A 72089-nucleotide genomic window follows, 5' to 3' on the forward strand; every position below is an offset into this window, starting at 1 on the left:
GCCACATATGCCCCCAGTGCCAGATATTCCCCCACAATGCCAGGTGCTCACATGCCCCCAGTGCCAAATATAGCCCCCCATGTGCCAAATATAGCCCCCCATGTGCCAGGTACACATACAGTGCCATATATGCCCCCTCAGTGCCCCCCCAGTGCCATATATGCCCCCTCAGTGCCTCCCCAGTGCCATATATGCCCCCTCAGTGCCCCCCAGTGCCATATATGCCCCCTCAGTACCCCCCAGTGCCATATATGCCCCTCAGTGCCCCCCAGTGCCATATATGTCCCCTCAGTGCCCCACCAGTGCCATATATGCCCCCTCAGTGCCATATATGCCCCCTCAGTGCCTCCCCAGTGCCATATATGCCCCCTCAGTGCCCCCCAGTACCATCTATGCCCCCTCAGTGCCCCCCAGTGCCATATATGCCCTCAGTGCCATATATGCCCCCTCAGTGCACCCCGCAGTGCCATATATGCCCCCTCAGTGCCATATATGACCCCTCTGTGCCCCCCCAGTGCCATATATGCCCCCTCAGTGCCCCCAGTGCCATATATGCCCCCTCAGTGCCATATATGCCCCTCAGTGCCACCCCAGTGCCATATATGCCCCCTCAGGCCATATATGCCCCCTCAGTGCCCCCCCCCCTGTTCCATATATGCCCCCTCAGTGCCCCCCCCAGTGCCATATATGCATACCTCCCGCAGTGTCCCGCGATGGGGGGGGGCAGTTGGGAGTCTCCTACAGTCACTGCTCTGCATAGCAGAGCAGTAGTGAATAGACGCTGTGCGCATGCGCACAGCGTCTATTCAGCGCAGACAGTGGGAGAGAGGGCATGCCAGCAGCTCACAGAGCGCTGGGCATGCCCCCTCAGTGACGAAACGGGGGCGTGACCCGCGATCGCGGGTCCTCCGCGAAGCCACGCCCCCTTTTCATAGGACACGCCCCCCGACACGCCGGAGACAGTCTCAGAGGGACACAGGAGAGGCGCACGCTGTGCCCTCCGTGTCCCTACTTCACAGCGGGGGGCTAGTGACAACAGATTGACATGCGGACGTTCGTCCGCATGTCAATCTGCTCTAAATCAGTGGCGGCGCCCCCGCAGCCCCTCGCCCCCAAGCCACCGCGAGGGCTGCGGGGGCAGTAGTTACGCCACTGATGTCGAGGTTTCAAAAGGAAAAGAAAGACTCTGTGTTGGGGCACTCTTTAAAATAAAACTTAACTTTTAATTAGTATGCGTTAAAATTAGTAATACACAAACAGACACATATATAATACACTGAGGGAGGTTATGGGTTAAGCCTTCCTCATATGATATCATGAATCTATAACCCAAATTTGGGAAGACAAATTGCAGATTCTAAAATATCAAAAACTGGGAGAAATACATTCTCCAAACATTTTAGGTGTTAGTGGCACCAAGGTGAAAATATCACAAATTCAAGATTACAAATGACTGAAGATTCAGATATGTAACACAGTGGCATATAATGAGGAAAATAAGACTAAAATTTAGTCAGTTTTTGAATGTCAACTGTGCTAGTATGTCCTGGTAAGGATTAATTGGCCATTTAAAGAGCTGTGACCATCAAATTTAAACGTTGTATACAGATCTCTGTCAAATGGCTTATCATAAGAAAGGAAATATGAATGAAGGTGGGGGTCAAATGTTGCTCCACCACTTCTGCTGTCCACACTGATTTGGGAGTGTTATATTACTGCACCCAATATTCCCTAGTGGTCTCCCTTCTAGGTACTAATGGAGCTCTCACTGCTTAGCTTCCAAGATCAGGCGAGATTGGGCGTGACCAGTGAGATATGACAGTAATATCCCAAAAGTAGTGAATGAGAGAGTGTTTGGTTAATGACGCCCACCCAAAGAAAGGCACTTCTGCTGTCCAATATAGATGCACAGATTCTCTGTTACTGGGAGCATTGCAGAAGTGGTGGAGCAACATTTGACCCCCACCTTCTTCATTCATATTTCCTTTCTTATGATAAGCCATTTGACAGAGATCTGTATACAACATTTAAATTTGATGGTCATAGCTCTTTAAATGGCCAATTAATCCTTACCAGGACATACTAGCACAGTTGACATTCAAAAACTGACTAAATTTTAGTCTTATTATCCTCATTATATGCCACTGTGTTACATATCTGAATCTTCAGTCATTTGTAATCTTGAATTTGTGATATTTTCACCTTGGTGCCACTAACACCTAAAATGTTTGGAGAATGTATTTCTCCCAGTTTTCGATATTTTAGAATCTGCAATTTGTCTTCCCAAATTTGGGTTATAGATTCATGATATCATATGAGGAAAGCTTAACCCATAACCTCCCTCAGTGTATTATATGTGTGTCTGTTTGTGTATTTCTAATTTTAATGCATACTAATTAAAAGTTAAGTTTTATTTTAAAGAGTGCCCCAACACAGAGTCTTTCTTTTCCTTTTGAAACCTCGTGTGTGAATGGAACACAGCACAGGAGCAGGATATGATGAACACTAGAAGCAGCACAGCCATGGACAGAGGAGCAGCCTTTAGCAGCAAGCTAAGGAGAGCAGAGCAGAGTACAGCATCGTAGCACCTGAATCAAAGCAGCGGGAACTTATAAAGGTTTCCAAAAACCAGAAGATTCTGACTCCAGCTCAAGTCATTTTGCCTCGATATGGAGCCCGGAATTGGCAGGGAGATACAGGTGGTGGGTCTTGATCCCCTCGGATCGGGAAAGTTCAGGTGGGCTCAAAGCTCAGAGATCCAAGCACGCTCATCTCTAGTTCCTACTGAAGATTTCTAAAACCTGGCATTGTGTGTACACTGCTGTACAGCATGTCCATTGCTGTTTATTTATTATTTAATCCTTAAAATGACTGTTATGTGTTTCATTTATTTACAGGCCTGTAGCTCGTCACTACAGATATGTCTTATCCTTTATTTATGCTATTGATGAGATAAACCAGAACCCTGATCTATTACCCAACATCACTCTGGGATACCATGCAGCTGATTCCTGTAACAGTGTAAACAAGGCTATGGAGAGTACTATACAGATAATATCTGGTGCTGGGAAGACAATTCCTAACTTTTCCTGTCGAGATCATGGCAAATTGTCTGGTTTTATCGGAGACTTAACTTCAGAGAGATCCTTACACATAGCGGAGATATTAAACCTTTATGGATACACCCAGGTAATATATATTTAATATTCAAATAATATTAATGCGTTTTTGTGCTGGTGAGTGACTGCTGGGAGTGGGCAAGGGGGCACTGGGTTGGTCCACTCCTGTGGGCAACATATCACCATGGGGTTTCTGTTTTTTTAAGAAGTTTTAATATACTTGAGTTTCCTGTTCTTCCATAGACTATGGTATTGTCCCACAGCTGGTTCAGCCTGGTGTTGGTTATTGCAAACTCTGGGTTGGTCCTATGCCATTTTATCCCCCCATTTTTCAGTACCAGATAAAGCTGAGAGGTGCAGGGCTGGTTACTGATTGGGGGGGAGGGGCATGTTTTCTTTTTTCCTATTTTAATTTAGCCAGTGCCTCCCCTGGCATTCTCCTCACTGCGTATAGTATTACTGCAGAATAAATAGTGGATACAAAGTGGCTCCTCGAGTCCCTTAAGCATTATGTTATATACATGATGCTTAAGGGACTTGGGACCTGGGTGACAAGTCATAATACAGCTGTAGACATTTATTGATGTGTATCTTTCCAAGCACCTTTACTGTAAATGAGGCTACCAATGTCCTACCACATCTGTGTTTCATTCATCTTAGATCAGCTATGGGGCAACAGATCCTGTTCTAACCAACAAGAAAATGTATCCATCATTTTTCCAGACACTTCCCAGTGACCAGACCCAGTACCTGGCAATTGTTAAGTTACTCAGACATTTTGGATGGACGTGGATTGGCGTAATTACCTCTGATGACGATGATGGAGACAAACAGAGTCAGGAGCTAAAGAAAGTCTCTTCTCTCCATGGTGTCTGCATTGAGTTTATTCTTAAGATAACACCTGAGGAGGGTAATAAATTCCAGTTAATTCCTGAGACAAGCAGAGAGATTTATAATGATTCAACATCCCAAATTGTTGTACTTTGCGGAATAATTTCATTTTCTACAATATATTTCATTGAAATACTGTGTGATGGTGGTCACAGGAAGACCTTCATCTTACCAGTAGGTGCGAATGTTCAGATGGTTTTGGCTTCAAAATATAAGGCATTCTTACATGGAAGTCTGGTATTCTCACCTATCCCCAAAAAGATGCCGCAACTGAAAAGATTCTTAGAAGAGGCTAGCCGCTCAAATCGCCCAAATGACCTTTTACTAGAGTACATACTAGCATTGCATAAGCACTGCTCAACTACAAATTCTTCATTCAATTCAATATTTGAATCTGAGTATAAGATTAAACTTCTCAACTGCAATGAGACTGTGCAACTACGTAACCTTAGCAACCTTAAATATCACACTCATAGCTTTGGCATCACTTACCACGTTTACAAAGCTGTCTATGCCATAGCACATTCTCTGCATGAAATTCAGCTTTATACATCCAGAAATCCAAACACAAGTTACATAAAAAATTATAAAAAAATGCGCCAGGTAATGTATTAATTGTGCTGCAAATGTTTTTTAGATAAACTAATTCTAGCATGACTATTTCACAAAAATGAGGAGTGTGAGGTGAATTACTGCACTGTAATGGATCTTTTAGCAGCCTGGAAGAATGCTGGAGTTCCCCAAGAAGGCTCCCAACAAGAACATAAATCAAACATTAAGAGTGGATTCTCCCTATAGGTGCTGATCCTTGCTAAAAAAGGTCATAAGGGTGTGATAAACCTTATCCATTAAAATTTCACCAAATAGTGAGATACGCTTGTAAAATATTTAAAACAGATTTATTACACATAACATGAATAAAAAATGTGGCAATGGAAATTAATCCTACCAGTGCAGGTAGAAGGAGCCGCAGGTGTTGTAATGCAGAGTACCCCGGGAAATACCCTGCATTGGCTCCCAGTGATAGTTTCCCAAAGCGATACAGCATTCACAGGTCCAGTGATCCGTGATGGCACAAACAGGATAATGCCTACGCGTTTCGGGACTCCAGGTCCCTTTGTCAAGGCTGAATTCAGCCTTGACAATGCAGGGTATTTCCCGGGGTATTTTCTTTGATTTTTCACACCCTTATGACCTTTTTTTTTTAGCAAGGATCAGTGCCTATAGGGAGAATCCACTCTTTATGTTTAATTATAACATGAAGTGTACTCTTCCCTCTTGTTTTTAACCATGCACTATCCTTACACTGGTGCACCCTATCTTTTGTCTACTTCTACCCTTCATCAACTCAGACACTGCTGGCAGGTCTCTGTGTCACCCTGGGTGTGGCTGTGCTCTTGAAATTGTGATGTCATAACATCATGCGAGGGGGTGAGGCTAATGTCTTCAGGAAGTGTAGAATTCACAGGTACATCCTAGTTCCACCTCTCTGTTGTTGTAAATGTACAGTAGATGTTATTGATATTCATATGACTCTATTGATACATACCTTCCAACATGACCCATTCCATTAGGCACAACTTGTTCTGTTCCTGGACTTTACTTGCCAATGGTTGCTCCAGAGGTGGGGCTGCAGCACAGTCCAACATTCAAATAAGGGGGCCACACCAACTGCCAGTGAGTCCTGGCCGGCGGTGTTTGGAGTGGCAGTTGACTTGCTCCCATATTTGAATTTTGGACTGCGCTGTAGCTTTAGTTTTTATTTATTGATGTATTTTAATAAATTGTTACAGTAACAGCATTTGTGTTTTTTGTGTTAAAACAAGTGCAGGCATCTACAGTATAAAGCTGGGTACACACTTGTCCAATCATCCGCAGATCAGACTATTTATATAGTCCTACTGCAGACCTGCTTGCAGATTCTACATCCAAACCATGCTACACACTTGTCCAATTATTCCATAGAGGAATTGAATTAATTATAATGGTAAATTGGGGATAGGGACAGCATAATAAATGTTCATTCCAGTGTGCCCCCCTAAAGGAATAACCAGCCCTGAGCTCTTTGAGGTAGCCCTGGTCCAAAAAATATAGGGGAAGAAAATGTGTAGGCATCCCCCATATTTAATGAACCAGCACTGGGCTTTTGGAGTTGACCCTGGTTCTAAAAATACGGGTAACAAATCAAGTAGGGGGCCCCTTATTTTCTGAACCAGCACCAGGCTCCACTAGCAGGTGTGTAATGCCACAGCTAGGGGACACATTTGACAGTCTCCCGTAGCTGAAGCATTCACCTAACTAGTCAGCCCAGGCCTGAGATTCCTGGGGATTTGGGGACCTCCCCAATAAAGGGTTTTCATCTCTCCAGGGCACTCAAGGCCAGGTCTGAAGCCTGGAGCTATCCCCAGCACCTCTGGGCTGTGGGAGCCGGGTTGATAGTCCATTAGCGAAAGATAGAATAATATTATCTTTTAAAGGAGGACTGCAGGTCCCCGCAAGCCTCCCATGCATGCTGGTACTTGGAGAACCACAAGTTCCAGCATGTGGGGCATTAAGGGCACACTGGTACCTATAGGCCCCTTGTAAAAGAAATATCAAAATAAAAACAGAACACTGAATATTTTAATATTTTATTAGCCAGTACCTTCACCTGGAGGGCAGTGCCTTTAAGCGATTTTAAATGGCCGCCACCCATCCAGGACAAATATTAGCCGGCACTAGGGGGCAGAGATATGACGTGGAAATTGGCTCACTGCAGCCATCTTGAATTTTAAAGATGGCACCATAGTGCCATTTTTGAAATGGGAAGCCGCGCCCACTGCTAAAGTGTGCACAGGTAAAGTGCCCTGTCCCACCGCCTTGCTCCCCACTGCCGAGTTCCACAGCAGCGGCTGATGGTGCCAGTATCCCTCTGGATTCCACACTGACACCATGCTGACAGTGTGTTAGGCTGCCGGGACTGTAGATCAGTTGCATGCTCCAGTATCAGCAGCCCACACTCTACAGTATCAGTTGGTTAGTCGGTGATAGGGTCTCCTAGTTTTTAAGCGTGTTTAAAACCAAGGAGACTCAACAGGTGACCAGGATTGGGTGTGCAGCTTGGTCGGCGGACGGTACACACTTGTCCAATGTCTGACAAACCGGTCGGTCGGGAGTCGGATCTCCCGAGGATTGGACAAGTGTGTACCCAACTTTACTCTTATTTTCTTTGATTTTTTTTAGGGATTAGACAGCAATTCTTCAATTGTCAGCTGCTATATTGACACAGGGTAACCCCTGTGCCACAAAGTTTCCTTAAAACAGTTCATAAGGCGCCAGGCCTCCTGGATTGCCCCATAAGTGTGGTTGACAGGAAATAATCAGTTAAGTATGAAAGACTGTTTCTTGGCACACCATCTCCAAGTTTCATGTTCCAGGGCATCCAATAGTAACTGTGAAAACCCCACATGTCAGGAGCTGCAGACTTGCTCTAACTCCTGGTGCATGCCTCTACTCTGTATTTCAATGTTCACTCCCTAGTCAATAGTGAAAAATAAAGAACCTATTAAAACTATATATAAGGAACTCTGGGGGTCATTCCTCTATGATCGTAGCTGTGCTAAATTTAGCACAGCTACGATCATTCACACTGACATGCGGGGGGACGCCCAGCACAGGGCTATCCCGCCCCGCATGTCAGTGCCCCCCCCCCCCCACAGAAGTGCAAAGGCATCGCACAGCGGCGATGCCTTTGCACTTCAAGAGTAGCTCCCAACCTGTGCAGCTTTAGCGTGCTGGCCGGGAGCTACTCATCGCTCCCCGGGCTGCAGCGGCTGCGTGTGACATCACGCAGCCACTGCGGCCCGCCCCCCATTTGGTCCGGCCACGAAACGGTGGACAAACGCCGCTGTTCCACCCCCCCACCCAGCAACCGCCTCTGCCTGTCAATCAGGCAGAGGCGATCGTAGAGGCCCAACGGATGAATGGGCTACAGGGAGCGAGATGGTGAGGTCACGAGATCAAATCACGCTTCTTCTCCTGGAGGCAGCGGCTGGTACGAAAAGAGGAGCCTGGGGACTCACAAAAGAAAATCTTACAGTGAAATCTCACTAATTCCTTTAAACACTAGATAAGAAGTAAATACTGGGTGTAGTATGGTATGCCGGTGGACGGGCTCCTGGCGGCCAGCATTTCGGCGCCGGAATCCCGACCGCCGGCATACCGACAGCTGGGCAAGCGCAAATGAGCCCCTTGCGGGCTCGCTGCACTTGCCACGTCACAGGAACGGTGGCATGCTACACGCGCAACGATATCTATTCTCCCTCCAGTGGAGTCGTGGACCCCCAAGAGGGAGAAAAGGTGTCGGTATACCGGCGGTCGGGATTCCGGCACCGGTATACTGTGCACCGGGATCCCATCAGCTGGCAAACTGAAGGCCACCCATAAATACTATAGTATTAAACTGAAATTGAATAGATTGTAATTTTAGAAGAGGTTTTTCTAATCAGAAAATGCTAAAAAAGGTATTTTTGCTGATTCTTTTTTTTCCAGGATTTTCCCAATTAGCAATAAACGTAATGTACAATACACATTCATTTACTTGTATTGTATTTATTACACTCATGTCTAACAAAATTATGTTAATTTAAAAATACAAATACATATCCCTTCTTCAAGCACTGTTTAAGAAGAGTTCGTTTTCGAGATCCCACGGGAGAAGACATCTATTTTAATAAGAAAGGAGAAATGACCGATTTCTACTACATTAATAGTTACTCAGTTTTACCTGATAGAAAATATCGCTTCAAGCAAGTTGCATCTTTTAATGCTTCATCTACTGAAGAAGAGCAGCTCGTTTTCAACAATCATCCCATATTTTGGAAACATGGTCTGGTTAGTGTCCTGCTTTACTGAGCAAAAAGAAACATAGGTGCCAGCATCTCTTGTGTTCCTCAAAGGGGTTTCCTCAAATGGGTACTGCCAAAAAGCCCAATTTACCAGCTCTCAATCTTTTTAAGAGCCTACTGAAAAAACACACAGTAGAGGTTATAGGTAGATCCATAATAAAACTACTGGTGCACTATAAAGAGGTGGATATACACCGCCACCAAGAGGGTGTATGTGCGGGTAATCTTTGGAGGGGGAAAGGGGGGGCCCATGGCCATCCATCCACTTGTCCCTCAATCTGTACCTTCGGGTATGGAGAAAGAGACTATCGTGTGCTGGGTTGGGGTAAGAGGCAGATGTGGCAGCAGTCAGTCCCCTATCCCCAGAGCCGGCCTTAGGCATAGGCAAACCAGGCAAATGCCTGGGGCATTTGGTATGCTTAGGGGCACCAGCAGCCTCTGCTGATTAAAATGATATGCAGCATGCCTATATTCTGTGTGTGACTGCGGCTGTATCTGCATACGAAATGCTACGTTGCAGTGTATTCCTGGAAATCACTGTAATGTAGCATTTCGTATGCAGATACAGCCGCAGTCGCACACATAATATAGGCATGCTGCATATCATTTTAATCAGTAGAAGCTGCTTGTGCATCCTAGCCACATAGTAATGCAAATAATATGATGCATTTTCAAAAACAAAAGGCGCCCAACGTTAGCAGAGCTGCCAACTGACCCATGCCAGGCATCTCCTGCAGAACTAGCGGCGGTGCTAGGGGGCACCAGCCAAAATCTTGCCTAGGGCATCATATTGGTTAGGGCCTGCTCTGCCTACCCCTGTGTGGTGAGCGGGGAAATCTGTCCCTCTGACCAGCCTGCCCTGAGCCAACGACGCCCCCTGAGTATTTTTGATCTGCTAATAAGAAGGGGGCCTGGCCACACCTCCCCAAGATAGCCATACCTCCTTCAAGTACTGGGGCCCGGCAGAGCTGTCAGCAGCCCAGTGTATATATGTAGTTTACTTGCAGCAAATGTAGCAAAAGTTTGCACTGAAACTTCACAAAGGATAACAACAAGAACTAGAAATCACTGTGCTAATGTAAACTAAGAATCAGAAATCAATGAAGTCTGGCATCGGAAACATGCAAATGATGACAGTGAGGCATTCAGCTGCTTCTGTGTGCCCCTACAAGAAGAGCCTGCACAAAGCAGCAAAAAATAGCTGAATATCCACTGTCACCAGTAGCACACTTCCACTAATACAGTACATCTAGCCGCAACTCACCGGAGTGACTGTGACCAGTCTGGGATAAGCGGGTTCTCTACCATTGCTGCAACGCCCATCCCAGCACATACATCCACTTGTTTGACACCAAAGATGATAAGGATTGCAATTAAAGTACTGCAGCATTAAAGACTGTGGAAGTCTGTTATAAAACCTGTTGCATATCATATTTGGTAATCCAGACAATCAGCTCCCAACTGTTATGTGTTCAGCTCCTAACTGTCATGTGAGAGTTGGGAGCTGATTGGCTGGAGCATCATTTATCATATGTAACAGTTTTATCATTCACATGTTTTATCACTTGTTGATAAATGAACCGCTTAGAATTGATAAGTCATTGGTATGTTTCACCTAAAATGCATTCTAGCCTCAAACAGAGGGATATTCATGGCAAGAGACTCCTTTATTACCAAAGCGAACATGGCAATGCAATTTAGTGTTAGGGATTATTTACTAACAGTTTTTTTTATATAATGCAGCAAATTCCATTGCGCTTTACAACTGGACACAATGATAAGACAAAACTGGGTAATTACAAATTACAGCCATAGAGGTAGGAAGGCCCTGCTCTGCTCTGCTTACAATCTATGGGGAAACAGGCACTGATACACAAAGATAGGTTCTATCTATTGCATAGTTGTCCACCAGTTTGTAAAGGTTCTTGGTGGGCTGCCTGATATCACTTCACAGCAATGATGAACCAGGGTCAGGAGGAAGGGGGAGTGAAGAATTAAATATGTGGGGGATTATGTGTGGACTGTATAGTGGGGATATAATCAGATAGGAAAGCTTATGAAGGTAATTTGAGCGGTTCTGGAATGTGATAAGCTTGTCTGAAGAGGTGAGTTTTCATGGAACGCTTGAAGGTTTGGAGACTAGGGGAGAGTCTTATTGTGCGTGGTACGGCATTCCACACAGTGGGTGCAGCCGAAGAAAGTCCTGTAATCGTGCATGGGAGCAAGTAAAGAGTGTGGATAAGAGACGTAGATCTTGTGAAGAGCGAAGAGGTCGGGTTGGAAGATATTTTGAGATAAGTGAAGAGATGTATGTTGGTGCAGTTTGGTTAATAGCCTTGTGTGTGAGTAAAAGTATTTTATATTGAATACGGTAGAATATAGGTAGCCATTGGAGGGACTGACAGAGCGGATCTGCAGACGATAAATATCTAGCAAGGAAAATTAACCTCGCAGCTGCATTTAGAATGGATTGTAGTGGTGAGAGTATCTTTTTGGTAAGACCAATAAGAAGACTATTGCAATAATCAATGCGTGAGATGATGAGAGCGTGGATTAGAGTTTTTGCTGTGTCATGTGTAAGATATGGTCGTATTGTGGATTGGTTTTTTAGATGCATGTAACATGATTTTGAGACAGATTGAATGTGGGGAACAAAGGACAGTTCTGAATCAAGTATGACACCTAGGCAGCGATCTTGTGGGGTAGGTTTGATTATCGAGCTCTCAACAGTGATGGAGAATTAAGGTTGGTACCTACTATTGGCTGGTGGAAATATAATTATCTCTGTTTTGAAAATATTAAGTTTGAAATGGTGAGATGACATCCAAGATGAAATGGCAGACAGGCATTCAGTGACACGGCCCAATACAGATGGTGACATATCTGGGGAGGATAGGTAGATTTGAGTATCATCTGCATACAGATGATACTGAAATACAAAAGAGCTGATTAGTTTTCCAAGATATAAAGTATAGACTGAGAAAAGCAGAGGACCTAAGACCGAACCCTGCGATACTCCAACTGATAGAGGTAGCGAAGAGGAGGTGGATTCAGAAAAGCGGACACAGAAGGAGCGATTAGATAGGTAGGATAGAAACCAAGAAAGGGTCGTGTCCTGAATACCTAGGAAATTTAGTGTCTGAATGAGAAGAGAATGGTCAACCCTGTCAAAAGTAGCAGAGAGTTCTTTTTTTTTTATCCCCTGTGGGATTCCTGGTGATGTATTGCTGCACTAGTGGCCTTATAGTGTTATTTTTAACTTTAATTAGGCCGGGACTGTTTAGGGGTGATGTCACGCAGTCTCTGGCTTCAGACTCCAGCATTGGTGGACCACTGTAGGATTGAGAGAGGGGTTCATTGCTATACTTATCAGTAGTGCTGGAGGGATCCATCCTGGAGTGCAGTGGGGAGAGCTGTGGGCAGGAAGATGTGGGCATGCCGGCAGTTAGGAGAGCTGCCGCTGCGGTGAGTAAGGAGAGACCAGTGAGTGGCGACTGGCAAGCAGTATTAAGCGGGGAAGTGTAAAGACTGCTTATACCTCAGAGTCAGCAGATGGAATCAAATCCCGTGATTAGGGTATTTCCACTTTTCTCAAATGGGGAGTGACAGGTAAAGAGAGCCAACTTTTATCAAAGAATGAATTCCATATGATAGGTATACTAATTTCTGGAAATTATCATTTGAGGTGATGGAGGGTCAGGTTTTTTCCATTTGTCTTCCAGCTGCAAGTAGTGGCTGTGCCTATGTACCATAGACATTTATTGTGATGTCGGGTGACAGAGGGGAGTCCCAATGAAAGAATAAAAAATGTTGGTTCAGGTGGGGTGTTGATTTGGAGAGTGTTAAATATGAAGTATGACATCTCACCATAGATTTAAGAGTGTAGAACACGGCCTTTGGTGGCATACTGTAGTATCTCCAGCATCTATCCGATAAGTCTGTGAACATTTTTCTTAAACAAGGTGGCACATAATACATTCTCTACAGAAGTGTACAAACTTTTTTTTTTTTAAACACAGATATAGCTAGAGGCAGCATTCTCTTGGATATATGTCCACCTGCACTTCCCCCAGGTCTGGTTCTCAGGCTGACTCATGCAGGTCATGGGGAGACATTTTTGGTATAATTTTTACTATTTTTCTTACTGCTGATATTACTTTCTAGGTTCCTGTGTCTGTATGTTCTACAGATTGTTCTTCAGGATACAGAAGAGTTTTAAAGAGCGGGATCCATCAGTGCTGCTTTGAATGTGTACAATGCTCAAATGGAGAAATATCCAATGACACAGGTGAAAATGTTTCCTATGTTTCTCAGTCACAGTAAACTCATTAAAGCTAATTTCTGAAGCCACCAGCATGTGAACATGGAAATCTATTCAACTCACTTTCTGCTAATTGCTAAGTACTTTATCCATTGCTTTTTATGAGCACAGGATACAAATCTAAACTTTTTTCTTTGCTTTACGGTATCTCATTATATTATATTAAGCAATAAAGAAATAGCTGCTGTTTTCTTGCACATTTGCTGGGTACTTTATGACATTCTTGTGCTGACAAGCTGGGTTATATGGATTGAATTGTTGACTGTTCACAGAGTGATCCATAAATTATCATTTTTTGTGTATGCAGTTTATTAATATATATTCACATATCTGACACTTGGGATCTTTTTTCTTCTACAAAGTCATTTGCAAACTCACACTCATATTTGCTAAGATAATTATATTATTTTTACATATATTTTAACAATTTCTAGACAAAACGTCATGCCAGAAGTGCCCAGAAGATGAGTGGCCAAATGACAGAAACCAGTGTGTTCCGAAACTAGTTGAATTCCTGTCCTACATGGATGACCCCATAGCTCTTGCTGTCTGCATTATTTCCATATTATTTTTCGTTAAAACTTTGATTATTTTGGTCATCTTCATTGTATTCCAGGACACTCCAATCATCAAAGCCAATAATAAACACCTGAGTTTTCTTCTTCTGGTCTCCATCATGCTGAGCTTCCTCTTCGTACTGCTATTTCTGGGACGTCCCGTACATATAACATGTATGCTTCGGCAAACCTCCTTTGGGATCATCTTCTCAATAGAAATCTCTTGCATTCTGGCCAAGACTATAATGGTCTACTTGGCTTTCAATGCCACCAAACCTGGAAGCTCATAAAGAAAACTTATTGGAGTGAAAATTACCAACTATGTGGTCCTTATTTGTTCATTTATCCAAGTTGTAATCAGTATCGTTTGGCTATGTGTATCACCTCCATTTCCAGAAAGCAACAACTACACATATATCGATAAAATTATTATACAGTGTAATGAAGGCTCAATATTGGCATTTTCCATTCTCCTGGGTTACATGGGGCTTCTCGCAGCTGTGAGTTTCATTGCAGCTTTCCTGGCCAGAAACTTGCCAGATAGTTTTAATGAAGCCAAATACATCACTTTCAGCATGCTGGTGTTCTGCAGTGTCTGGGTGACTTTTATCCCGGCATATATGAGTGTCACTGGGAAAAGAACAGTGCTTGTAGAGATATTTGCTATAGTGTCTTCAAGTGTTGGGATATTGGGTTGTATATTTTATCCCAAATGTTATATCATATTGGTGAGGCCAGAATTAAATTCCAAAAGTAATTTACTAGTAAAAATAAAACATTGCAGACATTCACTTAAGTACAATAGTAATTAGATATAATTATTATGTTTAACTGCTTCTAGACTCACAGCATGATTTTTTTCTAACCATGCAGGGACCCAGAGCTGGCTTTCTGGTGTCTACACAGTTATTGTTGACATTGTGACGTTAGGCAATCTATACTGAAACCAATAGAAGTCATTGATGAGAGAAGTTTTCCTCAGTCAAGTTAGCTATAAGGAAGATAACTTGCACAGGAATTATTTGTATTTGCTTTTATTGCTTATGAACACACAGTAACTATATCCTGATTTGTGTCTTGCAAAGATGAGTCTTAAGGGCTTGGTCATAGGTGTGGTAAGTGGAAAAATTGTCAGTATTTATCTAGTACATTCTAGAAAAAGGAATGTAGCAGCTAGTTTCTATGGCAACTTTTCCACTTGTCCACTACTCCACTCTTTAGAAGGCTTGCTACATCTCCCTCAAAGTGTGATAGAGTAAGGCAGTGAGTTCTGGTGCAGTGGTACGGCATGGGAGAAATCTTCATTCCAGGAATGAGAGGATGGGACCAGAGCTTTGGTGAGGCCATTGTAGAGTGTAGAGGATGGGAGTGAGTGTGAATAGATAAGAGGTTGGAGATTTAGTAGGGAGTGGGGTGTTTTAGGGACTTATGTGTGAGGGTGAGGAGTTTGAACTCTACTTTGAGTTACATGAGCAGCCAGTGCAGTACGGTAGTTCCTAGAGGGGGAAGGGTGAGCAAGAGTGGGGGGAGAGGTGAATGAGATGATTATCTGCAATAAGGGAAGATTCAAGTTAGGAAAGGAGTATGAGAAGAAGGCAACAAAAGTGGAGGTTGCAAAAAGTCCACACAAAAAATATCAAGTGCATGGATAACGGTTTTGGCGAATGACAGATATACATAAAATTTACGGTATATAATTAAAGTAATAAACATTTGAATTTGCTTTAAAAAATGTAAACTGAGGTTTTGAGATGTTTTGTAAATGTTGTGAACGTTAAAGCGGTCAGTGTATAAAGACTATGAATTCATTTTTCAAATAAAATCGAACAAAAATATTTTCTATATAACATAGTTTATCTAATACTATATTAATTATAATAAACTTGAAACATTCTAGTAAAACATAGAGTCAGCATACATTACAATTGGTCAGCTTTGTAGTATAAGCCATGACAGTGGCTGAACACCTGTACAGAAATCAAACATATCAAGCATATCAACAGTAACATAAAATTACATTGACAACCTTATTAGATCTATATAATTAAAATCATCCACAATGGAGGAGTAATTGCATTAAATTCTTAAGGTCAGTCAAATTTGTTGCCTGATCTTAACTGGGAAATTAATTGGCACAAATACATTTCTTACAATTTTTTTTACAAAAAAAAAATAGAGTAAAATGAGAATGAGCATAACGCAACTAACTCATTTTAATTTACATTTAAATTGTTGCATTTCACATGTTTACCAGTCATTGTCAGATACCCTATAAGCTTATGCCGACACCTTCACATTCAAACAAAATAAAGTGTTCAAATTATGAACCGAGCCATGATTCTCTCTGTGACTGAACCTATAAAATGAATTAATCACTAATGTCTAATCTCAATAATATTTTTATATCCCAGAATTGTATAATGGAGCACATATCATTCATAACTGGATCGAAACAATAGAAAAATGTAAGACTTTATAGTGGTTTATTATTACTTAATAGATAATTAATCCTTCCCATTAATTATATTGCTATTCCATTGTGTGTACTGTACTTTGCACTCATTTACCTGATGTACTCTACAAAATTCATAGTGTGTTTCTAAATGGTTATGCTTACTGCAAGGTTCAATGAAAATCTACATAATTGAATAGTAAATAAATATTTTGTGTGAAACTTGTATTAGGTTATGTTATTTTAATGGTGGTTTTCTAAGCAAACCAAAATTTCCATATTGGTCATTAGAAACAGCATGCACACTACATCTTATGTTTCTGTAGGAGAATCATATCTCTGTCATTTGTGACATGTTAAAAAGTTTATCATAATGGATGAAAAGCTCATGGAATAGCTTTCCTCTATTGTATAATCATGAAATGAAGAAACTGTGTAGTTTAGTATTACTAAATAATGACTTTTAATAATAATTCTAAGGAATAGATCTGGCAAATATTTTATTGTTGTCATATTTGGAGAATAAAATACAATAGAAACATTTACATATAATGAAACATGTAATAAAACAAAACACACACACACACACACACACACACACACACACACACACACACACACACACACACATATATAAAATTTGATATAGTTTTTTATTTTAACTCCAAAGTTAAACCAAACGCTCACCACTGAGAATGAGATAAAAAAAAGTCAAATACACAAAAAATTATATTTTTTACACATTTTTTTAGGTGATACATTGTCACACTACGTTTGCATGTTATTTGGTGTATATATATATATATATATATATATATATATATATAAATAAGCGGAATATAAGCGGCACTCACCAGACTGCAGAACTTAATTAAAATGTCCTTTATTAGGGACCCTAATAAAGGACATTTTAATTAGGTTCTGCAGTCTGGTGAGTGCCGCTTATATTCCACTTCTACAAATAGCCTATATGGCTTAAGAGGGCACCGCAGCAAGTAAACGTGTATTAACCAGGGGAGTGCCGGACGAGTGGAGTCGATATATATATTTTTTTTGTCAAAAAAATGGAGAGCGCACTCTTGAATATATAAAAAATAACAACTTTTACTTGTAACATCTGATTACATACATTGAGGTTAAAATTCAACAGCAAAGGTGTTTCCACCGTGACTTATCCATTCACGTCTTCTGATCCACGGCTTGTCCCACCACTGGCTCTGATTCCAGAGGATGACGTCCCAGCATCCACGTCACTCAGCCACGCCCAACGCGTTTTGTACTTCAGGTACTTCGTCAGGGGGACCCCCTGACAAAGTACCTGAAGTACGAAACGCGTTGGCCGTGGCTGAGTGGACGCTGTGACGTCATCCTCTAGAATCAGAGCCGATGGTGGGACAAGCCATGGATCAGAAGACGTGAACGGATAAGTCGCTCTTGGAAACACCTTTGCTGTTGAATTTCAACCTCAATGTATGTAATCAGATGTTACAAGTAAAAGTTGTTTTTTATATATTCAAGAATGCGCTCTCCATTTTTTGACAGTCTTTAACATTACTCCAGTGGCATGGAGGGGATTTGAAGCTGCACTCAATTTGGAATTAATCTCTGGATAACAGCAGATCCTTTTGCGCTATACTGAACATTGTGGAGAATGTATATATATATATATATATATATATATATGTATGTAGTTGGGGGGGAGGGGGTTTAGCGACCAATGGTGTCTAAAAGAATCTCACTTTAGGTGAATAGTTTAAGAATAAAATACAATTTATTAATGTGTAAAATTTAAAATGACAAAAACTTTTTCTAAAAAATGGGATAAAAACTATACATACAGAAATATATAATACCAGTTAAAAATGAATAAATAGTAAAAAGATTCCTTAACTTGGTATGTAGTCACTGCCAGATAGCCCAACGCGTTTCGTCCTTAAGACTTCATCAAGGGGTGTTGGCAGACTGGGACCAGGCATCTATTTATACCAATGCTAATCTGGTGTCAATTATGACATCATTTCCTGTTGATACCACATGATATTTTGTGACAGACTAAGAGCTATTATTTTACATTGGTGAGTGACATAGTTAGATAATATATAAGTTCCATATGTTAATTATTTGTTTTAGGAGCAGGTTTGGAGTTCAGAAAACCGAATAAATCCATCAGAAGGTGCGCCGATGCGTTTTCCGCCCCACTTCCGGTTTCTCGGCGTCGCGTCACTTCCGCCCCACTTCCGGAAACCGGACTGTGCATGCGCCCGCGATCTCCAATGCTTCTAGTATCAAGAGAGCTGAGTTTTGAGTTCATAGTTCTCTCAGCGGCGGCCATCTTTGTAGAGATTTTTCCTTCAGTCTCTCTATGCGGCGGCCATCTTAATGGAGGGCAGCAGTATGGACATTTATAGTGTTTTTTAGCATAGAAATAGGAAATAAATAGAAAAAGGGGATTAATGCATGTAAAAACGATGACAGTACAGCATTTTATATTTAGAATGAAAGAGCAACATCTGACCATAAAGGGATATCGATATACTTATAAAAGGAGATTAAATATATATTTACAGTAAATTATATACATAAATAATATATAGATAATAATAAATAAATAATAATAAGTGCATATAGTTGAATGATTGTTAATTACAGTAAAAGTGCTTTGTGCATATTGCCTGATGCAGATTAGGGCGGTATATTAAAAGTGCTTTGTGCATATTACAGTGCTTAGTGCAGGTTTACAAGGTGCAGATCGGGGCGGTGAGGGGAGGGATGGTATTAAGTGTATATTTTTATCGTGCTTAATGTCTGTTAAATGATATATTAGTATAGCTATTTTGGCTAGTTAGTCAGGATAATAATACTGACATGCTCATGTAGGCTTTTTTTAATTAGTTTGGTTACAGTACCTGATCTTCCCAGGTGGTCTCCCTGTTCTGGTACTGATCAGGCCCGACACTGCTTCGCTTCCAAGATCGGACGAGATTGGGCATGTCCAGTGTGGTTTGACTGTAAAAATCACTTACCATACATGTGTCAGCGTGATTTATGATACGACTATGCACGTTTTAGTGGAGGGGTGGTGGAGGTGGGAGAAGGATATAGTGGTGGTGGTGGTGGTGGGGGGGGGGGGTAATGGCCAATGCGTGAGATGAGAAGATGTATTTAAGTGTTTCAGGATCCGACCGTGTGGTCCTGGTGCCAGGAATGAGATTACAGGAACGGCGCAATTTCATAGTAGTCGTTGAATCCCTTTGGGTGAAGTGTCTGCAGTTGGAAGATCCAGTACATTTCTCTGCGTGATAGTCTGTTGGCCAGATCGCCACCTCTTTCGCCCAGTTTCACAAGTTCGATAGCTTTGAAGGTCAATGCTTCTGGGTTTGAGTCATGTGCTAAGTTGAAGTGTCTGGATACTGCGTGTGTTTCTATTTTATTCTTTATATTGCGGACGTGTTCTTGGATTCTTATTTTGAGGGGTCTCTTAGTCTTTCCCACGTATTGCTTTCCGCACCCACATTCTAAAAGGTAGATCACTGATTGGGTATTACAGTTTATGAAGTCTTTGATTTTGTGAGTTTCCCTTTTTTCCGTGTCCGTAAAAGTCTTCCTTACTGGGTGTAAGTACCTGCAGATATTACATCGGCCGCACTTATAGGAGCCAGTGCATTTTGGCATTCTTAAATCTTCTTTAGTATCCTTACGTAACATGCTGGGGGCTAGTGTATCTTTAAGATTTTTTGATTTTCTGAAGATGATCTCGGGGCGAGGAGGTAGAATTTCTTTGAGTACTGGATCCATTAGTAGGATTCCCCAATGGTTCTTGAGTGAGTCTCTAATGGTTTTTTCATGACGGTTATATGTGGTGATAAAGGAGATGGAGTCCTTTTTTGTTTCTTTGGTCTTATATTCTAGTAGTGTAGATCTTTCTAGGGCTTTTGCTTTAGTGGCTGCTTCTTCTAAAATATTCGTAGGGTACTCTTTATCCTTGAATCTTTGTTTGTATTTCTCGATTTGGGCTTCACATTCTTCCTGGTTAGTACAGTTTCTCTTTATCCTGTTAAATTGGGAGAAGGGGATATTATTTTTCCATTTCTTTAGATGATTGCTTCTGTAGTGCAGGTAGCTATTCGTATCGACTTGCTTGATGAAGTTTTTTGTCTCGATTTTACTGTCCTTACCCATTAAAACCAGATCAAGAAATTCAATAGACTCTTGGTTGATCTTGGATGTAAAAACGAGATTCATATCATTATTACTCAGATGTTCAAGGAATTCATAAAATCTTTCTTCTGTTCCATCCCAGATGATTAAAATGTCATCTATGTAGCGACGGTAAAAGATTAAGTGTTCCTTAAAATCATGTTTGCCATATATAAAATTCTTCTCCCAGCTGCCCATAAAAAGATTTGCGAAACTTGGTGCAAAAATTGTACCCATCGCGGTCCCACATCGTTGTAAATAAAAGTCCTCTAAAAATTTAAAATAATTGTGTTGAAGGATAAAAAACATGACATCACAGATAAAATCTTTATGGGAGGTTGTTAGTGTTGTATCATTCTCCAAGAAATCTCTGCATGCGGTTACACCTTTTTGATGATCTATACAGGTGTATAGTGATTGAACATCTATTGTTGCCCACTTGAAGGTGTCTTTCCACACAAAATCTTTTAGGGAGTTCAATACAGAAGTGGTGTCCTTTAAAAAAGATGGTAAATCTTTTACGTGGGGTTTTAAAAAGACATCTACATATTCTGATAAGTTTGATGTGAGAGAATCGATACCCGCCACTATAGGTCTTCCAGGCGGGTTTTCCAGATTTTTGTGGATTTTCGGCAGGAAATAAAAAATAGGGGTAATGGGATCTGATTTAAACAAGAATTGGAATTCTCCCTTCGTAAGAATGTCCGTACGTAGACCACGCACTAGCAGTGTTCTCAGTTCTTCGATGAAAGCATCTTTAGGGTCATTGGACAATTTCATATAGGAAGCGTTGTCTCCCAATAGTCTCTCTGCTTCTGTGATATACTTATCACGGTCCATTATGACCAGACCCCCCCCTTTGTCAGCTTGTTTTAAAATAATTTCCTGGTTTTTCTGTAGCTTTTTTAATGCCTCTTTTTCTCGATTCGTGATGTTCTTCTCCTTTATTTTCTCTAGATCGGTGTCGCATAGGTCCTTTTTTACCATTTCATAAAAAATATTAATGTTACTCCCTTTTGATTCTAATGGATAAAACTTAGAATTAGGTTTCAAACCTGATTTTGATTGGGTTTCATAATTACTAATAATGGCATTATCTTTCTTTAGAAAGTGTCTCTTCAGTGTAAGTTTTCTGATGAACTTGTTTAAGTCAATGAAGGTCTCAAATTTATTGAGACCACCTGTGGGTGCGAATGTGAGACCTTTGTTGAGCAACGAGACCTCCGGTTTTGATAATACATGTTTTGAAAGGTTGAAAATTCCTTTTTCCTTCATATCTGTCATTATAGCGCTCTTTTCTTGTTCTCTCTTCCTCCTACTGCCCCGTTTTCCTCTTCTTCTGTATATCTTCTTTTCAGTGGTGATGCCAGGCGGACATCCTCTTTCAGGGAATTTCCTGTGGTTTCTTTTGGTCTTGTTCCTGTTCTCTGGGCTAAAAAAGCCTGGTCACTGCTAGAGTTGAATCGTTGTAGTGTTGTGAATCTGTTCTGCAACCTTACAGTTGGAGATGGTGAAATTCCTTCTTGATTCCGTGATGGTCTTCTTTTTATTGGAACGGTTTTCCAATACTGTCTGTCTGTTCTGTTTATCTGCTGATTCATGGTTCCAAACCTACTCCAATTCTTTATCTTTCCTTGTTCGTAGTCTGTTTTGTCCCTTAGAAATTTCTTTTCTTTATTCTTAGTGACTTCTCCTTCAATATGCTCCATTTTTCTATGAAGAACTTTCTCGTTAATTTTATAGTCCTCTTTATCTTTAAAAGGTTCCAGTTCAGTTTCTTTATGTTGGATATTCTTTTCTAATTCCAAGAGGGAGTTCTTCTTTTCCTCAATCAGAAGTTTCATGAGTTCAATGGAACAGTTATGTAATGTTTTATCCCATTTTTCTAAAAATGCCGCGTCAAGATTACCGAATGTGGGTTGTTTGAGGAGTCTGAGTCCCCTGGGAATTCTATTAACTGATATATAATGCTCCAGACCCTTGATGTCCCACCATGTTTTCACTTCTTTGGTGAGGAGTCTTTCTATGCCCCAAAATAATTCATCTAAATCACATGGTGGTGAGGGTTCATTGGGGTGTTGTTTCTCATTAAATATTTTTTGGCACCAGTTTTGTCTTTTGGTTGCTCTATCTGAATTTCTCCACATTCTTCTAAAAACGTTGTGATGCACCAGGCAGCAATAAAAATAATTGCCCAAAAATTTTAGAAATAGAAAAAATTACTGCGCCACTTGTGTTCACCAACGTTAAATAGACCTGAATATAGATGTAAACAATATTGATCTGACACTCCCTAGAAATTTAAAAGGGCGTCTGCTTACCCCCTAACAGGGATGGCGGTTCCCTGTATAAGAGAATTCAATGTAGTTGGGGGGGAGGGGGTTTAGCGACCAATGGTGTCTAAAAGAATCTCACTTTAGGTGAATAGTTTAAGAATAAAATACAATTTATTAATGTGTAAAATTTAAAATGACAAAAACTTTTTCTAAAAAATGGGATAAAAACTATACATACAGAAATATATAATACCAGTTAAAAATGAATAAATAGTAAAAAGATTCCTTAACTTGGTATGTAGTCACTGCCAGATAGCCCAACGCGTTTCGTCCTTAAGACTTCATCAAGGGGTGTTGGCAGACTGGGACCAGGCATCTATTTATACCAATACTAATCTGGTGTCAATTATGACATCATTTCCTGTTGATACCACATGATATTTTGTGACAGACTAAGAGCTATTATTTTACATTGGTGAGTGACATAGTTAGATAATATATAAGTTCCATATGTTAATTATTTGTTTTAGGAGCAGGTTTGGAGTTCAGAAAACAGAATAAATCCATCAGAAGGTGCGCCGATGCGTTTTCCGCCCCACTTCCGGTTTCTCGGCGTCGCGTCACTTCCGCCCCACTTCCGGAAACCGGACTGCGCATGCGCCCGCGATCTCCAATGCTTCTAGTATCAAGAGAGCTGAGTTTTGAGTTCATAGTTCTCTCAGCGGCGGCCATCTTTGTAGAGATTTTTCCTTCAGTCTCTCTATGCGGCGGCCATCTTAATGGAGGGCAGCAGTATGGACATTTATAGTGTTTCTTAGCATAGAAATAGGAAATAAATAGAAAAAGGGGATTAATGCATGTAAAAACGATGACAGTACAGCATTTTATATTTAGAATGAAAGAGCAACATCTGACAATAAAGGGATATCGATATACTTATAAAAGGAGATTAAATATATATTTACAGTAAATTATATACATAAATAATATATAGATAATAATAAATAAATAATAATAAGTGCATATAGTTGAATGATTGTTAATTACAGTAAAAGTGCTTTGTGCATATTGCCTGATGCAGATTAGGGCGGTATATTAAAAGTGCTTTGTGCATATTACAGTGCTTAGTGCAGGTTTACAAGGTGCAGATCGGGGCGGTGAGGGGAGGGATGGTATTAAGTGTATATTTTTATCGTGCTTAATGTCTGTTAAATGATATATTAGTATAGCTATTTTGGCTAGTTAGTCAGGATAATAATACTGACATGCTCATGTAGGCTTTTTTTCATTAGTTTGGTTACAGTACCTGATCTTCCCAGGTGGTCTCCCTGTTCTGGTACTGATCAGGCCCGACACTGCTTCGCTTCCAAGATCGGACGAGATTGGGCATGTCCAGTGTGGTTTGACTGTAAAAATCACTTACCATACATGTGTCAGCGTGATTTATGATACGACTGTGCACGTTTTAGTGGAGGGGTGGTGGAGGTGGGAGAAGGATATAGTGGTGGTGGTGGTGGTGGGGGGGGGGGTAATGGCCAATGCGTGAGATGAGAAGATGTATTTAAGTGTTTCAGGATCCGACCGTGTGGTCCTGGTGCCAGGAATGAGATTACAGGAACGGCGCAATTTCATAGTAGTCGTTGAATCCCTTTGGGTGAAGTGTCTGCAGTTGGAAGATCCAGTACATTTCTCTGCGTGATAGTCTGTTGGCCAGATCGCCACCTCTTTCGCCCAGTTTCACAAGTTCGATAGCTTTGAAGGTCAATGCTTCTGGGTTTGAGTCATGTGCTAAGTTGAAGTGTCTGGATACTGCGTGTGTTTCTATTTTATTCTTTATATTGCGGACGTGTTCTTGGATTCTTATTTTGAGGGGTCTCTTAGTCTTTCCCACGTATTGCTTTCCGCACCCACATTCTAAAAGGTAGATCACTGATTGGGTATTACAGTTTATGAAGTCTTTGATTTTGTGAGTTTCCCTTTTTTCCGTGTCCGTAAAAGTCTTCCTTACTGGGTGTAAGTACCTGCAGATATTACATCGGCCGCACTTATAGGAGCCAGTGCATTTTGGCATTCTTAAATCTTCTTTAGTATCCTTACGTAACATGCTGGGGGCTAGTGTATCTTTAAGATTTTTTGATTTTCTGAAGATGATCTCGGGGCGAGGAGGTAGAATTTCTTTGAGTACTGGATCCATTAGTAGGATTCCCCAATGGTTCTTGAGTGAGTCTCTAATGGTTTTTTCATGACGGTTATATGTGGTGATAAAGGAGATGGAGTCCTTTTTTGTTTCTTTGGTCTTATATTCTAGTAGTGTAGATCTTTCTAGGGCTTTTGCTTTAGTGGCTGCTTCTTCTAAAATATTTGTAGGGTACTCTTTATCCTTGAATCTTTGTTTGTATTTCTCGATTTGGGCTTCACATTCTTCCTGGTTAGTACAGTTTCTCTTTATCCTGTTAAATTGGGAGAAGGGGATATTATTTTTCCATTTCTTTAGATGATTGCTTCTGTAGTGCAGGTAGCTATTCGTATCGACTTGCTTGATGAAGTTTTTTGTCTCGATTTTACTGTCCTTACCCATTAAAACCAGATCAAGAAATTCAATAGACTCTTGGTTGATCTTGGATGTAAAAACGAGATTCATATCATTATTACTCAGATGTTCAAGGAATTCATAAAATCTTTCTTCTGTTCCATCCTAGATGATTAAAATGTCATCTATGTAGCGACGGTAAAAGATTAAGTGTTCCTTAAAATCATGTTTGCCATATATAAAATTCTTCTCCCAGCTGCCCATAAAAAGATTTGCGAAACTTGGTGCAAAAATTGTACCCATCGCGGTCCCACATCGTTGTAAATAAAAGTCCTCTAAAAATTTAAAATAATTGTGTTGAAGGATAAAAAACATGACATCACAGATAAAATCTTTATGGGAGGTTGTTAGTGTTGTATCATTCTCCAAGAAATCTCTGCATGCGGTTACACCTTTTTGATGATCTATACAGGTGTATAGTGATTGAACATCTATTGTTGCCCACTTGAAGGTGTCTTTCCACACAAAATCTTTTAGGGAGTTCAATACAGAAGTGGTGTCCTTTAAAAAAGATGGTAAATCTTTTACGTGGGGTTTTAAAAAGACATCTACATATTCTGATAAGTTTGATGTGAGAGAATCGATACCCGCCACTATAGGTCTTCCGGGCGGGTTTTCCAGATTTTTGTGGATTTTCGGCAGGAAATAAAAAATAGGGGTAATGGGATCTGATTTAAACAAGAATTGGAATTCTCCCTTCGTAAGAATGTCCGTACGTAGACCACGCACTAGCAGTGTTCTCAGTTCTTCGATGAAAGCATCTTTAGGGTCATTGGACAATTTCATATAGGAAGCGTTGTCTCCCAATAGTCTCTCTGCTTCTGTGATATACTTATCACGGTCCATTATGACCAGACCCCCCCCTTTGTCAGCTTGTTTTAAAATAATTTCCTGGTTTTTCTGTAGCTTTTTTAATGCCTCTTTTTCTCGATTCGTGATGTTCTTCTCCTTTATTTTCTCTAGATCGGTGTCGCATAGGTCCTTTTTTACCATTTCATAAAAAATATTAATGTTACTCCCTTTTGATTCTAATGGATAAAACTTAGAATTAGGTTTCAAACCTGATTTTGATTGGGTTTCATAATTACTAATAATGGCATTATCTTTCTTTAGAAAGTGTCTCTTCAGTGTAAGTTTTCTGATGAACTTGTTTAAGTCAATGAAGGTCTCAAATTTATTGAGACCACCTGTGGGTGCGAATGTGAGACCTTTGTTGAGCAACGAGACCTCCGGTTTTGATAATACATGTTTTGAAAGGTTGAAAATTCCTTTTTCCTTCATATCCGTCATTATAGCGCTCTTTTCTTGTTCTCTCTTCCTCCTACTGCCCCGTTTTCCTCTTCTTCTGTATATCTTCTTTTCAGTGGTGATGCCAGGCGGACATCCTCTTTCAGGGAATTTCCTGTGGTTTCTTTTGGTCTTGTTCCTGTTCTCTGGGCTAAAAAAGCCTGGTCACTGCTAGAGTTGAATCGTTGTAGTGTTGTGAATCTGTTCTGCAACCTTACAGTTGGAGATGGTGAAATTCCTTCTTGATTCCGTGATGGTCTTCTTTTTATTGGAACGGTTTTCCAATACTGTCTGTCTGTTCTGTTTATCTGCTGATTCATGGTTCCAAACCTACTCCAATTCTTTATCTTTCCTTGTTCGTAGTCTGTTTTGTCCCTTAGAAATTTCTTTTCTTTATTCTTAGTGACTTCTCCTTCAATATGCTCCATTTTTCTATGAAGAACTTTCTCGTTAATTTTATAGTCCTCTTTATCTTTAAAAGGTTCCAGTTCAGTTTCTTTATGTTGGATATTCTTTTCTAATTCCAAGAGGGAGTTCTTCTTTTCCTCAATCAGAAGTTTCATGAGTTCAATGGAACAGTTATGTAATGTTTTATCCCATTTTTCTAAAAATGCCGCGTCAAGATTACCGAATGTGGGTTGTTTGAGGAGTCTGAGTCCCCTGGGAATTCTATTAACTGATATATAATTCTCCAGACCCTTGATGTCCCACCATGTTTTCACTTCTTTGGTGAGGAGTCTTTCTATGCCCCAAAATAATTCATCTAAATCACATGGTGGTGAGGGTTCATTGGGGTGTTGTTTCTCATTAAATATTTTTTGGCACCAGTTTTGTCTTTTGGTTGCTCTATCTGAATTTCTCCACATTCTTCTAAAAACGTTGTGATGCACCAGGCAGCAATAAAAATAATTGCCCCAAAATTTTAGAAATAGAAAAAATTACTGCGCCACTTGTGTTCACCAACGTTAAATAGACCTGAATATAGATGTAAACAATATTGATCTGACACTCCCTAGAAATTTAAAAGGGCGTCTGCTTACCCCCTAACAGGGATGGCGGTTCCCTGTATAAGAGAATTCAATGTAGTTGGGGGGGAGGGGGTTTAGCGACCAATGGTGTCTAAAAGAATCTCACTTTAGGTGAATAGTTTAAGAATAAAATACAATTTATTAATGTGTAAAATTTAAAATGACAAAAACTTTTTCTAAAAAATGGGATAAAAACTATACATACAGAAATATATAATACCAGTTAAAAATGAATAAATAGTAAAAAGATTCCTTAACTTGGTATGTAGTCACTGCCAGATAGCCCAACGCGTTTCGTCCTTAAGACTTCATCAAGGGGTGTTGGCAGACTGGGACCAGGCATCTATTTATACCAATACTAATCTGGTGTCAATTATGACATCATTTCCTGTTGATACCACATGATATTTTGTGACAGACTAAGAGCTATTATTTTACATTGGTGAGTGACATAGTTAGATAATATATAAGTTCCATATGTTAATTATTTGTTTTAGGAGCAGGTTTGGAGTTCAGAAAACCGAATAAATCCATCAGAAGGTGCGCCGATGCGTTTTCCGCCCCACTTCCGGTTTCTCGGCGTCGCGTCACTTCCGCCCCACTTCCGGAAACCGGACTGCGCATGCGCCCGCGATCTCCAATGCTTCTAGTATCAAGAGAGCTGAGTTTTGAGTTCATAGTTCTCTCAGCGGCGGCCATCTTTGTAGAGATTTTTCCTTCAGTCTCTCTATGCGGCGGCCATCTTAATGGAGGGCAGCAGTATGGACATTTGTAGTGTTTCTTAGCATAGAAATAGGAAATAAATAGAAAAAGGGGATTAATGCATGTAAAAACGATGACAGTACAGCATTTTATATTTAGAATGAAAGAGCAACATCTGACCATAAAGGGATATCGATATACTTATAAAAGGAGATTAAATATATATTTACAGTAAATTATATACATAAATAATATATAGATAATAATAAATAAATAATAATAAGTGCATATAGTTGAATGATTGTTAATTACAGTAAAAGTGCTTTGTGCATATTGCCTGATGCAGATTAGGGCGGTATATTAAAAGTGCTTTGTGCATATTACAGTGCTTAGTGCAGGTTTACAAGGTGCAGATCGGGGCGGTGAGGGGAGGGATGGTATTAAGTGTATATTTTTATCGTGCTTAATGTCTGTTAAATGATATATTAGTATAGCTATTTTGGCTAGTTAGTCAGGATAATAATACTGACATGCTCATGTAGGCTTTTTTTCATTAGTTTGGTTACAGTACCTGATCTTCCCAGGTGGTCTCCCTGTTCTGGTACTGATCAGGCCCGACACTGCTTCGCTTCCAAGATCGGACGAGATTGGGCATGTCCAGTGTGGTTTGACTGTAAAAATCACTTACCATACATGTGTCAGCGTGATTTATGATACGACTATGCACGTTTTAGTGGAGGGGTGGTGGAGGTGGGAGAAGGATATAGTGGTAGTGGTGGTGGTGGTGGGGGGGGGGGTAATGGCCAATGCGTGAGATGAGAAGATGTATTTAAGTGTTTCAGGATCCGACCGTGTGGTCCTGGTGCCAGGAATGAGATTACAGGAACGGCGCAATTTCATAGTAGTCGTTGAATCCCTTTGGGTGAAGTGTCTGCAGTTGGAAGATCCAGTACATTTCTCTGCGTGATAGTCTGTTGGCCAGATCGCCACCTCTTTCGCCCAGTTTCACAAGTTCGATAGCTTTGAAGGTCAATGCTTCTGGGTTTGAGTCATGTGCTAAGTTGAAGTGTCTGGATACTGCGTGTGTTTCTATTTTATTCTTTATATTGCGGACGTGTTCTTGGATTCTTATTTTGAGGGGTCTCTTAGTCTTTCCCACGTATTGCTTTCCGCACCCACATTCTAAAAGGTAGATCACTGATTGGGTATTACAGTTTATGAAGTCTTTGATTTTGTGAGTTTCCCTTTTTTCCGTGTCCGTAAAAGTCTTCCTTACTGGGTGTAAGTACCTGCAGATATTACATCGGCCGCACTTATAGGAGCCAGTGCATTTTGGCATTCTTAAATCTTCTTTAGTATCCTTACGTAACATGCTGGGGGCTAGTGTATCTTTAAGATTTTTTGATTTTCTGAAGATGATCTCGGGGCGAGGAGGTAGAATTTCTTTGAGTACTGGATCCATTAGTAGGATTCCCCAATGGTTCTTGAGTGAGTCTCTAATGGTTTTTTCATGACGGTTATATGTGGTGATAAAGGAGATGGAGTCCTTTTTTGTTTCTTTGGTCTTATATTCTAGTAGTGTAGATCTTTCTAGGGCTTTTGCTTTAGTGGCTGCTTCTTCTAAAATATTCGTAGGGTACTCTTTATCCTTGAATCTTTGTTTGTATTTCTCGATTTGGGCTTCACATTCTTCCTGGTTAGTACAGTTTCTCTTTATCCTGTTAAATTGGGAGAAGGGGATATTATTTTTCCATTTCTTTAGATGATTGCTTCTGTAGTGCAGGTAGCTATTCGTATCGACTTGCTTGATGAAGTTTTTTGTCTCGATTTTACTGTCCTTACCCATTAAAACCAGATCAAGAAATTCAATAGACTCTTGGTTGATCTTGGATGTAAAAACGAGATTCATATCATTATTACTCAGATGTTCAAGGAATTCATAAAATCTTTCTTCTGTTCCATCCCAGATGATTAAAATGTCATCTATGTAGCGACGGTAAAAGATTAAGTGTTCCTTAAAATCATGTTTGCCATATATAAAATTCTTCTCCCAGCTGCCCATAAAAAGATTTGCGAAACTTGGTGCAAAAATTGTACCCATCGCGGTCCCACATCGTTGTAAATAAAAGTCCTCTAAAAATTTAAAATAATTGTGTTGAAGGATAAAAAACATGACATCACAGATAAAATCTTTATGGGAGGTTGTTAGTGTTGTATCATTCTCCAAGAAATCTCTGCATGCGGTTACACCTTTTTGATGATCTATACAGGTGTATAGTGATTGAACATCTATTGTTGCCCACTTGAAGGTGTCTTTCCACACAAAATCTTTTAGGGAGTTCAATACAGAAGTCGTGTCCTTTAAAAAAGATGGTAAATCTTTTACGTGGGGTTTTAAAAAGACATCTACATATTCTGATAAGTTTGATGTGAGAGAATCGATACCCGCCACTATAGGTCTTCCGGGCGGGTTTTCCAGATTTTTGTGGATTTTCGGCAGGAAATAAAAAATAGGGGTAATGGGATCTGATTTAAACAAGAATTGGAATTCTCCCTTCGTAAGAATGTCCGTACGTAGACCACGCACTAGCAGTGTTCTCAGTTCTTCGATGAAAGCATCTTTAGGGTCATTGGACAATTTCATATAGGAAGCGTTGTCTCCCAATAGTCTCTCTGCTTCTGTGATATACTTATCACGGTCCATTATGACCAGACCCCCCCCCTTTGTCAGCTTGTTTTAAAATAATTTCCTGGTTTTTCTGTAGCTTTTTTAATGCCTCTTTTTCTCGATTCGTGATGTTCTTCTCCTTTATTTTCTCTAGATCGGTGTCGCATAGGTCCTTTTTTTACCATTTCATAAAAAATATTAATGTTACTCCCTTTTGATTCTAATGGATAAAACTTAGAATTAGGTTTCAAACCTGATTTTGATTGGGTTTCATAATTACTAATAATGGCATTATCTTTCTTTAGAAAGTGTCTCTTCAGTGTAAGTTTTCTGATGAACTTGTTTAAGTCAATGAAGGTCTCAAATTTATTGAGACCACCTGTGGGTGCGAATGTGAGACCTTTGTTGAGCAACGAGACCTCCGGTTTTGATAATACATGTTTTGAAAGGTTGAAAATTCCTTTTTCCTTCATATCCGTCATTATAGCGCTCTTTTCTTGTTCTCTCTTCCTCCTACTGCCCCGTTTTCCTCTTCTTCTGTATATCTTCTTTTCAGTGGTGATGCCAGGCGGACATCCTCTTTCAGGGAATTTCCTGTGGTTTCTTTTGGTCTTGTTCCTGTTCTCTGGGCTAAAAAAGCCTGGTCACTGCTAGAGTTGAATCGTTGTAGTGTTGTGAATCTGTTCTGCAACCTTACAGTTGGAGATGGTGAAATTCCTTCTTGATTCCGTGATGGTCTTCTTTTTATTGGAACGGTTTTCCAATACTGTCTGTCTGTTCTGTTTATCTGCTGATTCATGGTTCCAAACCTACTCCAATTCTTTATCTTTCCTTGTTCGTAGTCTGTTTTGTCCCTTAGAAATTTCTTTTCTTTATTCTTAGTGACTTCTCCTTCAATATGCTCCATTTTTCTATGAAGAACTTTCTCGTTAATTTTATAGTCCTCTTTATCTTTAAAAGGTTCCAGTTCAGTTTCTTTATGTTGGATATTCTTTTCTAATTCCAAGAGGGAGTTCTTCTTTTCCTCAATCAGAAGTTTCATGAGTTCAATGGAACAGTTATGTAATGTTTTATCCCATTTTTCTAAAAATGCCGCGTCAAGATTACCGAATGTGGGTTGTTTGAGGAGTCTGAGTCCCCTGGGAATTCTATTAACTGATATATAATGCTCCAGACCCTTGATGTCCCACCATGTTTTCACTTCTTTGGTGAGGAGTCTTTCTATGCCCCAAAATAATTCATCTAAATCACATGGTGGTGAGGGTTCATTGGGGTGTTGTTTCTCATTAAATATTTTTTGGCACCAGTTTTGTCTTTTGGTTGCTCTATCTGAATTTCTCCACATTCTTCTAAAAACGTTGTGATGCACCAGGCAGCAATAAAAATAATTGCCCAAAAATTTTAGAAATAGAAAAAATTACTGCGCCACTTGTGTTCACCAACGTTAAATAGACCTGAATATAGATGTAAACAATATTGATCTGACACTCCCTAGAAATTTAAAAGGGCGTCTGCTTACCCCCTAACAGGGATGGCGGTTCCCTGTATAAGAGAATTCAATGTAGTTGGGGGGGAGGGGGTTTAGCGACCAATGGTGTCTAAAAGAATCTCACTTTAGGTGAATAGTTTAAGAATAAAATACAATTTATTAATGTGTAAAATTTAAAATGACAAAAACTTTTTCTAAAAAATGGGATAAAAACTATACATACAGAAATATATAATACCAGTTAAAAATGAATAAATAGTAAAAAGATTCCTTAACTTGGTATGTAGTCACTGCTAGATAGCCCAACGCGTTTCGTCCTTAAGACTTCATCAAGGGGTGTTGGCAGACTGGGACCAGGCATCTATTTATACCAATACTAATCTGGTGTCAATTATGACATCATTTCCTGTTGATACCACATGATATTTTGTGACAGACTAAGAGCTATTATTTTACATTGGTGAGTGACATAGTTAGATAATATATAAGTTCCATATGTTAATTATTTGTTTTAGGAGCAGGTTTGGAGTTCAGAAAACCGAATAAATCCATCAGAAGGTGCGCCGATGCGTTTTCCGCCCCACTTCCGGTTTCTCGGCGTCGCGTCACTTCCGCCCCACTTCCGGAAACCGGACTGCGCATGCGCCCGCGATCTCCAATGCTTCTAGTATCAAGAGAGCTGAGTTTTGAGTTCATAGTTCTCTCAGCGGCGGCCATCTTTGTAGAGATTTTTCCTTCAGTCTCTCTATGCGGCGGCCATCTTAATGGAGGGCAGCAGTATGGACATTTATAGTGTTTCTTAGCATAGAAATAGGAAATAAATAGAAAAAGGGGATTAATGCATGTAAAAACGATGACAGTACAGCATTTTATATTTAGAATGAAAGAGCAACATCTGACCATAAAGGGATATCGATATACTTATAAAAGGAGATTAAATATATATTTACAGTAAATTATATACATAAATAATATATAGATAATAATAAATAAATAATAATAAGTGCATATAGTTGAATGATTGTTAATTACAGTAAAAGTGCTTTGTGCATATTGCCTGATGCAGATTAGGGCGGTATATTAAAAGTGCTTTGTGCATATTACAGTGCTTAGTGCAGGTTTACAAGGTGCAGATCGGGGCGGTGAGGGGAGGGATGGTATTAAGTGTATATTTTTATCGTGCTTAATGTCTGTTAAATGATATATTAGTATAGCTATTTTGGCTAGTTAGTCAGGATAATAATACTGACATGCTCATGTAGGCTTTTTTTAATTAGTTTGGTTACAGTACCTGATCTTCCCAGGTGGTCTCCCTGTTCTGGTACTGATCAGGCCCGACACTGCTTCGCTTCCAAGATCGGACGAGATTGGGCATGTCCAGTGTGGTTTGACTGTAAAAATCACTTACCATACATGTGTCAGCGTGATTTATGATACGACTGTGCACGTTTTAGTGGAGGGGTGGTGGAGGTGGGAGAAGGATATAGTGGTGGTGGTGGTGGTGGGGGGGGGGGTAATGGCCAATGCGTGAGATGAGAAGATGTATTTAAGTGTTTCAGGATCCGACCGTGTGGTCCTGGTGCCAGGAATGAGATTACAGGAACGGCGCAATTTCATAGTAGTCGTTGAATCCCTTTGGGTGAAGTGTCTGCAGTTGGAAGATCCAGTACATTTCTCTGCGTGATAGTCTGTTGGCCAGATCGCCACCTCTTTCGCCCAGTTTCACAAGTTCGATAGCTTTGAAGGTCAATGCTTCTGGGTTTGAGTCATGTGCTAAGTTGAAGTGTCTGGATACTGCGTGTGTTTCTATTTTATTCTTTATATTGCGGACGTGTTCTTGGATTCTTATTTTGAGGGGTCTCTTAGTCTTTCCCACGTATTGCTTTCCGCACCCACATTCTAAAAGGTAGATCACTGATTGGGTATTACAGTTTATGAAGTCTTTGATTTTGTGAGTTTCCCTTTTTTCCGTGTCCGTAAAAGTCTTCCTTACTGGGTGTAAGTACCTGCAGATATTACATCGGCCGCACTTATAGGAGCCAGTGCATTTTGGCATTCTTAAATCTTCTTTAGTATCCTTACGTAACATGCTGGGGGCTAGTGTATCTTTAAGATTTTTTGATTTTCTGAAGATGATCTCGGGGCGAGGAGGTAGAATTTCTTTGAGTACTGGATCCATTAGTAGGATTCCCCAATGGTTCTTGAGTGAGTCTCTAATGGTTTTTTCATGACGGTTATATGTGGTGATAAAGGAGATGGAGTCCTTTTTTGTTTCTTTGGTCTTATATTCTAGTAGTGTAGATCTTTCTAGGGCTTTTGCTTTAGTGGCTGCTTCTTCTAAAATATTCGTAGGGTACTCTTTATCCTTGAATCTTTGTTTGTATTTCTCGATTTGGGCTTCACATTCTTCCTGGTTAGTACAGTTTCTCTTTATCCTGTTAAATTGGGAGAAGGGGATATTATTTTTCCATTTCTTTAGATGATTGCTTCTGTAGTGCAGGTAGCTATTCGTATCGACTTGCTTGATGAAGTTTTTTGTCTCGATTTTACTGTCCTTACCCATTAAAACCAGATCAAGAAATTCAATAGACTCTTGGTTGATCTTGGATGTAAAAACGAGATTCATATCATTATTACTCAGATGTTCAAGGAATTCATAAAATCTTTCTTCTGTTCCATCCCAGATGATTAAAATGTCATCTATGTAGCGACGGTAAAAGATTAAGTGTTCCTTAAAATCATGTTTGCCATATATAAAATTCTTCTCCCAGCTGCCCATAAAAAGATTTGCGAAACTTGGTGCAAAAATTGTACCCATCGCGGTCCCACATCGTTGTAAATAAAAGTCCTCTAAAAATTTAAAATAATTGTGTTGAAGGATAAAAAACATGACATCACAGATAAAATCTTTATGGGAGGTTGTTAGTGTTGTATCATTCTCCAAGAAATCTCTGCATGCGGTTACACCTTTTTGATGATCTATACAGGTGTATAGTGATTGAACATCTATTGTTGCCCACTTGAAGGTGTCTTTCCACACAAAATCTTTTAGGGAGTTCAATACAGAAGTGGTGTCCTTTAAAAAAGATGGTAAATCTTTTACGTGGGGTTTTAAAAAGACATCTACATATTCTGATAAGTTTGATGTGAGAGAATCGATACCCGCCACTATAGGTCTTCCGGGCGGGTTTTCCAGATTTTTGTGGATTTTCGGCAGGAAATAAAAAATAGGGGTAATGGGATCTGATTTAAACAAGAATAGGAATTCTCCCTTCGTAAGAATGTCCGTACGTAGACCACGCACTAGCAGTGTTCTCAGTTCTTCGATGAAAGCATCTTTAGGGTCATTGGACAATTTCATATAGGAAGCGTTGTCTCCCAATAGTCTCTCTGCTTCTGTGATATACTTATCACGGTCCATTATGACCAGACCCCCCCCTTTGTCAGCTTGTTTTAAAATAATTTCCTGGTTTTTCTGTAGCTTTTTTAATGCCTCTTTTTCTCGATTCGTGATGTTCTTCTCCTTTATTTTCTCTAGATCGGTGTCGCATAGGTCCTTTTTTACCATTTCATAAAAAATATTAATGTTACTCCCTTTTGATTCTAATGGATAAAACTTAGAATTAGGTTTCAAACCTGATTTTGATTGGGTTTCATAATTACTAATAATGGCATTATCTTTCTTTAGAAAGTGTCTCTTCAGTGTAAGTTTTCTGATGAACTTGTTTAAGTCAATGAAGGTCTCAAATTTATTGAGACCACCTGTGGGTGCGAATGTGAGACCTTTGTTGAGCAACGAGACCTCCGGTTTTGATAATACATGTTTTGAAAGGTTGAAAATTCCTTTTTCCTTCATATCCGTCATTATAGCGCTCTTTTCTTGTTCTCTCTTCCTCCTACTGCCCCGTTTTCCTCTTCTTCTGTATATCTTCTTTTCAGTGGTGATGCCAGGCGGACATCCTCTTTCAGGGAATTTCCTGTGGTTTCTTTTGGTCTTGTTCCTGTTCTCTGGGCTAAAAAAGCCTGGTCACTGCTAGAGTTGAATCGTTGTAGTGTTGTGAATCTGTTCTGCAACCTTACAGTTGGAGATGGTGAAATTCCTTCTTGATTCCGTGATGGTCTTCTTTTTATTGGAACGGTTTTCCAATACTGTCTGTCTGTTCTGTTTATCTGCTGATTCATGGTTCCAAACCTACTCCAATTCTTTATCTTTCCTTGTTCGTAGTCTGTTTTGTCCCTTAGAAATTTCTTTTCTTTATTCTTAGTGACTTCTCCTTCAATATGCTCCATTTTTCTATGAAGAACTTTCTCGTTAATTTTATAGTCCTCTTTATCTTTAAAAGGTTCCAGTTCAGTTTCTTTATGTTGGATATTCTTTTCTAATTCCAAGAGGGAGTTCTTCTTTTCCTCAATCAGAAGTTTCATGAGTTCAATGGAACAGTTATGTAATGTTTTATCCCATTTTTCTAAAAATGCCGCGTCAAGATTACCGAATGTGGGTTGTTTGAGGAGTCTGAGTCCCCTGGGAATTCTATTAACTGATATATAATGCTCCAGACCCTTGATGTCCCACCATGTTTTCACTTCTTTGGTGAGGAGTCTTTCTATGCCCCAAAATAATTCATCTAAATCACATGGTGGTGAGGGTTCATTGGGGTGTTGTTTCTCATTAAATATTTTTTGGCACCAGTTTTGTCTTTTGGTTGCTCTATCTGAATTTCTCCACATTCTTCTAAAAACGTTGTGATGCACCAGGCAGCAATAAAAATAATTGCCCAAAAATTTTAGAAATAGAAAAAATTACTGCGCCACTTGTGTTCACCAACGTTAAATAGACCTGAATATAGATGTAAACAATATTGATCTGACACTCCCTAGAAATTTAAAAGGGCGTCTGCTTACCCCCTAACAGGGATGGCGGTTCCCTGTATAAGAGAATTCAATGTAGTTGGGGGGGAGGGGGTTTAGCGACCAATGGTGTCTAAAAGAATCTCACTTTAGGTGAATAGTTTAAGAATAAAATACAATTTATTAATGTGTAAAATTTAAAATGACAAAAACTTTTTCTAAAAAATGGGATAAAAACTATACATACAGAAATATATAATACCAGTTAAAAATGAATAAATAGTAAAAAGATTCCTTAACTTGGTATGTAGTCACTGCCAGATAGCCCAACGCGTTTCGTCCTTAAGACTTCATCAAGGGGTGTTGGCAGACTGGGACCAGGCATCTATTTATACCAATACTAATCTGGTGTCAATTATGACATCATTTCCTGTTGATACCACATGATATTTTGTGACAGACTAAGAGCTATTATTTTACATTGGTGAGTGACATAGTTAGATAATATATAAGTTCCATATGTTAATTATTTGTTTTAGGAGCAGGTTTGGAGTTCAGAAAACCGAATAAATCCATCAGAAGGTGCGCCGATGCGTTTTCCGCCCCACTTCCGGTTTCTCGGCGTCGCGTCACTTCCGCCCCACTTCCGGAAACCGGACTGCGCATGCGCCCGCGATCTCCAATGCTTCTAGTATCAAGAGAGCTGAGTTTTGAGTTCATAGTTCTCTCAGCGGCGGCCATCTTTGTAGAGATTTTTCCTTCAGTCTCTCTATGCGGCGGCCATCTTAATGGAGGGCAGCAGTATGGACATTTATAGTGTTTCTTAGCATAGAAATAGGAAATAAATAGAAAAAGGGGATTAATGCATGTAAAAACGATGACAGTACAGCATTTTATATTTAGAATGAAAGAGCAACATCTGACCATAAAGGGATATCGATATACTTATAAAAGGAGATTAAATATATATTTACAGTAAATTATATACATAAATAATATATAGATAATAATAAATAAATAATAATAAGTGCATATAGTTGAATGATTGTTAATTACAGTAAAAGTGCTTTGTGCATATTGCCTGATGCAGATTAGGGCGGTATATTAAAAGTGCTTTGTGCATATTACAGTGCTTAGTGCAGGTTTACAAGGGGCAGATCGGGGCGGTGAGGGGAGGGATGGTATTAAGTGTATATTTTTATCGTGCTTAATGTCTGTTAAATGATATATTAGTATAGCTATTTTGGCTAGTTAGTCAGGATAATAATACTGACATGCTCATGTAGGCTTTTTTTAATTAGTTTGGTTACAGTACCTGATCTTCCCAGGTGGTCTCCCTGTTCTGGTACTGATCAGGCCCGACACTGCTTCGCTTCCAAGATCGGACGAGATTGGGCATGTCCAGTGTGGTTTGACTGTAAAAATCACTTACCATACATGTGTCAGCGTGATTTATGATACGACTGTGCACGTTTTAGTGGAGGGGTGGTGGAGGTGGGAGAAGGATATAGTGGTGGTGGGGGTGGGGGGGGGGGGGTAATGGCCAATGCGTGAGATGAGAAGATGTATTTAAGTGTTTCAGGATCCGACCGTGTGGTCCTGGTGCCAGGAATGAGATTACAGGAACGGCGCAATTTCATAGTAGTCGTTGAATCCCTTTGGGTGAAGTGTCTGCAGTTGGAAGATCCAGTACATTTCTCTGCGTGATAGTCTGTTGGCCAGATCGCCACCTCTTTCGCCCAGTTTCACAAGTTCGATAGCTTTGAAGGTCAATGCTTCTGGGTTTGAGTCATGTGCTAAGTTGAAGTGTCTGGATACTGCGTGTGTTTCTATTTTATTCTTTATATTGCGGACGTGTTCTTGGATTCTTATTTTGAGGGGTCTCTTAGTCTTTCCCACGTATTGCTTTCCGCACCCACATTCTAAAAGGTAGATCACTGATTGGGTATTACAGTTTATGAAGTCTTTGATTTTGTGAGTTTCCCTTTTTTCCGTGTCCGTAAAAGTCTTCCTTACTGGGTGTAAGTACCTGCAGATATTACATCGGCCGCACTTATAGGAGCCAGTGCATTTTGGCATTCTTAAATCTTCTTTAGTATCCTTACGTAACATGCTGGGGGCTAGTGTATCTTTAAGATTTTTAGATTTTCTGAAGATGATCTCGGGGCGAGGAGGTAGAATTTCTTTGAGTACTGGATCCATTAGTAGGATTCCCCAATGGTTCTTGAGTGAGTCTCTAATGGTTTTTTCATGACGGTTATATGTGGTGATAAAGGAGATGGAGTCCTTTTTTGTTTCTTTGGTCTTATATTCTAGTAGTGTAGATCTTTCTAGGGCTTTTGCTTTAGTGGCTGCTTCTTCTAAAATATTCGTAGGGTACTCTTTATCCTTGAATCTTTGTTTGTATTTCTCGATTTGGGCTTCACATTCTTCCTGGTTAGTACAGTTTCTCTTTATCCTGTTAAATTGGGAGAAGGGGATATTATTTTTCCATTTCTTTAGATGATTGCTTCTGTAGTGCAGGTAGCTATTCGTATCGACTTGCTTGATGAAGTTTTTTGTCTCGATTTTACTGTCCTTACCCATTAAAACCAGATCAAGAAATTCAATAGACTCTTGGTTGATCTTGGATGTAAAAACGAGATTCATATCATTATTACTCAGATGTTCAAGGAATTCATAAAATCTTTCTTCTGTTCCATCCCAGATGATTAAAATGTCATCTATGTAGCGACGGTAAAAGATTAAGTGTTCCTTAAAATCATGTTTGCCATATATAAAATTCTTCTCCCAGCTGCCCATAAAAAGATTTGCGAAACTTGGTGCAAAAATTGTACCCATCGCGGTCCCACATCGTTGTAAATAAAAGTCCTCTAAAAATTTAAAATAATTGTGTTGAAGGATAAAAACATGACATCACAGATAAAATCTTTATGGGAGGTTGTTAGTGTTGTATCATTCTCCAAGAAATCTCTGCATGCGGTTACACCTTTTTGATGATCTATACAGGTGTATAGTGATTGAACATCTATTGTTGCCCACTTGAAGGTGTCTTTCCACACAAAATCTTTTAGGGAGTTCAATACAGAAGTGGTGTCCTTTAAAAAAGATGGTAAATCTTTTACGTGGGGTTTTAAAAAGACATCTACATATTCTGATAAGTTTGATGTGAGAGAATCGATACCCGCCACTATAGGTCTTCCGGGCGGGTTTTCCAGATTTTTGTGGATTTTCGGCAGGAAATAAAAAATAGGGGTAATGGGATCTGATTTAAACAAGAATAGGAATTCTCCCTTCGTAAGAATGTCCGTACGTAGACCACGCACTAGCAGTGTTCTCAGTTCTTCGATGAAAGCATCTTTAGGGTCATTGGACAATTTCATATAGGAAGCGTTGTCTCCCAATAGTCTCTCTGCTTCTGTGATATACTTATCACGGTCCATTATGACCAGACCCCCCCCTTTGTCAGCTTGTTTTAAAATAATTTCCTGGTTTTTCTGTAGCTTTTTTAATGCCTCTTTTTCTCGATTCGTGATGTTCTTCTCCTTTATTTTCTCTAGATCGGTGTCGCATAGGTCCTTTTTTACCATTTCATAAAAAATATTAATGTTACTCCCTTTTGATTCTAATGGATAAAACTTAGAATTAGGTTTCAAACCTGATTTTGATTGGGTTTCATAATTACTAATAATGGCATTATCTTTCTTTAGAAAGTGTCTCTTCAGTGTAAGTTTTCTGATGAACTTGTTTAAGTCAATGAAGGTCTCAAATTTATTGAGACCACCTGTGGGTGCGAATGTGAGACCTTTGTTGAGCAACGAGACCTCCGGTTTTGATAATACATGTTTTGAAAGGTTGAAAATTCCTTTTTCCTTCATATCCGTCATTATAGCGCTCTTTTCTTGTTCTCTCTTCCTCCTACTGCCCCGTTTTCCTCTTCTTCTGTATATCTTCTTTTCAGTGGTGATGCCAGGCGGACATCCTCTTTCAGTGAATTTCCTGTGGTTTCTTTTGGTCTTGTTCCTGTTCTCTGGGTTAAAAAAGCCTGGTCACTGCTAGAGTTGAATCGTTGTAGTGTTGTGAATCTGTTCTGCAACCTTACAGTTGGAGATGGTGAAATTCCTTCTTGATTCCGTGATGGTCTTCTTTTTATTGGAACGGTTTTCCAATACTGTCTGTCTGTTCTGTTTATCTGCTGATTCATGGTTCCAAACCTACTCCAATTCTTTATCTTTCCTTGTTCGTAGTCTGTTTTGTCCCTTAGAAATTTCTTTTCTTTATTCTTAGTGACTTCTCCTTCAATATGCTCCATTTTTCTATGAAGAACTTTCTCGTTAATTTTATAGTCCTCTTTATCTTTAAAAGGTTCCAGTTCAGTTTCTTTATGTTGGATATTCTTTTCTAATTCCAAGAGGGAGTTCTTCTTTTCCTCAATCAGAAGTTTCATGAGTTCAATGGAACAGTTATGTAATGTTTTATCCCATTTTTCTAAAAATGCCGCGTCAAGATTACCGAATGTGGGTTGTTTGAGGAGTCTGAGTCCCCTGGGAATTCTATTAACTGATATATAATGCTCCAGACCCTTGATGTCCCACCATGTTTTCACTTCTTTGGTGAGGAGTCTTTCTATGCCCCAAAATAATTCATCTAAATCACATGGTGGTGAGGGTTCATTGGGGTGTTGTTTCTCATTAAATATTTTTTGGCACCAGTTTTGTCTTTTGGTTGCTCTATCTGAATTTCTCCACATTCTTCTAAAAACGTTGTGATGCACCAGGCAGCAATAAAAATAATTGCCCAAAAATTTTAGAAATAGAAAAAATTACTGCGCCACTTGTGTTCACCAACGTTAAATAGACCTGAATATAGATGTAAACAATATTGATCTGACACTCCCTAGAAATTTAAAAGGGCGTCTGCTTACCCCCTAACAGGGATGGCGGTTCCCTGTATAAGAGAATTCAATGTAGTTGGGGGGGAGGGGGTTTAGCGACCAATGGTGTCTAAAAGAATCTCACTTTAGGTGAATAGTTTAAGAATAAAATACAATTTATTAATGTGTAAAATTTAAAATGACAAAAACTTTTTCTAAAAAATGGGATAAAAACTATACATACAGAAATATATAATACCAGTTAAAAATGAATAAATAGTAAAAAGATTCCTTAACTTGGTATGTAGTCACTGCCAGATAGCCCAACGCGTTTCGTCCTTAAGACTTCATCAAGGGGTGTTGGCAGACTGGGACCAGGCATCTATTTATACCAATACTAATCTGGTGTCAATTATGACATCATTTCCTGTTGATACCACATGATATTTTGTGACAGACTAAGAGCTATTATTTTACATTGGTGAGTGACATAGTTAGATAATATATAAGTTCCATATGTTAATTATTTGTTTTAGGAGCAGGTTTGGAGTTCAGAAAACCGAATAAATCCATCAGAAGGTGCGCCGATGCGTTTTCCGCCCCACTTCCGGTTTCTCGGCGTCGCGTCACTTCCGCCCCACTTCCGGAAACCGGACTGCGCATGCGCCCGCGATCTCCAATGCTTCTAGTATCAAGAGAGCTGAGTTTTGAGTTCATAGTTCTCTCAGCGGCGGCCATCTTTGTAGAGATTTTTCCTTCAGTCTCTCTATGCGGCGGCCATCTTAATGGAGGGCAGCAGTATGGACATTTATAGTGTTTCTTAGCATAGAAATAGGAAATAAATAGAAAAAGGGGATTAATGCATGTAAAAACGATGACAGTACAGCATTTTATATTTAGAATGAAAGAGCAACATCTGACCATAAAGGGATATCGATATACTTATAAAAGGAGATTAAATATATATTTACAGTAAATTATATACATAAATAATATATAGATAATAATAAATAAATAATAATAAGTGCATATAGTTGAATGATTGTTAATTACAGTAAAAGTGCTTTGTGCATATTGCCTGATGCAGATTAGGGCGGTATATTAAAAGTGCTTTGTGCATATTACAGTGCTTAGTGCAGGTTTACAAGGGGCAGATCGGGGCGGTGAGGGGAGGGATGGTATTAAGTGTATATTTTTATCGTGCTTAATGTCTGTTAAATGATATATTAGTATAGCTATTTTGGCTAGTTAGTCAGGATAATAATACTGACATGCTCATGTAGGCTTTTTTTAATTAGTTTGGTTACAGTACCTGATCTTCCCAGGTGGTCTCCCTGTTCTGGTACTGATCAGGCCCGACACTGCTTCGCTTCCAAGATCGGACGAGATTGGGCATGTCCAGTGTGGTTTGACTGTAAAAATCACTTACCATACATGTGTCAGCGTGATTTATGATACGACTATGCACGTTTTAGTGGAGGGGTGGTGGAGGTGGGAGAAGGATATAGTGGTAGTGGTGGTGGTGGAGGGGGGGGTAATGGCCAATGCGTGAGATGAGAAGATGTATTTAAGTGTTTCAGGATCCGACCGTGTGGTCCTGGTGCCAGGAATGAGATTACAGGAACGGCGCAATTTCATAGTAGTCGTTGAATCCCTTTGGGTGAAGTGTCTGCAGTTGGAAGATCCAGTACATTTCTCTGCGTGATAGTCTGTTGGCCAGATCGCCACCTCTTTCGCCCAGTTTCACAAGTTCGATAGCTTTGAAGGTCAATGCTTCTGGGTTTGAGTCATGTGCTAAGTTGAAGTGTCTGGATACTGCGTGTGTTTCTATTTTATTCTTTATATTGCGGACGTGTTCTTGGATTCTTATTTTGAGGGGTCTCTTAGTCTTTCCCACGTATTGCTTTCCGCACCCACATTCTAAAAGGTAGATCACTGATTGGGTATTACAGTTTATGAAGTCTTTGATTTTGTGAGTTTCCCTTTTTTCCGTGTCCGTAAAAGTCTTCCTTACTGGGTGTAAGTACCTGCAGATATTACATCGGCCGCACTTATAGGAGCCAGTGCATTTTGGCATTCTTAAATCTTCTTTAGTATCCTTACGTAACATGCTGGGGGCTAGTGTATCTTTAAGATTTTTTGATTTTCTGAAGATGATCTCAGGGCGAGGAGGTAGAATTTCTTTGAGTACTGGATCCATTAGTAGGATTCCCCAATGGTTCTTGAGTGAGTCTCTAATGGTTTTTTCATGACGGTTATATGTGGTGATAAAGGAGATGGAGTCCTTTTTTGTTTCTTTGGTCTTATATTCTAGTAGTGTAGATCTTTCTAGGGCTTTTGCTTTAGTGGCTGCTTCTTCTAAAATATTCGTAGGGTACTCTTTATCCTTGAATCTTTGTTTGTATTTCTCGATTTGGGCTTCACATTCTTCCTGGTTAGTACAGTTTCTCTTTATCCTGTTAAATTGGGAGAAGGGGATATTATTTTTCCATTTCTTTAGATGATTGCTTCTGTAGTGCAGGTAGCTATTCGTATCGACTTGCTTGATGAAGTTTTTTGTCTTGATTTTACTGTCCTTACCCATTAAAACCAGATCAAGAAATTCAATAGACTCTTGGTTGATCTTGGATGTAAAAACGAGATTCATATCATTATTACTCAGATGTTCAAGGAATTCATAAAATCTTTCTTCTGTTCCATCCCAGATGATTAAAATGTCATCTATGTAGCGACGGTAAAAGATTAAGTGTTCCTTAAAATCATGTTTGCCATATATAAAATTCTTCTCCCAGCTGCCCATAAAAAGATTTGCGAAACTTGGTGCAAAAATTGTACCCATCGCGGTCCCACATCGTTGTAAATAAAAGTCCTCTAAAAATTTAAAATAATTGTGTTGAAGGATAAAAAACATGACATCACAGATAAAATCTTTATGGGAGGTTGTTAGTGTTGTATCATTCTCCAAGAAATCTCTGCATGCGGTTACACCTTTTTGATGATCTATACAGGTGTATAGTGATTGAACATCTATTGTTGCCCACTTGAAGGTGTCTTTCCACACAAAATCTTTTAGGGAGTTCAATACAGAAGTGGTGTCCTTTAAAAAAGATGGTAAATCTTTTACGTGGGGTTTTAAAAAGACATCTACATATTCTGATAAGTTTGATGTGAGAGAATCGATACCCGCCACTATAGGTCTTCCGGGCGGGTTTTCCAGATTTTTGTGGATTTTCGGCAGGAAATAAAAAATAGGGGTAATGGGATCTGATTTAAACAAGAATTGGAATTCTCCCTTCGTAAGAATGTCCGTACGTAGACCACGCACTAGCAGTGTTCTCAGTTCTTCGATGAAAGCATCTTTAGGGTCATTGGACAATTTCATATAGGAAGCGTTGTCTCCCAATAGTCTCTCTGCTTCTGTGATATACTTATCACGGTCCATTATGACCAGACCCCCCCCTTTGTCAGCTTGTTTTAAAATAATTTCCTGGTTTTTCTGTAGCTTTTTTAATGCCTCTTTTTCTCGATTCGTGATGTTCTTCTCCTTTATTTTCTCTAGATCGGTGTCGCATAGGTCCTTTTTTACCATTTCATAAAAAATATTAATGTTACTCCCTTTTGATTCTAATGGATAAAACTTAGAATTAGGTTTCAAACCTGATTTTGATTGGGTTTCATAATTACTAATAATGGCATTATCTTTCTTTAGAAAGTGTCTCTTCAGTGTAAGTTTTCTGATGAACTTGTTTAAGTCAATGAAGGTCTCAAATTTATTGAGACCACCTGTGGGTGCGAATGTGAGACCTTTGTTGAGCAACGAGACCTCCGGTTTTGATAATACATGTTTTGAAAGGTTGAAAATTCCTTTTTCCTTCATATCCGTCATTATAGCGCTCTTTTCTTGTTCTCTCTTCCTCCTACTGCCCCGTTTTCCTCTTCTTCTGTATATCTTCTTTTCAGTGGTGATGCCAGGCGGACATCCTCTTTCAGGGAATTTCCTGTGGTTTCTTTTGGTCTTGTTCCTGTTCTCTGGGCTAAAAAAGCCTGGTCACTATATATGTATATATGTATAAATAATGCAATGCACTGTAGCTTGGCACTCAGGATAAACACTGTATAAAGGTGGGGTGCTTTCCCAAATATCAATAGTTACCAATGTCTTTCCCTGAAAGAACACGGTGGCACTCCCAAAGTTCAAATCAAGCTGGTTAATTAGAAAATCATCATAATGTCACAAACAGGCCTCAACGTTTCAAGTCTCGCAGGCCTTTTCGTCAGGACGTATATTCAAGTGAAAAAGCTAGAAACATCCACCACTGTCACTCGGCAGTACATGAGCATTTCTAAAGATATTTCACATGAAAAGATTCGGGCACAATGTGATCATTCACTGTCAGATATATAAAAAAAGACTATAGGTATAAGTGTCACCCAAATAATCGTGTCGGTCACTTTAAAGAGCAGCTCCCAAAAAGATACCTGGTATACCTTAAGCAAAAATGATATAGACACACCAAAAGGTAGAGTCAAGAGAGCGCTGGCATATTCAAACATTAAAACTATTACGTTTTATATAAGAAAATAAAACATATACAGCATAAATACACAACAGTTTGTTAAAAACACAATTGCCTTAAAACAAAAGCAATATAATTACAGTAGCTAAATAGCTACAAAGTACAATAACAATAGGACACTGTTTCACTATAGACCCTGGAGTGGCAGCATTTAATACATAGGCATATTGTCCACTTCTGTATTTAGACTATGCACGGAGTACTTATTAGCATGTCCCTAATGTTTATCAAGCCTCTTAACAATTATTAAGAACAACGTTATGCTCGACCTCCTTCAGAATGTAAATGAAAGTCTCTTATGTGCCTGACATGGAACTGGTAGAATATAGCAGTGTGGAATTAAAGCTCCATTTGATGGAGTCAGCACTTGCTCTGTACACCAATTCCTGGGCTTGCTCCTAGTTGAAGTGGAGCTCAATGTTACCAGCAGCTCCGGTGTAGTGCTCCATTTTGACAGGAGTGTGCCGCTTGCTCTTTTAGCGGAACCCTGGCATTCAGTCAGTACAGAGGAGGGAGGACACCGTCCACAGTATGTAGAGAGGGGGACTTAGAAAAGAGAGCAGGTGGTGGTCAGAGAGGGGAAAAGGGGAGTTGGAGAAATCAGAAATATCACCACTGTGAGTGAAGACCAGATCCAGTGAGCTATCATTCACATGGGAGGAGGAGAATGTCCACTGGCAGAGACCAAGTGAAGAGGTGAGGTTAAGGAGTTTAGAGGCAGGGGATTCTGTGGGGTTGTTGATAGGAATGTAGAAATCGCCTAGGTTAATGGAGAGAATGTCAGAGGAGAGGAAATTAGAAAGCCATGGAGCAAAGTTGTCAAGGAATTTGGAGGGTATGCCCGGGGAGGGGGGGAAGGTAAATTACAGCAAATCAAAAATTAGCAGGTTGTTAAAGACGTATAGCATGGACCTCAAATTTAGAGAATGTAAGGGACAGTTTTGGAGGTATGAGTTGGTATGTGTAGCTAGAGGGTAAGGGGACCCTGACACCACCACCATGGCAACCCCTGGGTCGGGGTGTTTGAAAATGTGTGGCCCCAGCAGAGAGGGTAGCAGGAGAAGTAGTGTCAGAGGGGGTAATACAGGTTTCAGTTATGGCTAGAGGATGCAGAGAGTTGGAAATGAAAAAGTTATGAGTATGGTCTAGTTTGTTTCAAACAGATCTAGCATTCCAGAGGGCACAGGATAGGGGGTAGGAGTTTGTAGGAGAGAAGTGAATGAGATTATCAGGGTTGCTGTAGCGATGAGGTGAGATTCATTTGGAAGGAAAGGATTTAGAGGGTGTAGTGATGGTGCTGTGTCCTGGGCTAGAAAGGGAGACTTCAGGAGTGGAGCATGGAGGGAGTGCAGTATGATACTGGTAGAGGAGAGGTGAGGTGATAGGGAGAGGAGGGAGAGCAAGAATGCAAGAAATATGAGATCCCTGTGGCGCAACATAGTTACATGTGATAAAATGACAAAGAAACCAATATATTCCTTCTTTGATGTCAAGTCCTTCAAATGAAAAGCCGTCTTTGTAGTTCCAATCAATGTACCTCAAAATAGGAAACATAACTTAATGCAAAACCGTTTGTTACTACAGAGGGAGATTTGATGTTTGATACATTACACTCACATTTACTTAGTGTATCAATAGCTCATCATCCTCCAATAAAAGACAATTCCTGAGATATCTTCCTCCAATTGAGATATATGAAACTCAGAAGAGAAGTATTTTAGTGCAACACTGTTTTCATAAAAACATTAATTTAATGATAAAGTTACACTCACAATGTATAAGAAACAAATTCACATATAAACCTCCATAGGGGCAAACAGCTCACACTCGGATAGAGTTCCAAACCAAAGATCTGGGTGAAAACAGCCAAAAAAGTCCTCGTCTTGGAAGGTGTTCGTGGAGAAGCTGCATACTGGTCCAAGGAGTCGTCTGAAGAACCACCTGCTTAACGCGTTTCGGACTCACCGGTCCTTCGTCAGAAGCATGGTGGTAATGTGCACTGTTACATCTATTTAAACCATAGATGATTAGCTAATTAGCCAATCAAATCCTAAAACATGCCCCCCGCCTCCTGTGTTTCCGGGTGCCAAAACATTTAAAATCGATTGTATTTCACTGAGGAGGGAGAGAGCAGGGCTGACTGGCGAGGTAGGGTGCCTGCGATAGAGCAGAGGTGAATTACAGTGGGGTAGCAGAAGAGGAGGGGAAGTGAAGCAGGGGGGAGGATGGGAGATAGAGGAGAGGAGATAGGATGAGATGTAGGAGACTAAAGGGGCCATGTACTAAGCAGTGATAAAAGTGGTAAGTGAGCCAGTGGAGAAGTTGCCCATGGCAACCAATTAACTGCTCTGTATATGTTTATAGTATGCAAAATGTTAAGTTAATGCTGATTGGTTGCCATGGGCAACTTCTCCACTGGCTCACTTCTCCACTTTTATCACTGCTTAGTACATGTCCCCTTAAGAGAGAAGGATAGAGGTGGCAGCAGGGGGCAAAATAAAGGATTAGGAAGACAAGGAGAGTCTGGGAGATTTGTCAACCTGGGCACGGTGTGGTTTGGGTAAGTAGTGGTAGTAAAATGAGAATAGGAGAGGTTGGTGGCTGAGTGTGAGAGAGCAGTAGAAATGTAGAAATGCAGTTGATAGTAATACCAAGGTAATTCAGACAGGATTTACAATTATATAAACTGTGGTTAAAGTGCACAGGTTAAAAGAAAAGCAAATGTTTAAGTGGTGAAAGATAAAAAAAATGACACCGTGTTTGTAATGCAGACAGCAACCCAGTGAACCTTCGGTTCAGACCTGATCACTCTTGTGCGAATTCGCTCAGCAGCTGATTATTGAATGACTGCTCATGTGTATGCACCGCAATATGCAGTCGCATCGCCAAACAGCGACAGGATGGTGCAAAAATTTAAATCGCAAGGCGTTCAGAAGGTGATTGACAGGAAGAGGATGTTTGTGGGTGGCAATTAGCCGTTTTCAGGAGTGGCAGGGAAAATGCATGCATACCCAAGCGTTTTCAGGGCAGATGTGTGACGTCAGCTCCGGCCCCGATCAGCCTGTTTGTATCACACTGTAGGAGTAAGTCCTGGGCTACGCATCAGTCTGCACAGACTGGAAAAATCATCTGATGGTGCGTGAGCTGCAAATGAATTTGCAGATGTCCGCTGTCTGGCGACGTTTTGGCATGGCGTACACATGCATTTGCACACTTGAACAAGGCGGGTTTTCACTCTCTATGGGTGGTGGATATCTGATCGCAGACTGCTGCAAAAAAGCACAGCAGTGATAAGGTCTAAATCGAGCCCTTTGTTTCCAAACACTGTCATAGAAAACATTGCATTACAGATGTATTTTATTTTTTGCAGAAATTGGTTGTATAGTGTTCACAGTCAGGGCGGATTGGAGTTTGTTAGAAATGAATATACATCTGTAGTTATTATTATTATTATTACATTTTATTTATAAGGTGCCATAAGTGTTTTGCAGCACCGTACAAAGGACAGTACGGGGAGACAAAACTTAGCATTACAGTAAATAAAAATAGAGTAGTTGTGAAGCAGTCCAATTGTTGAATGATTTGAAAGATATTTTCCTCATTTGTTTAATGTCCAGGATAAGTCACATGTGTCACCCTTCAAGTTCTTTGCCCCCAGCTAAATCAGCCCACATCTTAAATCAGCCTTCCCAAACTCTTATTTATTTATTACCAGTTACTTATATAGCGCAGCATATTCCGTTGCGCTTTACAATTAGAACAACAGTTATAGAACAAAACAGGGCAAAGACAGACATAGAGGTAGGAAGGGCCTGCTCGCAAGCTTACAATCTATAGGGAAATAGGTATTGATACACAAGGATAGATGCAACCTGTTACATAATGGTTCCCCAGATTGCTAGGTTCTTAGTGGGTTGTATATGATCACCCAGCAATGTTGGAAGACAAAATGTGAGGTTATGGGGACTGTGCAGAGGGAATGTAATTGGATAGGGAAGCATTGAAGGTTATGTGTGTGGGTCAGGAATTTGGTAGGCTTGTCTGAAGAGATGAGTTTTCAGGGAACGTTTAAAGGTTTGGAGACTAGTGGAGAGTCTTATTGTGCGTGGGAGGGCATTCCACAGAGACCTACAACATGTTTTTGTAAGAACGTTGATGAAACCCACCCCTTGCCCATCACCCATTAGAAGCAATAAAAACTAACACAAACAAATGGAGAGAAGGAAGGATACCAAAACAAATTCCCAAAATATCTAACATTAAAGCAGGCTTAAATCTGCTTAGAAAAATAATTCCACAATTACCTAAACCTATGCAGATATTCTATTCAGGTTGTGCTAATGAGCAGACGCAATACAGTTTGCTGGGAGATGTAGTTCTACAATTACCTAAAGCTATGCAGATATCCTATTCATGTTGTGCTAATTAGCAGAAGCAATACAGCCTACAGTGCCTTGCTAAAGTATTCACCCCCCACCCCTCCTTGGATTTTTACCTATTTTGTTACATTACAACCTGTAATTTATTTATTTTTTATCTGAGTTTTTACGTGATGGATCTGCACAAAATAGTCTAAATTGGTGAAGTGAAATGAGAAAAATGTATACAAAAAATAATTTTTATAAATAAAAATTTGTAAATTGGCATGTGCATATGTCATCACCCCCTTTGCTATGAAGCCCCTCAAAAGTTCTGGTGCAACCAATTACCTTCAGAAGTCACATAATTAGTGAAATGAAGTCCACCTGTGTGCAATCTAAGTGTCACATGATCTATCAGTATAAACACACCTTTTCTGAAAGGCCCCAGAGGCTGCAACACCACTAAGAAGAGGCATCACACCATGAAGATCAAGGAGCTCTCCAAACAAGTCAGGGACAAAGTTGAAGAGAAGTACAAGTCAGGGTTGGGCTATAAAAAAATATCCAAATCTTTAATTATCCCCCGGAGCACCATCAAATCCATCATCTTCAAATAGAAAAAACATGGTACCACAACAAACCTGCCAAGAAAGGGCTGGCCAACAAAACTCGCAGACCGGGCAAGGAGGGCATTAATCAGAGGGGCAGCACAGAGACCAAAGGTAAACCTGAAGGAGCTGTAGAGTTCCACAGCAGAGACTGGTGTATATGCACATTTGACGACAATAAGCCGAACACTGCATAGAGCTGGGCTTTATGGAAGAGTGGCCAGAAAAAAGCTATTACTTAGTGTAAAAATAAGAAGGCACGTTTTGAGTTTGCCAAAAGGCATGTGGACAACTCCCCAAATGTATGGAGGAAGGTGCTCTGGTCAGATGAGACTAAAATTTTACTTTTCGGCCACCAAGGAAAACACTATGGCCCTCATTCCGAGTTGTTCGCTCGCAAGGCGATTTTAGCAGTATTGCACACGCTAAGCCGCCGCCTACTGGGAGTGAATCTTAGCTTCTTAAAATTGCGAACGATGTATTCGCAATATTGCGATTACACACCTCGTAGCAGTTTCAGAGTAGCTTCAGACTTACTCGGCATCTGCGATCAGTTCAGTGCTTGTCGTTCCTGGTTTGACGTCACAAACACACCCAGCGTTCGCCCAGACACTCCTCCGTTTCTCCGGCCACTCCCGCGTTTTTCCCGGAAACGGTAGCGTTTTTATCCACACGCCCATAAAACGCCGTGTTTCCGCCCAGTAACACCCATTTCCTGTCAATCACACTACGATCGCCGGAGCGAAGAAAAAGCCGTGAGTAAAAATCCTATCTTCATAGCAAATTTACTTGGCGCAGTCGCAGTGCGGACATTGCGCATGCGCACTAAGCGGAAAATCGCTGCGATGCGATGAAATTTACCGAGCGAACAACTCGGAATGAGGGCCTATGTCTGGCACAAATGCAACACATCCCATCACCCCAAGAACACCATCCCTACAGTGAAACATGATGATGGCAGCATCATGCTGTGGGGATGTTTTTCAGCAGCAGGGACTGGGAAACTGTTTTGAGTCGAGGGAAAGATGTATGGTGCTACATACAGGGATATTCTTGAGCAAAACCTGTTTCAGTCTGCCTGTGATCTGAGACTGGGACGGAGGTTCACCTTCCAGCAGGACAATGACCCGAAGCATACTGCTAAAGCAACCCTCCAGTGGTTTAAGCAGAAAAATGTAAATGTGTTGGAATGGCCTAGTCAAAGCCCAGATCTCAATACAATTGAGAATCTGTTGTCAGAATTGAAGATTGCTGTTCATAAGCGGAAACCATCCACCATGAAGGAGCTGGAGCAGTTTTGCCTTGAAGAATGGGCAAAAATCCCAGTGACCAAGATGTGGCAAGCTCATATCCAAAGCGACTTGCAGCTGTAATTGCCGCAAAAGGTGGCTCTACAAAGTACTGACTTTAGGGGGGGGAATAGTTATGCACGCTGAAGTTTTCTGTTATTTTGTCCTTTTTGTTATTTGCTTCACAATAAAAAAAAACATCTTCAAAGTTGTAGGCATGTTCTGGGAATTGAATTATGCAAACCTTCAAACAATCCATTTTAATTCTAGGGGGTATATTCAATTAGCAGCGATAACAGACTTTTCGCGCGAAAAAACGGACTTTTCCCGCGAAACGCAATTACAGCCTATTCAATTTTCCTGGAAAATTTATCGGTGATCATTTTTTCACTAATTTCACTTCACCTACTCTGAAGCAGGTGAAAAGTTGGGAAAAGTCACTATTTTAAGGTAAAAATGTTTGGATATGGTACAGAACTCCTGGGACACCCCCCTTAATGACTAATTAGGCACGTTGAGGTTTTTAATTATTTTTAATTGGCCAATAATGACATGTCATTTTTGGGGTGAAAAAGTACAAAGTGATGGAAATTGGGGTTCAAGGTATGGGACAGGTATATTGGGGTGCTTTATGAGTGGGACGGGTGTTTTTAGGCTTGCAGATGGGAGTAATCGCTCTGTTTCCACTTTTTTTTTAAAGTACCCTAAAATGACCCAAATATATACTTATACCCATTTTCATGTACCCCAAATTTAATGAGAGCATTTATTTTGCTAAAAAAACTTACCTTCTATCATTTTTTTGCATTTTAAAAAAAAAAATGCATATAACAGCCATTTCACACAATTTAAGTCCCCAAAAACTCTCTAATGTGATCTCTAATACACTTCTCTTCTGTTTTCCTATGTTAGTTTAGCATTTTTTGGGGTACAGGCTGATTTCCCCATTTTCACCTGCACTTTTCACTGCAAGAATTTTCAGGCGAAACCCGTTTGGAATTAAATAGGTAAAAAAACGGAGCGTTTTCGCGACAATTTTCACCCGATTGCCGCGAAAAATTTTCGGGTGAAAATTTGACGCGAATTTGCGGATAATTGAATACCCTAGTAGGTTGTGAGGCAACAAAACATGAAAAATGCAAAGGGGGTAAATACTTTAGCAAGGCACTGTATATGCCTGGATGTGTAACTGGTGATAGTTGGTCTAGCAAAATACAGAATATTAATGCCCCAGTAAAGAACAGTAATATATGCTACCTGTGAAACACACACAGTTATGGTAAAGCCCTTATTTTGTATAGGACATGTACAGTTTACCAAACCAAGTACTTCAGCGACAAAGACTGCATCTTATGTGGCTGAAGTGCTTGGTTTGTTTGCCCCACACATGTTTGTGGTTTGGTTATATCAAGCTACAGTACCAATGTAATTTAGGCTAACAGTGTTGTTAATCAAGATGTCATCATAATCCTCATTATCACCCTCATCACTGTTATTACTATCATCATCACCACACAATGGGGGTCATTCCGAGTTGTTAGCTCGTTATTTTTTTTCGCTACGGAGCGATTAGTCGCAAACTGCACATGCGCAATGTACACCGCGCGCCTGCGCTAAGTAAATTAGCACAAAAGTTTGGTATTTTACTCACGGCGTAACAAAGTTTTTTCATCGTTCTGCTGATCGGAGTGTGATTGACAGGAAGTGGGTGTTTCTGGGCGGAAACTGGCCATTTTCTGGGAGTGTGCGGAAAAACGCGGGAGTGTCTGGAGAAACGGGGGAGTGGCTGGGTGAACGCTGGGCGTGTGTGTGACATCAAACCAGGAACGAAACTGACTGAACTGATCGCTATTTGTGAGTAGGTCTGGAGCTACTCAGAAACTGCTAAGAAATTTCTATTCTCAATTCTGCTAATCTTTCGTTCGCAATTCTGCTATGCTAAGATACACTCCCAGAGGGCGGCGGCTTAGCGTGTGCAATGCTGCTAAAAGCAGCTAGCGAGCGAACAACTCGGAATCACCCCCAATATTAGCTAATTCGCACTGGAATGCACCATCATAGAATAAGTAATTGTTTGTTATAATTTGGGCACAGGTCTTCTTCAGTTTGTGTAGTTTTATTTTATGAACATTAGTTTGTCAACATTTCTTGGAAGTAGATTCCTACACATATAGCCCACAAGGTTCCTAAACATGCTAAAATAGGATTTTAATTCCCTACCAGTAAATCCTTTTATCGTAGTCCGTAGAGGATTCTGGGGTCCACATTAGTACCATTGGATATAGATGGGTCCCTTGGGAGCCATGGGCACTTTAAGAGTTTAATAGTGTGGGCTGGCTCCTCCCTCTATGCCCCTCCTACCAGACCGAGTCTAGAAACTGTGCCCGAGGAGACGGACATACTTCAAGAGAAGGAAATACACAGATAGTGGTGAGATTAACACCAGCTCACACATAACAACAGAAAACCAAGCTAACCAGCTTGAAACATGTCAGCAACGGCTGAATAACATTACTTAACCAAGTAACAATGCAGTACTTAACCAAGTAACAAGGCAGTACTGAACCAAGTAACAACGGCAGGAAAACGAAGTGCTGGGCGGGCGCCCAGCATCCTCTACGGACTACGAGAAAAGGATTTACCAGTAGGTAATTAAAATCCTATTTTCTCTTACGTCCTAGAGGATGCTGGGGTCCACATTAGTACCATGGGGATGTACCAAAGCTCGCACTATGGGAGGCAGAGCACATAGGCTCCTGCAGAACCGATTGACCAAACTTAAGGTCCTCAGAGGCCAAAGTATCAAACTTGTAGAACTTAGCAAACATGTTCGACCCTGACCAAGTACCTGCTCGGCAAATTTGTAAAGCCAAGACACCCCGGGCAGCCACCCAGGAAGAACCCACTTTACAAGTAGAGTGGGCCTTAACAGATTTTGGACACGGCAATCCTGCCATAGAATAAGCATGCTGGATAGTAATTCTGATCCAGCGAGAAATCGTCTACTTAGAAGCAGGACACCCCACCTTCTGGGGATCATAAAGGACAAACAGAGCGTCCAATTTTCTGTGACGAGAAGTTCTCTTCACATAAATCTTCAAAGCCCTCACAACATCCAAGGACTTTGAGGTAATTGAGGAATCGGTAGCCACTGGCACCACAATAGGTTGGTTGATATGAAAAGCTGACACAACCTTCAGAAGAAATTGCTGACACGTCCTGAGCTCAGCTGTATCTTCATGGAAAATCAAGTAGGGGCTCTTTCAGGACAATGCCCCCAATTCTGACACACGTCTAGCAGATGCTAATGCCAACAGTGTGACCGCCTTCTAAGTAAGAAACTTGACATCAACCTCCTGAAAAAAGACTCAAACCAATCTGATTGCAGGAACTGCAGCACCACATTAAGATTCCGAGGTGCCGTAGGAGGCATAAAGGGAGGCTGGATGTGCAGAAGCCCTTTCAAGAATGACTGTACCCCAGGGAGGGCAGTCAATTGTTTCTGGAAGAAAATGCACAAGGCCAAAATCCTTTTATGGAGCCCAAGCATAGGCCCACATCCACACCTGCTTGCAGAAAAAGGAGAAACCGCCCTAGTTGAAACTCCACCGTAGGAAACTTCTTGGATTCACACCAAGACACATACTTTTTACAAATGCGATGGTAATGTTTAGACGTTACTCCTTTCCTAGCCTGTATCAGGGTAAGAATAACCTTGTTCGGAATACCCTTCCGAGCTAAGATCTGGCATTCAACCTCCATGCTGTCAAACATAGCCATGGTAAGTCTTGATAAGCGAACGGCCCCTGTTGCAGAAGGTCCTCGCGAAGAGGAAAAGGCTTCGGATCTTCCAGCAGTAACTCCAGAAGATCCGCGTACCAAGCCCTTCTTGGCCAGTCCGGAGCAATGAGGATCGCGTGAACTCTTGTTCTTTTTATTAGTTTGAGAATCCTTGGGATGACTGGAAGTGGAGGGTAAACATACACTGACTGGAACACCCACGGAGTCAACAGGGCATCCACCACCACTGTCTGTGGGTCTCTCAACCTGGAACAGTTCCTCCGAAGCTTATTGTTGAGGCGGGAGGCCATCTTGTCTATTTGAGGTACACCCTAAAGACCTGTCACCTCCGCGAACACCTCAGGGTGAAGGCTCCACTCTCCTGGATGGAGATTGTGTCTGCTGAGGAAATCCGCTTCCCAGTTGTCCACTCCTGGAATGAAGAATGCTGACAGCACCACTGCATGTTTTTCTGCCCAGAGGATGATTCTTGTTACCTCTGACATTGCAGCTCAGCTCTTCGTTCTGCCATGTAGGTTTATGTAGGCCACTGTCGTTACATTGTCCGACTGAACCTGAATGGCCTGATCTTTCAGAAGATGTGCTGCTTGTAGAAGACCATTGTACACGGCCCTTAGTTCCAGAATGTTTATCGGAAGGATGGATTCCAGACTTGACCACCTTCCTTGGAAGTTTTCCCCTTGGGCGACTGCACCCCAACCTCTGAGACTTGCATCCATGGTTAGAAGGATCCAATTCTGAATCCCAAACCTGCAGCCCTCTAGTAGGTGAGAGGTTTGCAGCTACCAGAGGAGAGAGATTCTGGCTTTCAGCGACAGACGTATCCTCTGGTGCATGTGAAGATGAGATCCCGACCATTTGTCCAGGAGATCTAGTTGGAAGGACCGTGCATGAACTCTTCCATACTGTAGAGCCTCGTAGGAGGCAACCATCTTTCCAAGAAGGCAAATGCACTGATGAACTGACACCCGGGCTGGCTTCAGGACATCCCGGACCATTGTTTGTATCCCCAACGCTTTCTCCGCCGGTAGAAACACCCTCTTTACTTCCGTGTCGAGGTTCATCCCCAGGAAGGACAGCCTCCTTGTCAGCTCCAAATGCAACTTTGGAAGATTCAGGATCCATCCATGATCCTGGAGTAGTTGAGCTGAGAGAGCAATGCTCTGTAACAACTTCTCCCTGGAAGACGCCTTTATTAGCAGATCATCCAGATAAGGAATTATGTTCACACCCTGCTTGCGGAGGAGTAGCATCATTTCCGCCATTACCTTGGTGGACACCCTAGGTGCCGTGGAGAGACCAAACGGTACTGCCTGGAACTAATAGTTATAGTCCAGTAGCGCAAATCTTAGATAAGCCTTGTGAGGCAGCCAGATCAGAATGTGAAGGTACGCATCCTTAATATCTAGGGATCCCAGAAATTACCCCTCCTCCAGACCTGAGATCACCACTCTCAGGGACTCCATTTTGAATATGAATTCTCTCAAATAAGGGTTCAATGACTTTAGGTTCAATATTGGCCTGACCGAACCATCCGGTTTTGGTACCACAAACAGGTTTGAGTAATAATCCTTGTTTGTTAGGTGAGGTGGAACTGGAACAATGACATTTGACTTTAGCAATTTTTTAATGGCTTCCTGTAGGATAGCACTTTCTGTCAGCGAAGCTGGTAAGCCTGATCTGAAAAATCTGTGAGGTGGGAGTTCTTGAAACTCCAGTCTGTACCCCTGGGTAACAATATCCTGTATCCAGGGATCCAGGCATGAGGATGCCCAGACATGACTGAAATTTCTTAGTCTTGCTCCCACCTGCACGATCTCCAGGCTGGGATTTCCACCGTCATGCCAAGGATTTTGAGGAAGCAGAACCAGGTTTCTGTTCCTGGGAACCTGTTGGTGCAAGTTTTTTGGATTTCCCCCGACCTCCTCTAAAGAAAGTGGAAGGGGGTTTGGACTTTTTTACTTTCACGGTCCAAAAGGACTGCATTGTAGACATAGGATAAGATTTCCTAGTCGGTGGTGCTGCAGAGGGAAGAAAAGTTGACTTACCTGCAGTTGCCATGGAGATCCACGCAGCTAAGGCTTCCCCAAACAGAGCCTGATCTGTGAAAGGTAGGTTCTCCTCACTTTTCTTGTATTCAGCATCTGCAGACCATTGGCGCAGCCAGAGTCCCCTGTGTGCCAAGACAGCCATGGAAGAAGCTCTCGCATTAAGATGTCCAAGGTCCTTCATGACTTCCACCATGAAACTTGCAGAATCCTGTATGTGACGTAAAAACAATTCAATGTCACTTCTATCCACAGAATCTAATTCCTCTAGTAAAGTGCCTGACCACTTTACTACGGCCTTAGAAATCCATGCACAAGCAATAGTGGGTCGTAAAGCTACGCCATTAGCTGTGTATAATGTTTTGAGTGTAGTCTCAATCTTGCGGTCAGCCGGCTCTTTTAAAGCGGTGGACCCAGGGACAGGTAAAACCACCTTCTTAGACCACCTAAATACAGAAGCGTCTACTACAGGGGGTTTTTCCCACTTTTTCCTGTCCTCCTCAGGGAAAGGAAAAGCAATTTTCCCTTTTTGGGATCTGGAACTTTTTCTCCGGGGTTTCCCAGGATTTTTAGAACAGTGCGTTTAATTCCTTAGATGCAGGGAATGTAAGGGAGGTTTTCTTATTGTCTGTAAAATAAGCCTCCTCTACCTGCTCAGGTACCTTATCATTAATGTGTAAAATGTCCCTAATAGCCTCAATCATGAGTTGCACCCCCTTAGCAAGGGATGCCTCCCCCCGCAGTATATCACCATCACCGTCCCCTGAATCAAAGTCGGTGTCTGTGTCAGCTTGCATTATCTGGGCAAGAGCATGCTTTTTAGGGGTATGTGAAGATACGCGGTTCTTCTAATCACTCAGACACAGAGCCGATGAAACCAAAGTGATGGTTTATTTCTCACCGCACACAGTAGTAGATAATTCACAGGAAGCAGAAGTAAATATAGCCCAGAAACAGTATACAGGTAGCAGTCCAGATAGTAAGTCCCAGTAGAGGACTTAGGTCCACAGCAATTCCGTGCAGAAGTTCCAGATAAACAAGTCCATACAGCAGAACTATCACTGAGTCCACACAGCAGTGATAGCAGATTAGTCCATGCAGTAGTAAGTACATATAACTCCACACAGCACTGTTGATGCGTTCCACAAGGTACCCTGGCAGAGAATCACCCCTTAGCCAGAGTCCTGCGACTAACATCAGGAGCTGACCTGCGCAACCTCTTTTAAAACCTTCCAAATGCCCATAATGCAGCGCTCACCTGGGAAGGAGACGCAGGTTCCTGATTGGGTGTATCCCACCTCAGGTATTTCCCTACTCCCTCCCACAGCTGGCTTTCTCCTGCTGACCACATGCTGGGTCAGGCTCCGCATTGTCTGTGAGGGACTAGGATGGAACAGAGGAAAGTAAACAGAAGGAACAATGACAGGGAAATTGGTTTAAGTCCTGATTGTCCCCTGTGGAGGAGAAGCTTCAAAGAGACATTACCTGGTCCTCAAATGTATTTCCTGTGTGACCATATAAGGATCACAGGATGGACTCAATAGGCCTAGCAATGATAACCTGTAATAACCTCATACCAGCCTGGCATCCTCCTACAATAACATACATGACAGCACTAGGTGCCAGGTCACAGCCCACCTGTATTTACCTGGGTAAGATTATAGTACAGAATATATAGGCTAATGGATGAACACACACATGGGGTAATAGGGACACAAGCCAGAGAGACATGGAAACAGAAGGAATAAAAAGTACATTAAACGCTATAAAGATTGCAATGCCATAAATACAGTTTTACCCTCTGTCTCATATCTTTACATTCCTTCCTCTACTTTTTATTCCTGTTCCGAAGTGTTGAGGAAACATTACCACCCAGGAGTGGTGGGTGCAGGGGAGAGAATATCATGCATGTGTGTACCACCTGAGTCCCACAGGGTGATGTCACACCAGACCCATGTGGTAAGAGGCAGTAGTGTTAAACAACCAGCAAGGACAATATTACAATATGACACATTCATTTTCACCAGCAGCGGATTTAGCAATTCAGATGTTGGGTATCCCCACTCCGCAACATTGCAAACTTTTACACCCGGCACACCTAGTGGGTGTACTAATACCTGTGCCTCTGGCACAATGGGGCAGGGAGTACCTTCCACCCAGGGCCGGCGCTTCCACTAGGCAGCTTTAGGCAGCTGCCTATGGGCGCCTGGACCTGAGGGGGCGGTACGCTGAGACTGCCAGCCATGTAGTCCTCACGCAGGGCACCCGGCGGCATAGACACACATAGCGCTGCGGGTAGTCCTGCAACGCTGCTAAGCCAACTGACAGGCAGCTGATAGACTACACGGTGTCCCGGGATCCACCAGCGATTTTCTTTCACTCACCACCGCTATGCAGTGTGAGCAGAGAGGTAGTTTCCCCCTCGGCCAGTCCCGTGTTCCTTACCTCTCTGCCGGGCAGCTCCATAGCCTACTGTACTGATTGATGTTTTTTTTAAAAGGGGCGTGGCCACACCTCCGTGATTAGGCCACGCCCCCGAGTATGCTAGGTTCTCGGTGGTCTGTCTATTGTTCTGCTGCCCGGCATGGCTACTCTTTCGGAGACTGACTCCTGTGATCTGAGCTGCATGGAGGTTACTACTGTGCTAGTGGTGTGTGTGTCTCAGTATGAGTGTGTGTGTGTGTGTGTGTGTGTGTGTGTGTGTCTCAGTATGAGCGTATGGGTGCCTCTGCATCAGTATGTGTGTCTCTCAATATCAGTGTGTGTGCCTCAGCATGAGTGTGTGCCTCAATGTGTGTGTGTGTGTGTGTGTGTGTGTGTGTGTGTCTGTGTGAGTGTGTGTGTGCCTCAGTATGAGTGTACATGTGCCTCTGCCACAGTATGAGTGTACATGTGCCTCTGCCACAGTATGAGTGTACGTGTTTCTTTATCACTGTGTGTGTGTCTCAGTATGAGTGCGTGTGCCTCTGCGTCAGTATGAGTGTCAGTGTGTCTCAGTTTGAGTGTGTGTGTGTGTGTGTGCTTCTGCCGCAGTATGAGTGTCAGTGTGTCTCAGTTTCACTGTATGTGTCTCAGTATCAGTGAGTGTGTGCCTCTGCCTCAGTATGAGTGTCAGTGTGTGTCTCAGTATCACTGTGTGTGTGTGTCTCAGTATCACTGTGTGTGTCTCAGTATGAGTGTGTGTGTGCCTCTGCCTCAGTATGAGTGTGAGTGTGTCTCAGTATGAGTGTGTGTGCCTCTTCCTCAGTATGAGTGTCAGTGTGTGTCTCAGTATCACTGTGTGTGCATCAGTATGAGTGTATGTGTGCTTCTGCCTCAGTATGAGTCAGTGTGTGTGTGTGTCTCAGTATCACTGTGTGTGTGTGTCTTAGTATGAGTGTATGTGTGTTTCTGCCTCAGTATGAGTGTCAGTGTGTGTGTGTCTTAGTATGAGTGTGTGTGTGTGCGCCTCAGTATGAGTATATGTGTGCCTCTGCCTCAGTATGAGTGTCAGTGTGTGTGTCGCAGTATCACTGTGTGTGTGTCTCAGTATGTGTGTGTGTCTCAGTATCACTGTGTGTGTGTCTCAGTACAACTGTGTGTGTGTGAGTGTGTCTCAGTATGAGTGTGTGTGTCTCAGTATGTGTGCCTATGCCTCAGTATGAGTGTCAGTGTGTGTCTCAGTATCACTGTGTGTGTCTCAGTATGAGTGTGTGTGCGCCTCTGCCTCAGTGTCAGTGTGAGTGTATCTCAGTCTCAGTGTGTGTGTGTGTGTGTGTGTCAGTTTCAGTATGAGTGTCAATGTGTGTCAGTATCACTGCATGTATCAGTATGAGTGTATGTGTGCCTCTGCCTCAGTATGAGTGTCAGTGTGTGTGTGTGTGTGCCTCACTATGAGTGTATGTGTGCCTCTGCCTCAGTATAAGTGTCAGTGTGTGTGTGTGTGTGTGTGTGTGTGTATGTGTGTCTCAGTATGAGTGTGTGCCCCAGTATGAGTGTATGTGTACCTCTGCCTCAGTATGAGTGTCAGTGTGAGTGTGTCTCAGTCTGAGTGTGTGTGTACCTCTGCCTCAGTATGAGTGTCAGTGTGTGTGTGTCTCAGTATGAGTGTGTGTTTCAGTATCACTGTGTGTGTGTCTCAGTATGAATGTGTGTGCCTCTGCCTCAGTATGAGTGTCAGTGTGTGTGTGTGTGTGTCTCAGTATCACTGTGTGTGTCTCAGTATGAGCGTGTGTGCGTGCCTCAGTATGAGTGTGTGTGTGCCTCTGCCTCAGTATGAGTGTCAGTGTGTGGGCCTCAGTGTGAGTGGTTGTATGTGTGTGTCATAGGGCTCACTGGGAAACATCCAGTACCTGTATTGCTATACCTCACACTCTGACTCTGTTAGTTACAGAAGTTCACTGCACACATACTGTATCACTACAGGCCTGCAGTTGGTGAAGGTACAGGCAGATTCAGTGGCAGCACAGAGCACACACACACCCTACCCCCCTGCTGTTTAGGAGGATAATTTTATATTATTTTTGTCATTTTTAATACAGCAACAGGTGGGCTGCACTGGGGGGGGAGGGGGGGGGGGGGGGCGCGGCGGCGGCAGGATGTCATATACCCCCCCCCCCCCAGCCTGCTCCGTCACTTATGTCCTTTGCTGCCTCATCTACAGGAAGTGCCCTGGTAGTCCAGTGGTTTATGCATCTGCAGCCTAATCCCACTGTCACTGTGGGACCAGCACCAGCCCGTGATCCTACTACAAACTTTTTTTTTACTTTGTCCTACAGAGCTACGGAACACCTGTAGGTTCATAGGCTGTGATGGATGCTGGCTGATTGCTTCTCCATCTGACGGTTTCTCTTCCTTGCAAGTAGGTAGTGGAGTTTTTTGTTCCATGTGTCACCTGTAGCTGATGTGAAACTACATTTCCCAGTATGCCCTGCTTCTTTTTGGCGGGATGTGCTGGGACTCGTAGTTCCACATTGGCTGGGGGTGCCACATTTCCCTATATTTGCAACATAAAAACTGTTTGTTAATGAACCAACATAGGTATATCACCAGTTATATATTGTATGGCTGAACAAGACATCCGTACCTGCTGCTCAGAAAACGTATTTGTCAGATTGTCGTGTTCTATTTTTTTGGCATATATTAGTACTGAAATCTAACTGCACACACTAAACAAATGTGCTGCCCAACAACGCTCAGAAACCCGACGCCAGAATCCCAAGAGTCAACATACCGAATGTAAGTATGCCGGGAGGGTTACAGTTAGGCTGTGGGGAGTAGGGGGATAGGGTTAGGCACCAGGGGGAGGGTTAGAGTTAGGTTGCAGGGGGGAGGGGGAGTTAGGGTTAGACTGCAGGAAGGGGAGGGGTGGAGGGTTAGCATACTTTCCATCGAGGTGTTGGGATTCTAAGCGGCAGGGTCCCTTTCCCAACCTGCTGTAGGGTGTATTCTCTATACAGCCTGCAACATTTTTTATACGTTGTAATCCAATCGGCGGGACAGTGGCATAGGGTTAGCATTACTGCCTCAGAGCACTCAAGTCATGAGGTCAATTCCTGGTCATGGCCTGTCTGTGTGGAGTTTGCATGTTCTTTTTATGTTTGTGTGGGTTTCCTCTGGGTATTCCTGTTTCCTCCCACACTCCAAAAACACATGGGAAGGTTATGTGGAATTGTCTGTGTGTGTTTTTATTTTAGGGAATATCACTCTCATTCCAGTGGGACAGGGAGTGATACGAATTCTGATGTTCTGTGTACAGCGCTGTGCAAATTAGTGGCACTATCAGTAACAATAGTTTTGATACTTTAAGATAGGGCCTTGCACACATGTTGGAGAAGCCATCACATTTTCCCTTTGTACTTAGCAGGAGCACATTCATTTGCTGTTCTGTCAATAATAAATGGGTAAATGCAAATTATGTACTGGGGAGCATTGTGGGATTTTCCTGTCAGGGCAAATGTGTGTGTTTTTTGTTCTGTGGAGGACAAAGTGTTTTTTTCTTTTTTCCTGAAAGGGGCCAGTGTGTTTGTTATTACTTTTTCCTGTGGATGCCAATGTGTTTTATTTTTTCCTGTGGTGCCCAATGGGGGTGGTGGTAGGAGGGGGGGAGGCTGAAGTTTTGCCTAGGGTGCCGAGAAACCTTGCACCGGCCCTGCTTCCACCTCCCCCCCTTGCACAAGGAACAGCTGCCTAAAGGCAGGCCAATGTTGGGGTTCTGCCCCCAGCACTTCCGCAACTCTGTCCAGTCCTTCCTTCCTTCCTCAAACCCCAACTAGGGGGCGGGCAAATCTCCGTACAGCACGTGGTCTCAATACCGAGTGCTAAGGATGGACCCTTCATCAGAAACAATTAAGCTGGTGGCTGCAGGGAGTCACCAGCACAGGCTGGTCTTGTGCCCGCGCTCCCCCCTCAAAAGCCAGTATCTCACCTGCAACGCCTTCTGCGCACTCCTCCTCCTGGATAACCTCCTCCCCCGCCAGTCCTGTGCGCTTGGTAGCTGGTGGGGTACCAGTCAGGGTTTTAACAACTGAAGCTTCCACAATTATCTTCACAACTGTCTCTTGCTCTGCAGATGGAAGGGGAGCGGGTTGCACTGTGCCTTCACCCAGGTAAAGGAGACAAGGTAACAAGCGACATCTCCCAACCTCCACTTGATCTGTAGTTGCTTGGATCTGGCTTATGGCAAGCACATCCCTCGGCACATAGTTACAGTCCACACTTTCACAGGTATTACGGTGGTGCAACACATCCTTTTCTGGTTCCTGCTCTGATATTATGTTAACAGTCTCTGCTACCAATGTCACTGTTGAATCACAGGGTACGTACCAGTATTCACATCGCAGCTCCTCATTCTCCAAATCGTTAAAATGGAATAATCCTTCATAATCTTCTTGTGGAGTTAGGGTAGCAGGAGAAACACAGGGCATGTTCTCATCAGCCTTCCTCAGTGAAATGAATGGGGCTGCCATTGCCAATCCATCGCGATGAGCCTCCCCCAGCTGAATAAGCTGGGCATCCTGGAGCAAGAGGCCATCCGTGACTGGTATGTTTGTAGTCGGGGAGTGGAACAATACTCCCGCATCCATGGTGATCTCTTGGGCACAGTCTTCATTGATTCCCTGTCAGCTGGTTACCAGGTCTACATCTTCCACCTCAGCAAAAGGGAAGGTGTAGCACAGCTCCTCCTGGGATGTCTGTATTGTGGGCATAGCCTTCACTTCAGCACTAGCCTCTCCCAGCATAGTACACCGGGAAACTGCTTCCCTTGGGTGTGGGAGAAGCTGTTGCAGACGGTGCCTTTCTGCATCCACCCTGCAACACTGGTCTAGCCATGCTGGGATATCCAGGAGCCCCCGATCCATTGCCTCTTCCTCTGCCACAATGAAGCACTCCTCCAGACACTCCAGCTGTTCCCACACACTCATCCCTGGGCCGAGACGAAGGATCCACGTCCGGTAATCGGTGAACGCTTTTGTTGGATCCCGCTGATCCTGGAGAATAAGCTGGAGGATTTCCCTGCGAGTGCAGAATTGGAAAGGGATGCCTCGCAGCTGGCATTCTGCTATCAGCTCCTCCATGCTCATTTCTTCCAATGTGGTTATGGGCCCCGCTGACAATGACTTTGCTCCCTTGGTAACAGGCACTTGCAAGGCGGACCCCTCAGTCATCTGCCTGGGTTGCAGTGGCCCCATTTTGGATATTTCCTCTGGCTCTAGCCCAGAAGATAATTGATTCTGGACTTGCCCTTCAGCCTCAGAATATTGACTTCTCTGTATAATTTGGGTCACTGTAGCACTCACTTCCTCTGTGAATTCTACAAACTCTGGCTCCCTCAGAAGATTCCATGAGGCTGCCTCACTTTTACAGTGCAGGAATGCATCCCCCAGGTAACACAACTTGTCCTGTATGCTGGATAATCTCCAGCCACTGATCATCCGCCTAGCTTCATTCCAGTACTCACAAATGTACTGCATCTTTATAGCAATCAATAACAGATCCGGCTTACCAGCCTGCCGATACACCGACACACCTCCATCCACGAGCTCCACTGCCCTGGGAGACTTGAGGCATTCATTGTCTTTCCTCGGAAACATTTTCTTTTGCACAGGACTGACACCTGCTCACTTGTTACCACCTCACTGCAGATCCTCTTGCATTACATATGGCCTGATCCTCTGTTCTCTGCTGGGCCTTCACGCTTCCTGCGGTCGTTGTTTGGTGTCTGAATGATCCCACCGCTGCCACCACATGTGAAGATACGGGGTTCTTCTAATCACTCAGACACAGAGCCGATGAAACCAAAGTGATGGTTTATTTCTCACCGCACACAGTAGTAGATAATTCACAGGAAGCAGAAGTAAATATAGCCCAGAAACAGTATACAGGTAGCAGTCCAGATAGTAAGTCCCAGTAGAGGATTTAGGTCCACAGCAATTCCGTGCAGAAGTTCCAGATAAACAAGTCCATACAGCAGAACTATCACTGAGTCCACACAGCAGTGATAGCAGATTAGTCCATGCAGTAGTAAGTACATATAACTCCACACAGCACTGTTGATGCGTTCCACAAGGTACCCTGGCAGAGAATCACCCCTTAGCCAGAGTCCTGCGACTAACATCAGGAGCTGACCTGCGCAACCTCTTTTAAAACCTTCCAAATGCCCATCATGCAGCGCTCACCTGGGAAGGAGACGCAGGTTCCTGATTGGGTGTATCCCACCTCAGGTATTTCCCTACTCCCTCCCACAGCTGGCCTTCTCCTGCTGACCACATGCTGGGTCAGGCTCCGCATTGTCTGTGAGGGACCAGGATGGAACAGAGGAAAGTAAACAGAAGGAACAATGACAGGGAAATTGGTTTAAGTCCTGATTGTCCCCTGTGGAGGAGAAGCTTCAAAGAGACATTACCTGGTCCTCAAATGTATTTCCTGTGTGACCATATAAGGATCACAGGATGGACTCAATAGGCCTAGCAATGATAACCTGTAATAATCTCATACCAGCCTGGCATCCTCCTACAATAACATACATGACAGCACTAGGTGCCAGGTCACAGCCCACCTGTATTTACCTGGGTAAGATTATAGTACAGAATATATAGGCTAATGGATGAACACACACATGGGGTAATAGGGACACAAGCCAGAGAGACTTGGAAACAGAAGGAATAAAAAGTACATTAAACGCTATAAAGATTGCAATGCCATAAATACAGTATTACCCTCTGTCTCATATCTTTACAGGGTATATACCAGGGGCTTTTGAGGAGGCAGTGGGAGCTGAATACGACAATCTACAGATTGTCTTAAAACCTGTGTTTGAGTTTCATTATGAGCTATCCTAGATGAAATCTAGGATACCATTCCCCGGATAGAAGCCACCCATGGGGGTTCGGATTCAGAAGCCTGGGACAGTATATTACATTCCTGAGTACATGGAATAGACTCTTCAGGAGAAGATACACACTCTGCAGCATAAGACACAGAGTCCCTAGACATGGTAATGTGAGATATAGCAACACACACACACACACACACACACACACACACACACACACACACACACACACACACACACACACACACACACGAAAATGCAGACACAGTTTCCCCACAGAGTACTTCAGAGAGACACACAGAGTATAAGGAGCCAGCCACACAGCGCCCCAATAGGCAGATATTATGATAAATGCCTGGCGCTGACTGATTAACCCCAATAGATTACACAGTGAAATATAACACTCCCCCCCCCTTGTCTAATACACCCTGGTACCGCAGAGGATATCTGGAGTGAAGAGGATCTGCAGGGAGAAAATGGTTAAGACAGTTGCAGTGATTTGAATGAAGTCTAGGCATCAGGATAGAACCAAGGTAGATAGAAAACAGCAAATTCCAAGATGGTCTCAAGGGTGTAGATGTCAGCAGAGCCCAATATACAGTCAAGGACTCAACAGCAGCTATACAATGACGAATATGGCTTCAGCACCCTGATTCAGTGCAAAGTATCACCAGCACAGATGTACAAAAGAGGATACCTAATAAAGCAAATAGGATTATATCTGGATAACTTGCATTCAGACAGTGGCGTCACATCAGAGGGGCCAGGGCAGGGGGTGCGGCCAAAGTGCCCACTCCTCTTCAATAACAGGAGCAGGGTACTGCACTGTGACATTACTTGCAGCACCCTGCTTCTGTTACTAGGTAGGAGCAAGCACCGCACACACACTCCGGGATGCCCGGAGTGATGAAATGGGAGATCGAGACACAAGGCCATACCCCCTTTTTACAGTCACATGGCAGAGTCATGCGCACTGCATCCCCCCTTCCCTTCCCCCGCTCCAGGTCTCACCACTGGCAGTGATGCCTCTGCATTCAGATAACATGACCCTCCTTAAGAGAAGCAGTGCTGTCTGCAGATGCTAAGCACCTGGCACTGAAAGTATGGTGGTGCCCAGGGGCGGATTGGAATGGAAAACCAGCCCAGGAAAATTATGGAAGCAATCCTAATAGGGGTACAATCTGATGAGGGGGTGTGGTCTATTGAGGGAGGCAGGATCCCTAATTGGGTCTGATTGTGCGGAATTGCTGCATTCCTTGTGTCTTTTTCTGCAGTTGTGTCTGACATCCGGGGCGGATTGGGAACTAAAAGTGGCCTTGTACTATTGTGTAGAAGTGTCCCGACATGGCAGCACAAGAAGTATAACATACCGTGTAGCCATGGCAGCATCACTGGATGGCAGAGTTGCTGCACTGCAGAGATGGAATAACAGAATGAATTTGGACAATGCAGTGCACTGAGGGCCTAATTCAGATCTGTTCGCTCGCTAGGGTTTTTTGCAGTCCTGCGTTCGCATAGTCGCCGCCTACAGGGGGAGGGTATTTTCGCTTTGCAAGTGTGAGAACGCATGTGTAGCAGAACTGTACAAACAGATCTTGTGCAGTCTCTGCGCAGCCCAGGACTTACTCAGCCGCTGCGATCACTTCAGCCTGTCCGGGACCGGAATTGACGTCAGGAACCCTCCCTGCAAACGTATGGACACGTCTACGTTTTTTTCAACCACTCCCAGAAAACGGTCAGTTGACACCCACAAATGCCTTCTTCCTGTCAATCTCCTTGCGAACGCCCGTGCGAATGGATTCTTCGCACAAACCCATCACTGAGTATCGATCCGCTTTGCACCCGTGCAACATGCCTGCGCATTGCGGTGCAAACGCAGCCCAGTTCTGACCTGATCGCAGGCTGTACAAGAATGCAGCCTAGCGATCAGGTCTGAATTAGGCCCTTAGTGCGGTGGGCTGCCTGTCATGTGGGGGTGGGAGGGGGGTGTAAGGGGCACATGACAACACACAATACAAGCTCCACGGACACGTCAACCTACAAGGAATCTTCCTGGTGAGCACTATGACCAATCCGCCCCTGGTGGTGCCTACTTAAAAATGACTAGAAACTACTGCCAAGCAATGGCCATGAGTGTATGGCACACATCACAGATACCAGTTAAAGACAAATAAAATTTACATGTAAATTTTCTGAAGTACTAATGCAGAGCCGTAACTACGTGTGTGCCAGGTGTGCCTGGCACACAGCGCAGTCGCCCTGAGGGCGCAACTGCCCGCATTCCCTAAAATCATCAGCAGCTTCGCTTGTAATGAGTCAAACTGACTCATTACAAGCCACCTATGTGAGTGTGCTGCCGCAGGAGAGGAGCAGCTCCAGAGGCAGGGGAGAAGGAGGAGGAGGGAGGAGGAGGAGGAGGAGGAGAAGGGAGCCACAGCAGCGTTATGTAATTGGTGTCAGTGCCGCTGCAGCTGTCCCTCTCCTTCCACAAAGGCTGCCCGCCGCCGCAGTGAATGCTGGGATTCGCTTCCCTCATCCCAGCATTCACAGCGGAGGCGGCCAGCCAATGCAGAAGGAGAGGGACAGCTGCAGCGGCGCCACCACCAATTACATTGCGCTGCTGCGGCTCCAGAGTCCCCCTCCCTCCTCCTTCTTCCTTGCCTCTGGAGCTGCCAGCACCGAGAAGCCTGACTGCCTGAGCCAGCGGAAAGATGATATCTATCTATCTGTCTGTCTGTCTGTCTGTCTGTCTGTCTGTCTATCTATCTATCTATCTATCTATCTATCTATATATATCTCTCCTGTCTACCTAATGTGTAAAAGGGCGACTGGCTGCCATAATGTGTCATAAGGGGACACTGTCTGCTGTAATGTGTAAAATAAGGGGACGCTGTTTGCCGCAATGTGTAAAAAGGGGGACGCTGTCTGCCGTAATGAGTAAAAAGGGGAACGCTGTCTGCCGTAATGTGTAATAAGGGGACGCTGTCTGCTGTAATGTGTAAAAATGGGACGCTGTCTACCGTAATGTGTAAAAATGGAACGCTGTCTGCTGTAATGTGTAAAAAATTGGGACGCTGTCTACCGTAATGTGTAAAAATGGAACGCTGTCTGCTGTAATGTGTAAAAAGGGGACGCTGTCTGCTGTAATGTATAAAAAGGGGACGCTGTCTGCCGTAATGTGTAAAAAAGGGACGCTGACTGCCGTAATGTGTAAAAAGGGAACACTGTCTGCCGTAATGTTTAAAAAGGGGACTCTGTCTGGCGTAGTGTGTAAAAAGGGGACACTGTTTGCCGTAATGTGTAAAAGGGGCTCTACATGGTGTAGTGGCGCTACTGTGTGGCGTCATTTGAATAATGGAGACTACTGTGCACCGTAATATAAAATTGGTATTATTTTGTGGCCACACCCCTTCCCCATGAAGTCACACCTCTATATATTTTTGTGCACGCCTGCGGCACGCACTGCCCTTATATTACATAAGGGGGGGGGGGGGGCGCTGATGCCGTTTTTTGCACACAGCGCTAAAATGTCTTGTGATGGCACTGTACTAATGGAATAAACTCTAGAAAAAACAGCATAAAAGTGCACCCTACTCATACCATCTATTGCGAAAATGACTATGAAGAGATGAGAGCATTTATAAGAACATTTTTTTTGGGATGGGTTTATATTTGTTGTATTTTCATACGTTGAAATAATACTATGTGATGTTTTCCTAATTCTGTAATTTTTTTTAACAAATCTACTTTTTACAACGCACAAAGCTGAGTGTTCAAGATTTACTATACATTTACTTTTACAGTATCAATCCCCCAAAAATATGTTGTGTGATCCTAATGTTACTGTTCATTGAAACATCCTTTATTATTTAGTGTGCGTCCTCACTTTTTGTTTCCTATGTAATATT

At 42.0% G+C, this 72089-nt stretch overlaps 8 pseudogenes; 1 reads left to right on the forward strand and 7 right to left on the reverse strand.

Moving 5' to 3' along the window:
• Window positions 1-1709: 1709 nt before the first annotated feature.
• On the reverse strand, window positions 1710-1827 carry LOC134949258 (5S ribosomal RNA; annotated as a pseudogene).
• An 842-nt stretch (window positions 1828-2669) lies between these two features.
• On the forward strand, window positions 2670-14586 carry LOC135051582 (vomeronasal type-2 receptor 26-like; annotated as a pseudogene).
• Window positions 14587-19120: 4534 nt separating this feature from the next.
• LOC134935030 (5S ribosomal RNA) lies at window positions 19121-19240 on the reverse strand (annotated as a pseudogene).
• Window positions 19241-23993: 4753 nt separating this feature from the next.
• On the reverse strand, window positions 23994-24113 carry LOC134935036 (5S ribosomal RNA; annotated as a pseudogene).
• Window positions 24114-28865: 4752 nt separating this feature from the next.
• Window positions 28866-28985, reverse strand: LOC134935045 (5S ribosomal RNA; annotated as a pseudogene).
• Window positions 28986-33742: 4757 nt separating this feature from the next.
• On the reverse strand, window positions 33743-33862 carry LOC134935052 (5S ribosomal RNA; annotated as a pseudogene).
• A 4752-nt stretch (window positions 33863-38614) lies between these two features.
• Window positions 38615-38734, reverse strand: LOC134935057 (5S ribosomal RNA; annotated as a pseudogene).
• A 4750-nt stretch (window positions 38735-43484) lies between these two features.
• Window positions 43485-43604, reverse strand: LOC134935065 (5S ribosomal RNA; annotated as a pseudogene).
• Window positions 43605-72089: the final 28485 nt, after the last annotated feature.

Source organism: Pseudophryne corroboree, chromosome 1, assembly GCF_028390025.1.
Source record: "Pseudophryne corroboree isolate aPseCor3 chromosome 1, aPseCor3.hap2, whole genome shotgun sequence".
Lineage (NCBI taxonomy): Eukaryota > Metazoa > Chordata > Amphibia > Anura > Myobatrachidae > Pseudophryne > Pseudophryne corroboree.